The following is a 61,707-nucleotide window of genomic DNA, read 5'->3' as shown; positions in this document are numbered from 1 at the left end:
TGTGGTGTGTGGGTGTTTGTGTGGATTGGGAGGATGGGGTTTGGAGTGTGTTTGTATCAGTGTGTGTGTGTTTGTGTGTGTGGAAGTGGAGGATAGGGTTTGGAGTGTGTGTTTGTATCAGTGTGTGTGTGTGTGTGAGAGAGAGAGAGATCTGTCTTGTTGCTTGCTACAGTAAAGTTGACTGGGACAACTTTTAACTATTTTACATTTTGTTTATACAATTACCGGTGTCTTCTGTGCTAGGCTGAGTATTATTTTTGCCCCCAAAAAAAGGAAAAAAAGAGGGGGAAGATAAAAAGTAAAGTTGAAATAAATCATGCTGCCTTGTGCATAATGATGACTGTAGTTCTTTGTATATCAGAGCATGTAATTTAGTTACCGGCCAGTGAATTTAAAGTGGTCCCAGTTTGGATATTAAGGGGAAATAAATCATGCTGCCTTATGCACAAGAGGTTTGTACAAGTTATGGTTCTTAGAAATCAGCTGTCTGTTGAAATGGTTTTCCTAGTTTTGACATTGTGATTCGATGATTTTTATTGTTGCTGTTCTTGTTGTGATAAATAGGTGGGTAATTAGGTGGGTGGATTGTGGATATATACATTTTTATCAGTAGCAGATCTTGATGGTTGTTATTCTTGTAAAAGGAATTGTTCTTATTTATCGTCTTAAGATTCAAAAAGTCATTTTGCTACATTTTTACCAGATAGATTTTTATTTTGCTTTTATGTTATCTGTTGTTTTATTATTCTTATCTCTTTATCTTTCTTTAATTATTTTCATATTTTGAATTATCTTGATTTACTTTAAGTGTATAGATTATTATATTATATTTGATGTCTCCATGTGAAATACAGGATGTCTAAACAAAACTCTACTGTACTGTCCTAGAGTTTCTTATCACTATTTGATGTCTCCATGTGAAATATGGGATGTCTTAACATCAGAACATTGTCTAAACAGGTGCTGGACACAGTGTTTGTTGAGGATGTGGTGCCTTCAAGGAACAAAAATAAGCTTTGTTGTTTAATGTTTAAACTCATGCTGGAACTCCTGGATAGAGAGTTCAAGAGGTTGTGTGCATTCAAGTCACAAAAGAAACCAGTTCAGTGTTTATTGTCTGACCAGGTCCTGGACACAGTGTTCTTTGAGATTTCAAGCCTACGTAACAAAAATTAACCATTCTTGTTTATTGTGTAAACATGTGCTGGAACTCCTGGTTAGAGTGTTCAAGAGGCTGTGTGTATTCAAGTAACAAAAGAAACTAGTTCAGTATTTATTGTCTGACCAGGTCCTGGCACAGAGTTCTCTGAGGTTTGACGCCTTCAAGTGACATAAAGTTACCATTCTTGTTTATCATCCGAACACTGCTGGAACTTCTGGATATGGTTGTGTTCAAGAGGCTGTGTGCATTCAAGTCACAAAAGAAACCAGTCTTGTTTATTGTCTGACCACGTCCTGGATACAGCGTTCTCTGAGGTTTCAGGCTTTCAAGCAACAGTGATATGATATGATATAATGTAATATTATATAATATAATAATATAATGTCATATAATATAATAAGACTTGAACCGAATCTTTCCCAAGGAATGTTGGCAATAACATAAAAAAAAGTAACCATTCTTGTTTGTCATCCAACCAGGTGCTAGAACTTCTGGACACTGTGTTCATGGTCCTGCGACATAAGTCACGGCAGATCTCCTTCCTGCATGTCTACCACCACTCCAGCATGCTGCTGCTCAGCGACCTCTCCCGCCGCTTCTACCCCTGGCCAGCCATCGCTGTCTTCCTGGGCATGAACTCCTTTGTGCACGTCGTGCTCTACCTGTACTACGGGCTCTCCGCCTTGTTCCCTGACAACCCCCCCACCTGGAAGAAGCAGATGACGCAGGTCCAGATTGCGCAGTTCCTGGTGGGGTTTGTGCTGGCTGTGTTCGGCTACCTATACCACAGCTTCTGCGTCTACAGCATTTTCTATGGCCTGACAATGACCTACCTGTTCTCCAACTTTTACTACCACGCCTACGTCAAGAAAAGTCGGTCGAAGGAAGCGAAGGAGGTCCTGAACAAGAAAGGAGATTGATGACACACATTTTTCTGTGATTTTTTTTAGTTGGTAGGGTTTGTTAGTGTCGGAAGGATAGTTCATCTCCAATGATTCCCTTTTTTTTTTTTTTTCTTTCTTTTTTTAATGAACCTTTTTTAATTTCATTTCAAACATCAAAAACAGAATACTGACACACGACCAGAAAAAAAAAAAACAACAACAAAATGGATAAACATCATCATTTCCTGAGTATATCATTCAATATCCATACAAATACATACAAACCCACACACATGCACACATACGTACATATGTACACATATAAACACATACACACACTGCCACAAGCACACAAATCTACAGACATGCACACAGACATATCGGCACCTGTATACACGCACCTTCATCCACCGATGTCTGCATGCAATGTATACATTAAATGTCATAGAACACAGCACCCATACCTCATCGCATGTTCAAATAATCAATGCTGTCCTTTTGTTTTGTTTTGGTTATCCTGTATTCCACTCCTGCCCCTAGAAATTCTATGCCACGATATGTATGTATTAAACGAGTGATAAGTGTATATAATCAGATTTTTTCCTTCTTTCCTCAGTCCCCACTCGCCCCAGCCAATATTGCCAATATTCACTAGAAAGAAAACAAAATGAAAGAAAGAAAAAGAATGCCTATATAAGAAGAAAGTGCAGTGATTTTAACATCATCTTCATCTGATTGCCTTCTTCGTGTGATATTTTATATGCTCTGTTGCTTAATGTATTTTTTATTAAAAAATGTAGCTGTTGTTCCTCCGCTTTTGTCGCTGTACTGGTCAGTGTGTTTGTGAACAACAATTGTCTGAAGCTCATGGCAACTTCACAAAAATGGTTAATGTTTTTGTGATAAATGCTCTCAGAGTAGCAGGGTAGGTACTATATAAATGGATGTTATTGTTATTATTGTTGTAATTGTCTATCTATTGATAGACATTAATTTTACATAAAGACGCACAATTTTCCGCAAAATGGCAAACAATATTATTGTTTCTACCAGGTGACAGTTACCAGTTTTGCATAAAGGAACACAGTTTGGTCTTGTCACAGTACTTGCGTTTTATTTTACCTGTGATGGAAATGCTTTTGTTTTGTAATGATGTTTTTGTATAGTATAGGTACATTGTGTCAACTGTAATGGGAAACACAAATATGGGAAATTGAATGTTGTGAACAGTTCTATGATAGTATTTTGCTAGAACGGAGGAATATTGTATGGCCGCCATTAGTATATCATGAAGTCTTGCCTACTGTACACATTATTGTCTCATATATACCAGGCTCCATGGCAGCTGTAAAATGTGGAATCATATTTTGAAATCATACCTCCATGTACTTATCCGGATCAGGATTGGTAGTTTGCGCTGCTTAGCAAAATAATCTTGCCAAGAACTGGTTGTATGGATGGAAAAACTCAGCATGAATAGAAAAATGAAACAGCTGTATGAAAGAACTCATTCTTCCAGACTTGTAATCAAATCCCCCTGTTTGTTTCCAGCTTGTTATTGCTGACGTAGATTGAGAACATTCCTGTCTCTCCGTGTGCTTCCCCTTTTCTGTAAAGTGGAAGTTTGTTGGTCAGTTTTGGCAACTCTCCTGTGTGTTAATGATCACAGTGATATATACTCCTTTTCGTTCTTCTTCTTTCTTGTTACTTTCTTTCTTTTCAAATCAGACCTGTTCATGGTTGCTTTGATTTTGTTTTGAGTCCTGTCAAGACACTATTGTTGAGACCTGTGATAGTGTTTTGTTCCAGTTTGACTGAAATTCAGAAGAGCACAGAATTGTTTGTAACATCTTGTATTTAGTTGTATTTAGGTCTGCTGATCACATTGATGGTCAGTCTAGACCAGCCTGCCACAAAGAATTGGTTCATAGTAACTGCAGAAATTACAAGTCACTTGTTATGAAGCTTTGGGTTCTTTCATTTATGTGAATCTTTTGAATCTGTTCATTCTTTGTGTTTTTTTGTTTTTTGTTTGTTTGTTTTGATATTCACAGCGTAGTGTTTGTGCAATATATTCCCTTTGTAAAGCACAAAATGATCAGATGACATATTTAACCTCTTTGGACCGCAAGTATTTGTGTGTGTCAGGAACAAACAGATGTGCTGACTTGAATCACTAAAATGTTTTAAACTCTTCTTTGTTCTGTGATGTCTTCATACATGTTACAGAATGAATGTTTATATATCAAACTTATTTTGCAGATACATGACAAGTATCATTTTATGATAATGATGGAAGTACTGTAAATAGTGCAATAAATGAAAATGCAATAAAATACAAAGGAAAAGAAGGACGAGACATAGAAAGATTGCAAAAAATAAAAAATATAAAAACACATTAAAAATTCACAGAATACAATGCAAAAATGTTGCATCAGCAATTTTCTCCATCTTGGTAGTTGATATTGATGTGCAATTCACACAAGTAACCCACAAAGCATTAGCATGCTTTACAGGTTGTAAATTTTAGTTCTTCACACAAGGAATTCTGAACCTGTTGCAGAAACATTGTGAAGGGCAATAACTACTACTATATTGAACATTTTGTAAGACTGGGTATTAGGTTATTTCCCTTGAAATATGTTGAGCTTGAGAGCCGGACAAACTGGTACAGCACAAAACATACAGCTTTGGACCAGGCCAATGCCTGTGATTGCTGTATGTCATACAGTGAAAATTTTGGTGTCATTAGTATGTTCAGATATTCAGAGATGTACAAAGATATACTCACACAGAAGGACCTAGTTAAAGAGATTAAGACCAGGTGCTTTTTTCTGTTTTGTTTTTGTTGTTGTTGTTTTTTTGGTGGTTGGTTTGTTTGGTTTTTTTGTTTTGTTTTTGTTTTGTTCCAACCGGTTAAAATGATGACCGAATAATTGTTACAGCAATATAATTTTGTATGTATATATATTTTTATGGTTATAATTTGTTTTGCATTACTCTGTTGTCACAATAGATTTCTCTGTGTGAGAGTCAGGACTGCTCTCCCTAGGCAGAAAGCATTGCTACAGTGCAGTGCAGCACTTTGATTCCTCAGTGTCTTATATACCACCCATGAACGGACTATTAGTGGTAGTAGTAGTATAGGGACTAGTAAGTCATCTGCCTAGACCTCTTGGCCTTTTTATGTCCCCATCAAATCTTCATCTTCACTTCTTCCATTATATTTTATTTATTTATTTATTTTCTTCTTCTTTTGTTTGTTGTTGCTGGGTGGGGTATGCAAGTATACTTCTGTAAGAAACTTTGTTTTATTCATCATAATAAAAAAAATTTTTCTTTTAAGATGGTGTTGGTGTCAAGGAGATTTTTGAACATGTTAGTATTTTATGCAAGTTTAACTTCAGTTGGTAGTGCATTCCATGTTTGTGCAATTTGATTAGCCAGTGAATTTTTTCTAATGTTGGTGTTGCAGTGTTCTAAACAAATTTTCTTTACTGAGTTCCTTGTACTGTTATAAACATCATTTTGAAACATCATTTTGTGGTTTTATGCAAATTCAAGCACCATGTGTGCCTCTTGTGTGTGTCAGTGTTAATATTATTATTAATATTATTATTATTAATTTCCTCAGTGTGTCTTGATACATATTCCAGCAAAATTATAAACAAGGCACCCAGTGTGTGCTTGTGGTGATTATTATCATTGTTATTCACTTTTCTTTCATGTGAATTTGATATTTCAATCAAAAGTGGTCTAGCATCACATATCATGATTTCATATTTTTATGTGACTAGGTGATGACCATGAACATTGTATGATTCCAGTAATTACTTATTAACGTATGTATATAATTTTCATCTTTTTTAAGTTACATTATATATTTCAGTTTTTGTAAACTTCCTTTTTTGTTGAGTATTATTTCAGCAGTGGTTTAAGACTGTAAATTTTCTCTTGATATTCATTTTAGTATTTTATTCTTGGAGCTGTTAGCACTGAACATAACTCCAAATCTGCTTTGTCTATGTTGATGGATATTGTCTATTTTTGTATGATTTCCTTTTGTTTATTCATTTATCCATGCAGTATAAAATGAAGAAGATAGATAACCAGCCAGTTCTGAATAATTCCTGCCTTGTACTTTATTGGTGACGTCAGATAAAACAGATTTTTTTAAAAGTATTTAATCACTTGAATACTCATTGACCGGACACATATTTTTGGTAGGATTTGTGTTTCTTTCAGTTACACTTTTCAAAACCCTTGTTTTGTTACATGCTATCTGCTTCTTCTTCCTGCTACATATGTTGACATCTCCTCCATTCCCCCACAGTGATGAAAGAGATCAGCATTGTTGTTCATTATATTGAGGCTTCAGGAAAAACAGTGTGACAGCAGTGCCACTGAGAGAACATAGAAGATGAGGAAGGAAGGTGGCAGAATGGTGAAGATGCTCATCTGCCAATACAGGGTCCGTGAGGGTCTGGGTTCGATTCCTGGTTTCGCCTTTCCTCCAAAGTTTGACTGGAAATTCAAACTGAGCGTCTAGTCATTCGGATGAGACAATAAACCAAGGCCCTTATGCAGCATGCACTTAGCGCACACAGTTTCAGTTTCAGTAGCTCAAGGAGGTGTCACTGCGTTCGGACAAATCCATATACGCTACACCACATCTGCCAAGCAGATGCCTGACCAGCAGCGTAACCCAACGCGCTTAGTCAGGCCTTGAGAGCGCACACACACAAAAAAAGTACCAACAGCAACAAGAGGGTTGTCCTCTGGCAAAAGACTGTCGAAGAAATCCACTCTGATAGGCACACAAACATAATGTGAATATGCTCAGGGCCTGACTAAGTGCGTTGGGTTATGCTGCTGGTCAGACATCTGCTTGGCAGATGTGTTGTAGTGTATATGGATCAGTCTGAATGCAGTGACGCCTCCTTGAGAAACTGAAATTGAAAAAGAAGATGAGGCAACTAAACAAAACGACAGAAAAAAGGAGATGAAATACAATGACAGAGAAATATAAATTGCAGATTTAAAAAAAAAAATTATTATAGAGGAATATCTATTTTATTAGTTGACTCTGGAGCATGTTTATTCAGGGAATCAAAGCTTACAGCAGGGAACTTTGTTATCTGATCTGGACAAACAAGGTCAAACATATGCTGAGGGGTTTACAAGTGGCTTTTGTTAAAAGCCAATGGGCTGTGACGAAGCAACGTATCTCCTGAGCACAGTTGTTGAATCAGATTTCTAGGCCTCTCGATCTTAGACATGTCACCAATGACCTCTCTTGCAAAGTCAGAGAATGACATGATTAATATTCTGCCATGGTGTTGGTTGGGCAAAATAGTCCCATTGTGATTGAATGCACTAATGTTTGTGAGAAAGAGAAACACACACACAAACACACACACACACACACACACGCACGCACACACACACACATATGCACACACGCACGCACGCACGCACGCACACACACACACACACACACACACACGCACACACACACACACACACAGATTTTTCAACAGAATTTTGTGAGGGACAGCCCTTGTTTTACAATGGATTATGTTATGTGCACTAAGTGCATGCTGCACACAAGACCTTGGTTTATTATCTCATCCAAATGAGTATATATAAAAAAAAAAAAACCCACTGTACGTTATGAATGCACATATGCACATGTATAACACCCATGTTTATGTGTGTTTGGAGGGAGTGGGGGGGTGTATGTGTGTGTGTGCGTGCACATATGTGTGTTTTTGTGTTCAGAAACATGAGATAGGCAATAATATATATGTACAATACATTGCCATGGAAACTAAGCATGATGTTTCTTGAATTATTTGGCATTCCAGAAATTCATTGTGATTTTTTTTATTCATTTTACAAGTGCAACATTTCATTTTTAAGATGATGTGCTCTGGCCTTATTTATTTAGCTGTTATTTTGTTTATCATTTGATCCAGTCACATACATTATAATGCCATACACTGAAATTATCAATAACATATCAGTTTTCCTTTGTATGTACGACTTATTGTTTCAAAGAATTGAATAGATTTTTTTTTTCATTTTTTGCTTGAAAACCAGCTATGTAGAAAATTTAGTTTATCTTTCATAATTATTGGTGCCATCAGACTTAATGAAAATGAAACTGTTTTTACCCTTATTAAAAGTTTCTATTCTCTTACATGGTTTTGTTCTGTTAATTGGTTGGTTAATTTGATGCTTCAGCTGTTCTTTTGGTCATAGTTGGACACAACTGTCACACATTTATACCTTTATATGGCACTGCATTGCTGGTTGGGCAATAATCCAAACTGGATTGAATTGAAATGAACTCTTCCTATAGTATTTGAGGGAGGGAGGCTCACTGTTTTTCAGCTTATTGCTGTGGGGAATGATTAATGTGTATGAAACAACTTTCGAAAATTCAGAGGATGAAAATGGTTTCAACAAGATTCAGATAACACTGTTTTTTGGTGTGTTTTTAACTGGGGGGCGGGGCTAAGAAAAGTACAGAAACAAAAACAAATGCAGGGTGTCCACAAAGCTTTTGAATCAAGACTGTATCTTTCAGAATGTAATAGTCTTGAATGGATGTATCCAGCCATCCTGGTGCTGCCCTTGTTTGGCTTTTGCCTCTTTCTCTGTCTCACATTCCCAGTTGCTTTTTCTCTCTGTCTGTCTGTCTTCAAGACTTGGTGAGTGTGTATGCAAGTGTATGCATATGCATATGTGTGTGTGTGAAAGCTGTATGATCAGTGGTTTCTCTATTGCAGTGGGAAGTCATTTACAGCCTAGTCTTTTGTGAAGGACTATGACTTTCAAACTAGGAGGCAAGATTGTGCTGGCTCTTAGTGCTGCAACCTTGGGGGCTAGTTGGTCTTTGGGAACCATCCCAATGCTAACTGTCCTAAAACCCTCTTTGCCGAGGGAGTGGGAATGTAACGTGGGCAAGACACTCTCCACTATAATCAGATACTAGCCCAGAAAGTTGGGACAGCAGTTGTCTCCTCTGCTGTTCAGAAGGTCATAGTCGGACATGGCTGACTATCATACATGTGTGTGTGTGATATCTTGATGAAATACATAAGGAACAGGGTCATGAAGTAGGTGGTTTTCATGCAGTAGCACTTCATCATGATCATCGTCATTGTCGTCATAGTCATCATTTTCGTCGTTGTCATTGTCATCATCATCTTCTTTTCATTCTTTGTCATTTTCGCCACCAACTGCTGTATCTGCTATTAATACTCCAGGCCACCCTGCCATGTCGTTTCCAAATTATCTGTCTCTCCATTTTCAAGATCACCACCAACTGTATCCATGTTGTTCATTTGTTACTCAGTACATACATGAATAAAGAGGGTGGGGGAGGAAGGAGGCTGCAAAAGGGCGCCAGCTCCTGGCTAAAGGACACAGGCTGCAGGCTGCTGTTAATGGACAAAAGGCGGTCCCTGCCACTCCGCCCCACTCACACTCCAAGCTTCCCTCCTCTGTCTTTCTCCCTTGATCCCCCATCCCCTGCCTCCTTACCCTTGCTTCCCCCTCCCCATTCGTCCCAACCCCCATTCCCTCAACTTTTTATTAAACTCAATATATGAATAGATAAAGTGATTTACCACTTGCTCGGTCATTTGTTAAACAATGTCTGTCTCGGAACACCTGTGTAGACGTCTCCTAATGGACAAAAGTCGTCACCCGCCCCCTTCCACTCTACTGCCTCCGTTGTTCGTCCCCCTAACCCTCCTCCTCTTCCGTCTCTACTTTCCTTCACCTTTCTTCTTCTCTCTCTTTCTTTCTTTCTTTTTTTTCATTTTATACTCAGTCAATGAATAAATAAAGTGATTCACTTGCTCGGTCAATAATTCCTCTGTCACAGCAGTCGGCTGGCAGACAGCTTCCTGATATCCACCAAGCACGAAGATCAGACACCCTTCTCCCCCCCATCCCCCCCACACCCCTCCCTTTTTCTTTCCGCTCTCACACTCCACCCCCACCCTGCCTCCCCCTCCTCTCGATCCACCTCATCTTCCATCCCTCACCGCCCCCCACCCCCACCCCTACCACCCTTCTCTCTCCACTGACGTACCCTTTCCCTGATCGACCCCACCCCATCTGACCTAACTGCATGCCATTGCTGTTTTGTCGTCTTCTTCTGTGAGTGTGTGTGTGTGTGTGTGTCCAGCACGGGCTTAAAACTTTTAAGTCCTCGGTGTCTAGTCACCAAGGATGCTGGGCTACGAACTGACGGCCCAGCGGCCATGAGGGCACACTCAATCGTAATTCTTGGGGGTGGCGCCATTCGATCCTCGGTTAGAACCCCTGTGAGAACTGGTGGTCACATGGGCCCAGGAAATAATAACACGCTCTGTCTGCCAATTTGTTCTCCCACACACTATTGGCTAAATGACACCCTTTCGTTACCACTCAAATTCGCTATTTATCTGTCTCCCTATTTCTCTGTGGGTGTGGGTGTGCGCGCACGTGCGTACGTATTTCTCTCTCCCACTCTCTTTTCCTCACTCTTCGTTTCTCTCTCTCCCCTCCTCTCTATCTTCCGCTCTCTTTCTCCCTCCACCCCCTTCTCTCTCTCCCTCCCTCTCCGGCTCTCTCTCTCCCTCTCTCCCTCAGCACTTAACAACTAACCCTCCCTCTCCCTCCTTCTCTTCATCCCTCATCCTTTCTGTCTGTCTGTTCGCGTGAGCGTGCACGTGCGTGCTTGCGAGTGTGTAAGTGTGTAGTCGCCCACTCTGTTATAAGCTATGACAGTTCTAGGGCCCCCACCACAACAGGAGTGTAGCCTGTACCAGTATTGATCTGTAGCTGGTGGGAGGGATCGTCAGCAGGCGAGGAGAGGTGGGTGGTAGGACAGTAGAGCGGGCACCAGAAGTTTGGCAAAGAGTCATAGAATAGAACAGCCTGGAAGAGAGCTGAAATGCAGTCTTGGTGTATTGGCATGAACCCTGACAAGGTTACTAGCCCGGTTAGTCAATTGAATGGTTATTGACTATATAGACATAGTATGAGTTAAACGACCTACTGACCGACGCCCTACAGGGTCAACTTGTTGAGGGCACCAGGTCTTGGTTCTATGAAGGCTGCGTCGTTCAATGTTTGTTTTTTTAAAGAATGAAAGAAGAAAAAAAAACAGAAGAAAGACTATTACATATTTACCTATATATGTCAGTGATATGGCCGGCGGGAGACTGTGATAACTATCAGAACAACCTTTTCTTCTCTTTTTTTTCCCCCAGTTTTTGTTTCTGCCGGGGCATGGGACAAAAGCGCTGGATGCACTAGCCCCCTTTTACCCTTTATATGTAATGTAGTATTATCTTCATTTGAAAAAAGGAAAAAAGAAAAATAAATAATGTGATTGCTTATTACCTTTACATGTGAACTAAATAAAAACAACTTTTGAAAAAGCGCTGGATGCTGCTGCATCTGCTATTACTGCAGAGGTCATTCCGCCCCTTAAACCCCACCCCAACGTCTTCCTCTGTTACACACACGCGCGCGCGCGCGCGCGCATACACACACATACACGCACACACACTTACATACGCACACATACATACATATGTAAGCATACACACATGCACACACACACGATTCTCTTTCTCTCTCTCTTCCTCACACACACACGCATACACACACACACACACACACACACACACACACACACCTCCCCCTCCACACGCTCACACATTTCTCATCACTATGTCTCTTCCCTCCCTTACAAAAAAAAAAAAAAGAAGAAGAAGAAGAAAAATTACAACTTTCTAAGCAATCTATTCACAGAACTGATACCGCTGGACAGAACCACCCATTTGATGGAACTAGGAAGGAGATATTGCGAGTGTGGGAAACCCTTTTCTCTCTCTCTCTCCACACACACACACACTCAAACCGATCTCTCTGATGGAGTGGTTGTGGACACCACAGACTGAACAATGGAACAATTCGATTACCGGATGGTAGGCGTTTTATTGACTTGCCAAGAGGGTTACGGGCGTACAAGCGCTCGCGCGCGGTGTGAGAGTGTGTGTTCGTCTGCGTGTATGTGTCAGGCGTGTGTTAGGGATAGATAGAGACAGAGGGAGAGTTTGTGTGTACGTATCGTTTTTTTGTTGTTGTTGTTTTTGTTTTTGTTTTGTTGTTGTTGTTGTTTTTTTGTTTGTTGTTGTTTTTTGTTTTTTTGCTCAAAAGTAAATGCATGAACCGCTGTGCATGTGTGGATGGATCGGTTGTGTGTATAAAGACCACGACTTAAAGAACGTACACACATTATAAATAACAAAAATAATCGTTATAGTACTCACAGTACTCCACGTCTTTATAAAAATAGCAAAGTCGACAACCTTCATGCAGTTAAACGTTACAAACTCTTGATGATAAATAAATTTAAAATAATTTTTGTTTTAATCAGCTTGGTTTTTGGCCATGGAAGATGGACGGTTCGACAGTCAGCCCACAGTGTATGGCCACCGTTCACAGCGGTCACACTGAGCTCTAATCAGCTGGTGACTTGTCACTGCATGCGCGAGGCTTTCTGTCAGTGCAAGTATGGTATAGTATGAAACTGTATTTTGCATCTTTCCCCATTCCCTCATCCATTTATTCTTTCCTTACCCATCTCTCTCTCTCTCAAAAAAAAAAAAATAAAATAATAATAATAATAATATTTAGGTAACCAAAAGGTCTGCCTGTCGTCTACAAACAGCCCCCAAACTTTTATTGCTGGACAGTTAAACTCGAAACTCAAACATCCAAAACCGTTTGATTCCGGACGCGCGCGCACACACACACACACACACACACACACAGAAAGAGAGAGAGGCCTACACTTAAAATACAACTGAATTAGAAAAAACTAGCCAGAGTACAGCAGAGTGATGTATCAATCCAGAGACAGACGTACAGACGGGTGAGTGTCATACAGAGTGAGAGACAAAGAGCTAGATTCAGAGAACGAGAATGAATACAAAAAGGAAATCAATTGATCACTACCATGCTGGGGAAGACGATGGTTAACTTGAGTTTAATTCTCAACTTTCAAGATGGAATATGCTCGTGCATATTATATTACATCATCCGTAAAGTGCAGAGTTCTACGTGACATCGAACAAGGACAAGTGATGCAACAAATAATGTATAATCGTGTCGACATTTCTCCATTTGCCGCGTCAAGTCATTGGCTAGCCGCCTGGTTACTGAGGGTATGTTCACACCAAACACAGACGCGGGACGGACACGTGTGGACAGATCGACACACACTTCTACGTCCGACCGTTGCCTGCGAACTTCTTCTGCGTTCCCCAGCCTGCGAACGAAACGGCAACGGGCCGACAGGAACTTTAGCACGAACTTGAATCCGCCACTCTCAGATCTAATGTGCTTGGAAAGCGGCGCGCCCGTTTATCACCGTGTCTCGACCGGATTTGATCGTCTCGATTTCATCATATAAGCACATATTTAGCTCCTAGATGTAAACAGCATATTGCAAACACATAAACAACTCTAAAAGAAAACAAAAATATAGTGAAATAAACGATGTAACAAAATAACACAGAGAGTTTAGGAATGCTGGATAGAGCTGAGGCCGGAAAGGAGAGGCGGGAGGGAGGGGGGGGGGCGGTAATCCGGCAGTTGTTATCTTGCTCAGTACATCTAAACCTGGAGAGGTCATCATATTTTGCCGGTTTCAGGAAATTACCCAACATTTCCATGATGCCGGAATCAGGTCTCGATTAGAATAGATTTTCCCAGTTTTGTCAAAAATACACAGACGAATATGCTTGTCAAGGAAACGTAATGCAGAATAAAACTGTATCGAAACCCATGAAAAGTTCAGTCCCTGGAACAAACAGGGGTGGGGATGTGGAGGGAGGAGGAGGGGGATTCATACACGTTCGTTAAAATAAAATTTAAAGAAATAAAATAATGAAATTAAACAAAAATAAACCACCGTTGAAGGTTGTCCTCTCGCGTGTCACCAGTGAGAACAAATAGCGATTTGCTGTGCATGGTTTGTTTTTGTTTTTTCCGTTTGGTTCACACGCATGTCGGTCGTCAGTGGTCGTCCTTGTTTGACATGAACCACTCCCTTCTTGGTGTCGTACGATTGACACGTGATTCGTTGCACGCAGTCAATTTCAGTGTGTTTTTAATCTGATCGTTCGATCGCTTTTTTTGTTTGTTTGCTGTTGTTTTGTTGTTGTTTTTTCTCGTCACTTCATCCAGACCTTTCATGGAATGTCAGGTCAGGGCCTAATGAGAGATGATCAGTTGAAGTAACTCTGTGTGTGTGTGTGTGTGTGTGTACGTGCGTGCGCGTGTGTCGACTAATATGATGTGTCAGTTTGTCAGTGAGTGAAGTGTGTGTGTGTGTGTGTGCACGTGCGCATTTGTGTATGATCATCCCTGCCGTTGCCGCATAAACACCAGTATTTTGCCAATGAATCATTCGTAGTCGTACTGCAAACTTAGCCTGTCCCTGCCCCCCCCCCCCCCCGGAAGCAGGATGTAGCTGTAGAAAAATAGTAATAACGGCAAACACCAACCCCACAACCCCGCGCTATGTCACTCGTGGATAACAAATAAACGTGGGTCTTACAGTCGCAGACGAACACAGGTGAATAAGAATTGTCAACTGCATGGGGGGCTATTGTTTGAGGGACGTGTTGGCGGTCTCCACTCTGGGATGGACGCTCACTCAGTCTAGATCCGCGACTAAGCCGTTATTGTCGTTAGTAGGGGGCTTAGTAAGTGGTGTCCTAAGTACGTTAAATCAGAACAGGCACCACTGAACACCACCGAAGTGACGAAGCAGCAGTGCAAGGTCTCCACTGGTGTGTGGCCTCCTGGCGACCTAACATCGATGGTTCCGTGCGGACTGCCGACGCTGGAACTGTGACGGACGAACCCGGGTGTGGCCGTGTATGGGGGAATCTAAGCGAGCGGCGTGGGAGTAATGCCGCTGAAACGGTGCAGATGATGGGGCAGCAAAAAAAAAAAAAAAAGAAAAAAAGTATTGTCAACTAAACTGATGATTATTTATGCGCATGAGTGTACGAGCATTATATTTGCTACGAGTGTGAAGAATTTTTTACGTAGAGCCTATCTGTTGTGGAGATTTAGGATAATTATGTCAGAAGGACCTCAGTTTCCGTGCTATAGGCCTACATAGAGGACACAGGCAACATGTTAATTATGTTAGTACTCGACGTCCGATAATGTGACCTCAAAAAGCAAGGTGTCGACAGCATGTACTATCAACAGAGGCCAGTTCTTCAGATTTGCGAAGGTCGAGATATTTTTGGCCATGCACTGCTGGTTGTTTTGTCGGAGAGTTCGCGTGCACTTCACAATGAACGCAGTACTTAAAAGAATGAAGAAGCAGAAGAAAAAGAACAAAAACAGCGAAAGCCGAAGTCGAGAGTGTAAATTTTATCACCGTTCTAATTCTTCTTCTTCTTGGTCTTCGCATATAGTGGTATCGTAACGGCAACGCACTTGCAGCTGGTGCAGTAGGGATTTTGACATCTTTTGTTGTTGTTGTTGTTATCATCGTCGTCGTTGTTGTTTCTGTTGTTGTTGTTTGCAGAAATGTCAGGAAATCAGCATCACATATTGGTCGGATGACCAGGACATGAGATTTTCAAGTGAATCATCCGATTCAAGATTATCTCACTGAAAAAGTTGTGACCTGCACTTGTTTTCCTCCATTGTCACGTTTTGTTAGATTAAATGCATTCAACCCTTCACAAGGACAAGGACATACTGATATATGATCATATACATTTTTTTAAAAATGTGATCACACACACACACACACACACACACACACACACACACACACACACACACACACACACACACACACACACACACTTAACTGTTTTATTCAATTATCTGAAAATGATAGAGTAATATTTGAAAGAAAAAAGAGAACGCACAAATACAATAAGATATCCAAAATGTCAGTCAATGAACCTTTGAATATGTGAAAATGACGTATAAAGGAAATGGAGCAAACAAACAATGGTGGGGGTTTTTTTCGGGTTCCTACCAGCCCTCGAAAGGACAGGGGGTGGAGTGGGGGAATGAACACATGAATAATATATATATATATAAATATATATATATATATATATATATATATATATATGAAAAGAACAGCAAGAAAGCAGAAGAAAGGAAAACAATACAAAGCAGCATAATTATAGTTTACACATCGTAAATCAATGATACATAAATAACATTTACTACAGCACATTCATTGGGACAAAGACAGAGAGACAGACAAACAGTCAGACAAACAGAAAGACAACGACAGAATGAGAGACAGACAAGAAACCCCTTACCTTCTCCCACCACCGATCTGGGTGTATTGTATTACTTTCTTCTTTATCACAACAGATTTCTCTGTGTGACATTCGGGCTGCTCTCCCATAGGAGAACGTTTCGCTACAGTGCAGCGCCTCCCACACCTTTTCTTTACTTTTTTTTTCTGTCCGCAAGTTTGTTTGCATTACTTTAAAATCTTTTTTTTTTCTACAGAATTTGACCAGGGACACCCTTTTTTTGTTGTCATGGGTTCTTTTACATGCTGCGGTAAGTGCATGTTGCACAAGAAACCTGCGTTTGTCGTCTCATCCGAAAGACTGGCGCCAAGACCACCACTCAAGGTCTAGTGGAGTTAGGGGGCGGGGGTGGGGGTGGAGGTGGAAGTAAAAAAAATCACGGTCTGCATAATAATTATAATTCGAACCCGTTGTGGGTGGCTCCCGAGTAGGGTGCAGGCCATTGCTACGTGTTAATGACAACATGGCTGTACGTAGGTGCTGTTAGTGAAGTGACTTGATGACCACCACAAGCGTGGACAATTAGTGGACGGCTTGACCTCACGAGGGATCACCAAAAGGTCGTCATTATCTGCTATCTTTATACAGCACTAAATGTCACTTATCGTCCATACTGTATCGGGTAAGTTCAATAACTATCGGTTCTTGCGTAGCATGCGTGTTAGTGTGTGTGTGTGTGTGTGTGTGTGTGTTGTGTGTGTGTGTGTGTGTGTGTGGATGCATGCATGCATGCATGCATGCATGGATAGGAGGTGTAGGCAGAGAGTGATATATGTGTGTGTGTTTGCGCTTGCTTTCTTGTAAGATGCACGACTCAGCGAGCGTGCGTGAGTGCTTGCGTGCGCTCATGTGTATGTCAATGAGTATGTGTGTGCGTGCTAGAGCGAGCGAGCGTGCATGCGTGTGTGTGTACGCTATGTGTGTGTATGTGTAAGCACACACATGTGTGTATATGTGTCAGTGTACACGCACTTGTGCGTGTAGACCTGTATGTACGCGTGCGTGCCTGTGTGTGCATGAATGAATAGTCCATCAGTATCGGTTGCGTGCGACTGTTAAAGAACAATATCAAAACGCGGCTATCCCCATACTCTCTCACCCATAAATGTTAAGCTCCTTGGAACACTCCTTCATCACTGTTTCCTTTCAGACAATCCTTCCAGACGTCTGGAACACTATCTCTGTGACTGATAGCAATAACCTTGAGCACAGTCTCAGAGAGAGAGAGAGAGAGAGAGAGAACGAACGAACGAATGAACGGGCGAACGAACGAACGAACGAACGAAGTTGTGTTGTTGTTTTTTATTGAGAGAGAGAGAGAGAGAAGGAGAACGAGAGACAGAGAGTCAGAGAAACGGAGAGAGAGATGGGGAGAGACAGACAGACAGAGAAACGGAGAGAAAGACGGAGACAGACAGACAGACAGAGACAGAGAGTCAGAGAAACGGAGAGAGAAATGGGGAGAGACAGACAGACATAGACTGAGAAACGGGGAGAGAGAGGAAGGGAGAGATAGAGACAGAGATAAACACAGAGAGAGAGAGAGAGAGAGAGAGAGAGAGAGAGAGAGAGAGAGAGAGAGAGATCGATGCATGGGTGGATTCTGAGCAGAACCCACCTGGTCTTATTCCCCCTTCCATCGGGACCAAACTTTGGTGTGCACGTGCAAATTGATCAGAAGAGAAACCACGCACCATGAACGACTGACTACGATCAATGACCGTCAATCGATCAACTGCAGGAGAGACTGTAACAGTGTTCCAGTCACTGGGGAGGGAAAGTTTCTGTCTCGTCTGGAACTGAGCCTTTGAAGGTGGGGCTATACAGACTTGCAGCACTAGCAGTACATTCTGCTCTCTCTCTCTCTCTCTCTCTCTCTCTCTCTCTCTCTCTCTCTCTCTCTCAACAACAACAACAACAAAATATATATATATATACATATATATGCATATGTGTGCGTGCACGCGCGCGCGCGTGTGTGTGTGGGTGCGTGTGTGTTGTGTTTGTTGTTCTTTAAAAAAATAAAAAAAACATGTACAAATGTGCGTTCACGAACCGACTCAGAGCAACTGAGAACATAAGCGAATTGGGAACAGGCGAATCAGGATGACACCGATGAAAATGGGACCTTTAACCTTTTTTTTTTTTTTTTAAAACACAAAACACACACACACACACATTCCAAGCAGGTGTGTTTTCCACCTCCCCCGTGTCAGTGACGCCTTTTATGCTTCTCCCTTCCACCCCTCTCCCCTCCACACCCCTCCTCCCCTCCACCTCCCGACAAACACCGACACCCGTCGAACGATATTTGAGTTTCAAAAGTGTGGCGTGGATGAAGAATACCTATAATTATAACCTGTTGCGCAGCGCAATATATAATCATGCTTCTGTGTGTGTGTGTGTGTGTGTGTGTGTGTGTGTGTGTGTATGTGTGTGTGTGTGTGTGTGTGTGTGTGTGTGTGTGTGTGTGTGTGTGTGTGTGTGTGTGTGTTGGAGTTTGGGAAAACTGGAAGTAGGCCTAGACCTTGTTCTCGTGTTATATTTGTTCTGCTCTTAACTGACAACAACAATGACAAACAGATCATGAAATTTGGAAAGAAAATCTTTTCACAACCACTTCCGTCCACTTGAATACGCCGCGTGTTTGCATTGTCTGTGTGAGTGTGTTGGTATATGTGTGACTGAGTGCGAGCGCGCGTGAAAGACAGAGAGGAGGAGGGGGGAGGGTAGAGGGAGGGGGGCAGTAACAAAATACTGGCGAGTTTACTTGATCACTGAATCTCTCTCTCTCTCTCACGTCACACTCACACACACACACACACACACACACACACACACACACACACACACATACACATATGCATACATGTGTATATACTGTACAGAAACACACGGATATATATGTGTATATAATATATATATATATATATATGTATGTATATATATATATATATATATATATATATATATATATATATATAAAGAGAGAGAGAGAGATGCACATACACACACACACACACACACACACACACACACACTCACTCACTCACACACACACTACCACCACCACAACCAACAACAACTCCTTCAATCATACACGCATTATTCTTGCCTATTAGAGCACGTCGTCCTCTCAAACAACCACAGTCAAAGCAGGTTCAGGTGTACTTCCTCTTCTTTTGTGTCAGCGGGCCTTGCTTCGCACATCTTACTCATGTCCATAGAATTAGAGTTGGCTTTCATTTTTACGTGTGTGTGTTCTTCTTCAGTTCAACGTCTATTCACTATAAGTGTTCTTAAACGGAAAGGAGTAAAGTAGTGTATAAAGGAAAGGGAATGCATGTGAATATTAGTGTAAAAAAAAAAAAATAAAAAAAGTTCATGTCATGTATCAGAGGAAAAGTATTTTATAAGAAAAAGTCTAAAGAGGTTGTGGTGTGTATTGAATGAGTTGTCATGGGAAGGAGAATATGTATATGCATATCAACAAGTATTAACCTACAACAATGTAAATATAAATAACAGTATTAAATATAATACATCAAAGGAGGATACCAACTGGACTGGAGTTTAAAATTTCTGAAAACATTCTAAGCAATGAATAATCATTCAAAAATTTTTCAGTGGCGTGTGTGTGTGTGTGTGTGTGTGTGTGTGTGTGTGTGTGTGTGTGTGTGTGTACTGGTGTTGTTAAGCACACCAAAGGTCTCGCCTACGCCGCAGTTTCTGCTGAGTAGGAGCTGTACACTTTATCTCTCGCACATTGTGTGGGTCTATCGGTCAGTTCAGTGACGTCAGTCACCAAAACTGACCAGGTCCTGGATGATATATTATCATAGCCTATATCTACGTACACTGATATACAACTTCTTGACATCGCTTTCTTTCACCAACGTGTCCACTTCTTGACTCATGTAGTGTCCACTTCAGTTTCAGGACTCGGACTTCTCATGTCAAGTCTGTCTCCATTTGTCTGTTGGCCTAAGTCTGTTTGTTGCTGTCTGTCTATCGGTCTCTACTTCTGTCTCTTTCCTCACGTCTGGTCTGTTTCCGAGGCTATTGTCTATTTGTGCGTGTGTGTGTGTGTGTGTGTGTGTGTGTGTGTGTGTGTGTGTGTGTGTGTGTGTGTGTGTGTGTGTGACCGTGTTCACTCCGCCGTATTTTCTATGTTGTTTTTATCTGTCTGCAAGTGTATTTCTGTAACATAAAAATTATAATATTGCAGGGTCACACTTTTTTAGGTCTCAGTTTCTGCATGTGCATTTAACAAATACTATTACGGTGGATTTTTTTACTTAAGAATTTTTGCCTTAGTTTTTTTGCTATTGTGCAGATATAGCGTATTGAAGGATGGGAGGTCACATAGAGCAGGGAAGTGTGTGCGTGCGCGCGCGCGCGCGTGTGTGCGTGTAGGTGTGTGTGTGTAAGAGAGAGAGACACAGAGAGACACAGAAAGATACAGAAACAGAGACAGAGAGAGGGAGGCAGAGACAGTGAGAGGGGGGATAATAAAATGCGAGGTTACTTGTTAACTAGAACACTCACGAGCACACACATACAGCGCACGATACAAACGAAATCTAGGTTTTGCCTCATCCGAAAGACTGGTATCCAGACCACCTCTACAGGTCTTGTGGAAAGGTGGAAGGTAGGTTCGCAGGGAAGTGGGAGTGGGTGGGGTCATTAGAAATAAAATAAAATAAAATAAAATAAACCGGTCCGTGCAGGAATCGTACCTGGAATCCTCGCTCACAAGACAGTCGTGGACCCTATACCACTTGACCACCACTAGCCAGCCATACACTGTTGTGTGCATGATGTTCGTGTTTCTTTAACGTGCCTGTTTGATCTCTAGCAAGTGTATACACAGGAACGGGTTTAACGCATTAATATCAGGTCTTCACACAAAACTTTGACCCGGGAGATCGGGTAAAATCTCCACCTTTAGCCCTCCAGACGCAGATATCGGGATTGAACCGTGGACCTTCAGGTTGTAAGTCCAAGGCTCCATCAGGCACAGGCTACGGTACCCGTTTAGAACTGTGCCATTGTCAAAGGCTTTTTTTAATTTTACATAATATGGTTATGGTTTGGTGGCCAGATGATGTTTCTAATTATGTTTTAAATATTAGACCACATAAAACATATAAAACAGAAGATGTTAAGAAATCGTGATTAATGATGCTTACCAAGGACACTTACTCAGTTACTGTTGTCATTGTTTCAAAAGTTGTGTCGTAAAGGATGCGCGTGTGCATGTCAGTGCGTGCGAGTGCGTGCGTGTATAATGAGAAATGGACAACAGTAACAGCAGCAGTTCTTTCCATTGAACGCATACATACGTATGTGTGCCGGAGTGCGTGCGTGGGAGTGCGTGTGTGTGCGTGTGTACGTGCGCGCTTGCCCTTGTGTGCGTACGCACAGCCTGTGCGTGCGTGCGTACACACACACACACACACACACACACACACATGCGCGCGCTCTAAAGTGGGAGGAAGAATCGCGAACGAAGAGCACTGATTAAAATGCAGTCATTGACTGGTGGCCTTGAGTTTTGTCTTTTCACCTTGTCCCCCACCCCCCTTCCCCCACTACACCCCTTCCCTGTCACCTATTCTTCACCCCTCCTCCTCACTTACCTTGCTCCCCTCCCTCTTCAGGGTTGGTTTTTTTTCTTCTTTTTTTTTTCCACTGTGACACTTTTTATTCCCCAAAATGTGATATGAGCGATAGGCTCCACTTCACAATCTACTCAGCCAAAGGAATTATTTCAAAGCATTCCCGTCTATCATGTCATCCGTGACTTTACGAGTTGGACAGACGAAGAACTTTGAGAGAGAGAGAGAGAGAGAGAGAGAGAGAGAGAATGAATGAATGAATGAATGGTTTATTCATATAGGCCATTGCCCCTCATGAAAGGGTGTCAGACAAAAACATGAGAGAGAGAGAGAGAGAGAGGAGAGAGATTTTTTTTTCAATTTAAGTCCGAAAAAGCCGTGGCCACTCATGGAGGATATGCAGTGAACACACATTCATCCCAAAATACCAGTTGTGTTTTTGGTTGTTGTTTTGTTGTTGTTGTTTTTCATGACAAAATGAGAAAGAGTGAAAGAGAGAGGGGTGGGGGAGGTGACAATGACGACGATAACGACCATAACAATTTCATTCTTTTTTTTTTCTGTGTCTCTGTGTGTCTCTGAAATATAAGCACTTGCGCGAGGCTGTTTTATATCCAGTCTTCGCTCTTTCCAGTGTCTACACGTATACTGAACCTGACATTCGCCATGTCAGCGAGAGAGAGGGGAGAGAGAGAGAGAGAGAGAGAGAGAGAGAGAGAGAGAAAGGGGGAGACAGACAGACATAGAGACAAATATAGACACAGGCCAACAGACAAACCGGAGACAGACCAGTCGTGAGGAGAGAGAGAGACAGAGACAGAGAGACAGTCAGAGACAGACAGACAGACAGACAGTGACAAACAGACTGAGGCCAACAGACAAATGGAGACAGACTAGACATGAGAAGTCCGAGTCCTGAAACTGAAGTGGACACTACACGAGTCAAAAAGTGGACACGCTGGTCAAAGAAAGCAATGTCAAGGAGTTGTATATCAGTGCACGTAGATATAGGCTATGATGATATATTATCCATGACCTGGTCAGTTTTGGTGACTGACGTCACTGAACTGACCGATAGACCCACACAATGTGCGAGAGGTAAGTGTACAGCTCCTACTCAGCAGAAACTGTGGCGTAGGCGAGACCTTTGGTGTGCTCAACAACACCAATACACACACACACACACACACACACACACATCCATAACAATAGCCGAGTGGTTTAAGCGTTGGACTTTCAATCTGAGGGTCCTGGGTTCGAATCGCGGTTAACGGCCTGGTGGGTAAAGGATGGAGATTTTTCCGATCTCCCAGGTAAATATATGTGCAGACCTGCTAGTGCCTGAACCCCCTTCGTGTGTATTCGCACGCAGAAGATCAGATACGCACGTTAAAGATCCTGTAACCCATGTCAGTGTTCGGTGGGTAATGGAGACACGAAAATACCCAGCATGCATGAACCACGATAGAGTCATCGGCAAGTCGATGTTGGTCGTGTAACGGAAAAAAGAAGAAGAACACCTTAACCATGGGGCAGGCAAAACATAACCAACCATTGACCTACTACATTACCGGTGTCAGCGGTTTTTTTGTTTTTGTTTTTTGTTGTTGTTTGTTTGTTTGTTTTCTTGTTGTTGTTGTTGTTGTTGTTGTTTTTCTTTTTTTGTTTGTTTGTTTGTATTTTAAATCTCGTCTCAAAACTCACCTTTTCCCTCAGCAGTAAATTCAATTGTGGCAGGTCCACTTCCTTTGCGTTAGCTGTGCTTGACTATGTTAACTACATGCATGTATATGAATGTGTATTGTGTGCGCGTGTGTAGTCATATTTTGGTGTGTGTATGTAACATAGATGTAGGGCCTAATGTTTTATGTTAACAAAGCGTTTTTGTAAAGCACCTAGAGCAGATTTCTGGATAGTGTGCTATATAAGTATCCATTATTATTATTATTATTATGTTTGTTGTTGTTTTTTGAGAAGATTACCCCCAACCACCCCGACGGTGTACATGTGTCTCAGTGTGTTTTCTGCTACATTATGTTTCATCTTCTGTATTCTGTATTGTGGCACCATATCATAGCACACACACACACACACACACACACACACACACACACACACACACACACACACACACACACGGCACACACACACACACACACACACACACACACACACACACACACTGACGGGGGGAAGGGGGGCGGGAGATATAAGTCAAGTCCAGATTTTATTTCATGATGGTAAATTGAATAAGCAACAATTGCTTTTTTACATCAAGCCATCAATGAAAACAATAATAATAAATAAATAAGAATTAAAAAGAAGGAAAAAAAGAGAGAAAAAAATAGAGAGAGAGAGAGAGAGAAAAGATACATATCAGTGTGTGCGTGCGTGCTTGTGTGTGTGTGTGTGTGTGTGTGCGCGCGCGCATCTTTGTGTGTGTGTGTGGGGGGGGGGGGGTAGAATCTGCAGGTCAGATTCATGCACACACCTGTCACTTGTTATCACACATGGGGTGTCAGAGCAGGAAATTGGGAGGGTGATTTAAGTGATATGGGGCGTGAGGGGTAGGGGGTGATGAAGTAATCGGAGACGGGGAAGCGAGAGACGAAATACAACAATAATTTTGTTCTCAGTTGTTTACATCAACATATTCTCGGATTTATCTCCTCTCACGCTGTCTGTCATTCGGGTGTTGTTTTTTGTTTTTGTTTTTTGTTTGTTTGGTTGGTTGGTTGTTTTTTTCTTGTGTGTGTGTGGGTTTGTGTGTGTGTGTGTGTGTGTGTGTGTGTGTGTGTGCATGTGCCATGTGCGTGCACCGACATATATACGTATGAGCTCGGCGTGTCCACTGGGATCTTTCGTATCCAAAACAGGCCGTGAAGATGGAGGATTGCTGAAACATGTCTAGACTTCATCACTGATATAATCCCACTTATCTACTATCTGTCGTATTATCGGTTCTCCAGTCTCTTCTGTCTGGGCCCTCTGGGTTTTTTATTTTTATTTTTTATTATTTTTTTTGTCTTTTTTCCAGGAAAACTTTCCCAGTCCGCTGGGGTAGAGTGGAGTGGGGTACAGGGGTGGTACAGAAATGGGTGGGGTGGGTTGGTGCATGACCAACTTTTCATGTGTGTGTGTGAGTGTGTGTGTGTACTCTGTGTGTGTATGTGTGTGTGTGTGCGCGCGCGCGCGCGCGTGCGTGCGTGTGTGTTTGTCTGTGTGTGTGTGTGTGTGTGTGTGTGTACCAGTACGCGTGGTGTTGTCAGTGTGGTGTGGGGGTGCATTCGTGCATGCGTGCACGCACCCGTGAGTGTGTGTGTGTGTGTGTGTGTGTGTGTGTGTGTGTGTGTGTGTGTGTGCGCACGTGCACGCGTTGTTAGTCAGTGTGGTGCAGAATGATGTGCATGTGCATACGTGTATGCGTGCGCGCGTCGCTTGAGTGCCGTGTGTGTCCATGTGCGCGATTGAGAGACTGTCTTGTGTTGTCTCAGTTATAATGCATGTGCGTGCTGAGTTCAGCTGAACTGCACACTTGGCACCTTGCCTGTAGCCTTTATTACAAGCCGTTGATAAATGCTGTAGTAAGAGGCCTAGCACACAGGACAGAAAGCGTTTCTATTGATCCTGTCTGGTCACGTTGACATTGCTGACTACGTAACTATACGCCACAGCCAGTCGAACAGTGCCAGTGCAAGAGCATTATCTCTTCTCACTTTTACCAAAAGTGGAAGTCGGGTTTGAAAAGATGGGAGAGTCGGGGTAGGGTGGATGTGTACTGTGAAAAAGAGAGAAGGTGGTGGTCAGGTCAGTGGCAGGATGAAGGACTGAGGGGGTAGGAGAAGGGGGGAAGGGGATGGATTTGAGGTGGGCTGGGTGGCCCGGCCGGCGGTGAGGTTTTCGGGGATGGGGGGTGGGGGTGCGATTTTATACGACCCGGCCATCATGTTTCGTAAATAGGATGGCAAAAAGAAGTCGATTGAAGTGAAAAACAAAACAAAAAGGGGGGTGGGGGAATTTGGTAGCGACACCCTGGCAATATATATATATATATATATATATATATATATATATATATATATATATATATACACACACAATATGTGGCGCTCACACATTACCTGGATCTTAGTTCTAATATGCATTTAATTGAGGGGGGAAAGGGCGTCACAACATGCTTGGGTCTCTTTCTTTCTCTCAGTACTGTAGCCATTTATTGTCAGGCTAACTACACTGACGGAAGAAAGGGGTAGCAGTCTGTGTGTATGTGTGTGTGTGTGTGTGTGTGTGTGTGTGTGGATTGTGGTGGAGGTTGGGATGAGAATGTCATGTGCAGTGATAATAAACTTGTGCAGGAAAAGCCACACGGCCTCACTAATGATATGGTATCATGCTGTCATTCTGCTCTCAAGAAATGAAAACAGAAGAACATTATTATTCGCCCCTTCCTTACTTGGGGCTTATACTTGGCAGGCTGACAATAAATAATCCACAGTTAAAAGTCCTCCTTCAGGTGTTCATAACTTATTTCACCGTTTATTCCATCCTTTGAAATGCACATAAAATAAGTGATCATCAACTTTGTATGTGGCCCCACTCTTCTGATGTGAGTTGGTGTAACAGTATCACACTTGTTCAACTCAGTGTTCCTTAGGGGAGAGCGCATTCAAACATAAACTTACTGACAAGGACTTGCTTTATATGGAAAGAATGAGGACGTGTGTGTGTGTGTGTGTGTGTGTGTGTGTGAGAGAGAGAGAGAGAGAGAGAGAGAGAGAGAGAGAGAGCAAAGGATAAAGTGAAAACAAAACATACACAGACACAAGCATGCACACACAGTCACACACACACACACACACACACACACACACACACACACACACAGAGACCAGAAGAATCAGATGAGCCAAAGACAAGTTCAGTAAACTTGAAAAAAACAACAACAACAAATAAACCCCCAACAACTTGCAATGTTTGTGTTTGAAATTGTTTAATGTCAACAAGATATAAAGAATGTGGAAAGAACAAATCGCATCACAAATAAAAACTGATTGGAATGCCATCAACAGTGAAATCGATGAACCTTGGAAACAAACAAACAATAATCAAAATGGCAAAGCAACATAACTTATTTTCAGTGCATGAAATATTGCTAAATCTGCATTAACAGTTCTCTGCAGAAAAGCCATATGATGCAAAGCTGTATAACAAGAAATGTTCTGTTCCATGTGATTTTCATAAATATCTATAAACAGTCCACTGACAAATTGGGGAATATGTAGAATGTGTGCTCCCGTAAAAAGATCATATCTGTAACAATCATATATCATTACAAGTCTTATCAACATTCGTTGTGGCTTTTTTTTTCTTTCTTTTCTTTTTTTTTTTTTTTTTTAACCATTATATTATATTATGCAAAGTCTTAGCAACATCCCTTGATGTGTTCTTGATAAGTAATTTTGTAACAAAAGGGTCAGGCTCTTTATATCAATCTGGTTTTTTCCCCAGTTCATATGAGATAAAAAAAAAAAATTTTAAATTAAAAAAAACTTTAACAACATTTGTTAAGGTGTTCTTGATAAATTTGTACAATATCCAAGATGCAAGATGGTCATGGCATAACATCTTTCCCCACTCACCAATTGATGTAACTGAAAAAAAACAAAACACCCCACCCTGTTCCAGTGACCCCAATCTTCCAAGAAAATTGATTACACAGGAATGTCGCAACTAACAAGTTTTGCCATGAGATGTTATATTTTTTATTTTTGTATTAGCATTTTCTTTTTCTACAAACACTCACACATGCAACACCACTTGGTTGTTGCTTTTCTACACAAACACTCAAACACTCACAAGTTGCTTTGAAATATACATTAAAAAAAAAAAAAAGAAAAGAAAAAAAAGAGGCTTGTGTTACCTTGAACCTAGGTCAAGGTTGAAAAAGATGATCAGTTCTGCCAGATGTCAAACTTCTTCTCCCATCAACAGATACTGTGACAGAATTAGTGTAACACACACACAAACACATTATCAGAAGAAGAAAAAAAAGTTTAGAAAGAAAAAAGAAAGAAACAAAACTAATCTGAGGTCTCTTCACCCATTGATGCAAACAAGTGACAGAGTTTGTGTAACACACATATACAAAATATACACCAAAAAAACACACACACCAATAAACAAATTTCAAATAAAAATCTAAAAGACAGGGAATCAGACAGAAAAAAAACTGCGACCTGCTCTGACCTTGGCCTTGAGTTGAGGTCACTGAAGCCAGTTAAATGGTTTTCCAAACATAGAAACACCAAAACTAATTGTTGGTTTTTGTTTGTTTGTTTGTTTGTTTTTGTTTTTAATCATGTAAAACTGAATCATAGTTAAAAATGTAATAAAAAAATGTTTGACCATTTTTATAGACGCAAAGGGATGTATTGATCATTTTGAACCAAATCAAAATTATCCAGCAGCTTGTGAAATAATTTGGTGTGTTCACACAGACAGACAAATGACAGACAGACACATGAAACTGAGTTCCACTGTTATAACTGTTACCAACTTTCTCCCACTTCATGAAAGAAAGACAACAAAAAGTTGCTGTAAGTTCACAAAAAATCTGGGCCACTACTGTTGACTCTGACATTGATCCAAGATGAAGACAATACAGTGTACATATTTTTTGAAAGGTCTGTGTAACATTTTCAATAAATCAGTATTCAAGAAATGTGCCTATAGTATAGCTCAATGTTCTGACTTTTTCTCAGTCATGTCAAACAAGTGCAAAAGCAATAGCAAGATGTCTTAACAAAATGCTGGGAAGCACATACAAGACACACATACACATTTTTTTTTGCTTGAAGTTTGTGTGTGTGTGCGCGCGTGTGTGCGAGAGAGAGAGAGAGAGAGAGAGAGAGAGAGAGAAATCATGCGCATGTGAGTCATGTGCAAGGGATACATGCACATGCATGTATACATTCACCATCATGCGTGTACATCATTACTTGTGCACATGTGTGTATCATTGACTGTACAGGTATGTGTGCAAGTGTACATGTGTATAAGTGCATCCATGTGCATACTTCAGCATATGTTCTCATACAGGGGCATGTTCTAGTGATGGAAGAGCATGGTTAATTCTCACTGACAAGAGAGACACAAAAATGGACGTAAAAAAGACAGAGACCAAAAAATGATGTTCAGTCTGATTATTGATACAGTCCCATACACAGTACAGCACATCTCCATCTCCATGATCCACTCAAGGCTTTCTTTTCATTTTCAATCCAGCAATTCAAGCACACACTAACAATTGCATATTTCCATTCGTTTGCACAAAATTATTACCAGGAATGCACAAAACTATTACCAGGAATGATCTGCCTGAACAAATAAAGAACAATTGAAACTATGGTTGTGAACAGTCTAACATGCAATCAAGAAATTTATACATAAAAATTGGCTGGGCCTTAACAATGATACATGAAAACAATAACAATGACCAAGCAGGCAAAATGGCCTTGCATAAGATTATTCTTTGGCCTATGTGATATGTTAAAAAAAAAAAAAAAAAAAAAAAGGGTGTAAGACTAAGAAATAAAACACAACTCATATATCATCAGACAAAACTGTAAACAAGAGCTGAATTTCACAATGAATCTGCATTAAATTTTGTGTACTGGTTTGTTTTTTTTTTGGGGGGGTGGGGGGGGGGGGGGGGTCAGGGAGGTGGTAAAGGTGAAATCAAACAACAAATGGACTGCTTCACTTGAAATTGACACAGTATACTGTGACATCACAAATATTTTATAAGAAAGTTGGAATGGGGAATAACATCTCTCATACATAAAATACCATTAACTTTTTATGTGGAAATGTGGATAGTGGATGTGTAAGGGTTGGGGAAGGGGGGTGGGGGTGGAGGGGCAGGATAGGGGGGAAGGAGAGATCTCACAAAAGAAACTCTACATGTACAAGTCACATAACCATATAACTTCAAAAATGACATCAGTGAACCTTCAGGTACATCAGTGAACCTTTAACTATGTCTAACAAGTGTACAGTTTAGCATACATCTATGCACAAGAGTACAAACAACCTTTACAACTCGGAATACTATGTGCACATGCAAATGCCTGCCAACTCACACATGTGCACCTGTGACCATAATCTTTTGATGGTGATAAGTCTTGGATTGGCTTACAAACCATTTTTCCAATCACAGTTCTTGTGGTCCAAATAACGAAACCTGAGGTTTTATTGCTTTCAGGATTCTATTAAAAACAACAACAAATAAACAATCACAAAAACATTTCGCTGTTTTCAAATCCACATTTGTAGATCTACAACAGATAAAAGACTTGCACACATACGATCCAATCAAATGAATCAACCAACCAACCCAGGTAATTACTGACTGATTGAATGACTGATTTTCACCACTTTATGAACTTACAACTGCATCTTCTCCATTAAAATACTGGGTTTACATGAGATAATTTTCTGACAAATCATGAATCTTGATATGATAATAATACATCAGTTCAATTACTCTGTCTCTTCGTAACTTCGTTGTTCTCTCTTTCTCAGTAACATACGTAAATGAAACCATCACACTCCAAATAGGAACTGAATTACAGTCACTTCTTCTCGGTTTTGTTTTTAGGGTGTTTTTTTTGTGTGTGTGTGTGTGTGTGTGTGTGTGTGTGTGTGTGTGTGTGAGAGAGAGAGAGAGAGAGAGAGAGAGAGAGAGAGAGTGTGTGTGTGTGTGTGTGTGTGTGTGTGTGTGTGTGTGTGTGTGTGTGTGTGTGTGTGTGGTCAAATCAATGCGAGAGGTGAAAACATTTTCAGCATGAGGAAAAAGAAACAATTAAGAATCAGGTGCAGACAACTATTTCTTTCTTTATGCTGAAAAAGAAACAATTGTATCAGGTGCAGACAACTATTTCTTTCTTATTGAAAAAACAAAAATGTCAGGTGCAGACAGCTATTTCTTTCTTATTGTTCTTCAAGTGACTCAGCAAAAAGTGAAAGACATATGGAGGGTGATACCACTGATGGTGAGGAGTCGATATGTGAAATCAATGGTACTGTTCAAAAGCATCACAGAAGCCTCTCTGAATCTAGAAGAAACATATATGCAAAGAAACATGCATACACATTATTATGTGTAACAATATCTCTCACACTGCTGGAAATGGCTGGGCCATGTCTGCAGAACGCCCTTCACCTCAGTAGCACTGACAGTACTCATGAGGATGCCACATGGGAAAAAAAACTGGCAGACTCAAGGGAACCTGATATAGGATATATATATTGATATATGGGGACTGATTTCCTGGACACATTATTTGTACATATCGGTGTGTAATAATTTAACCAGTTTCAATCTCTTTTTATGGTGTGCCAAATCATATTACTTACATGTTAACAACAAGCACAAGTGAATTTCCACTCCATGTGGATTATTGAAGCATTTTTGATTTTATTTGAGAGAGAAGTTAAATGTCAAGGTCTGACACAGCAGACAGCCCCTCAAACAGCAGCCACAAAGACAAATGGACTCAAGGGAACCTGGTACAGGATATATTGATATGTGCAGAGAGACAAATGGCGCTCCCTTGTCATTGCCTCAAGCACCAAATGGCACAGGAAGGACAGAATGAAGTCTCTCTTCTTTTCATTAATGTATACATAAGTGTTGAAAGATTTGTGGTAGACAGTACATCATAATACATTGCACGGACACAGGACTGACATTCCAAATCAGATTACCTCATATCAGTATATATAAACAGTTCAGCTATTGATTTTCTACATGTTTTCTCTATTAGCTGTTTGATATTTAAATGAAGTATTGTGACAGTATACAATAGATCTTCAAATGAAACCAGTAATGCCAGTACATTAGTAAACAAGCCCTTTAACAATTTAATGTTTGAATTTGCAAACAAACAGTAAACAAGCACTTTAACAATTAAAAGCCTGAATTTGCAAACAAACGCTTTAGCAATTCAATAGCTGACTTTCTAAACAAGCACTTAACTTTAGCAATGAAATATTTGATCTCTTGCTTCAAAGAATTGCGACAAAAACCCCAAAACAAACAGACGAATTCAGCAACTGATATGCAAACACACATACTTATTTTCCGTACATTTGTATTCATTCCCAACCTGGAACTCTATATAGATATGTTAGTAGTGTGAGAAGTGTTTTCAAAACTCAAACACCAAACAATTATGTTCTGGAAAAGTGGAATCAACTGCATGTGCACACTCAAATAGTCTTTTAAAAAGAAAGACAGAGTGATCAACTTTTAAAAGTCTAAGTATACTTGTCGAATAAAATGATGGAATTTATAATATTAAACAAGCATAAATAGAAAAGTATGATAACAGTAAGATAAAAGAGCATTTCGTTACAAGAAATGTGTTTTGCACATTTCCCCAACATTATGCAGAGAGTACTTATAGTTTCATCATAATTCAACATGTTTCATATGAATCGTATGATGATATATACCAGCAATGACAAAAGCACTTTGTATGATCAAGGTCAAAGATGAATTGATTACATTCCAGTTCCACAGAAACAAATACATAATGCACACAAAACTATATCATACAGGTCCAGTGATGTATTTGATGGGTAATATCACATACATAAATTCAAGAAATAAATGTTAAGCTTAAAGAAATGACAGGATTGAATGAATGAGAGGAAAAGGATAGATGTGCATATTTCATATATATGAGTAAGACAAAGACTAAACACTCAATTTTGATGAAACAACATGAACAAGCAAATGAGACACTGAGATCTAGAAAATGATATATATTGCATTTCACCATTTGCCTGATGTTGTAAGTGTAAGACTTTTAACCAAGTAAGAGAATTTTTGAAATGCTACTCAGTCAGAGATTAGCATAACAGCAAACGAATCAAACATGCAAATCATCAGAATATGACATGTGACTCTTCACTAAAATTAAAAAAAAGAAAGAAAAAGTTAGATCTATCTGCATGGACTGAGTACTTAAAAAAAATTTTACTGTTTGATTTTTTTTTCTCTTTATCATACATTTTCTCACATTCTGATCCAGACATGATCATACTTGTGGTTTTACAATCATATAGATCCATGTGAGCATAATTTGTTCTTTAGAAAGCACAAATAAAAAAGTATACCGACAGGACTTTTCAAAAATAAGATGTGTGTTAGTTAGCAAAAATGATCACCAGATTATCAGGATGGAAAAGGTGAGATGTTTTCACTGTCAAACAAAAATTAATGTACTCAAACATAAGTTTATATGAACTTTTTAATACATACAGTCACAGTAAACAGCACAACAACATGAACTAAAATGATGCCAAGCAACTTTATCAGTGATTCACACATGTTTATGCATGCTTTTTATCCCTTTCTTCTGATTTCTGAGGTACATTGTCAACTTTTGGTTTTTTCACGATGTATGTTGAATAGAAGAATTGCGCAAAAAGTACAAAGTAAGTGAAATACATGATGGAGGAGCAGTGTAGGTTCTCATAGGACTGCTGGCAGCTTCCCCCGTGCCCTTTAATCCAGTAGACAACCACATTGATGCTCACACCAATGATCATCTGAGCCAGCTGTAAACTGGTAATGACCATGTTGACCCATTTTGGGATGTTAAACTTCAGAGCACGCAGAGCATAGTAGGAGTACATCAGAGAATGAACAATATAGTTCATCACCATGAACCAGCGACCAGGTGCAGTGTGCTCAGTATAGCTGTACCAACAGTAGATAAGCACCGTTATATGATGGTACCAGTGCAGAAAGATGAGTTGCTGCTTCCGTAGGACAATAAAAACAGTGTCTCCGAGTTCGTACACTTTAGACACGATAAATAACGAGGACCAGTAGCCTGCTGGGACGTTCTTGAAGAAAGACGGTACACATATCGAATGAACCCAACTATAATTTTCAATGGTACTGACCAGTTCTGGTAGCGTTCTGATGGTGCCAATGATGCTGAAAACTGCCAGAAAGCCGCTCCACAGTGCCAGAGCGGGTCGCAGGTCGTATCTCTGCCGATTCCTCATGTACTTTTGGCCACCAAACACAACCATAACATAGAGGGCCGAATACATGAAACTGTCCGTCCATCTCTCTTTCATGTATTTCAAAAATGCGTCTTCGTCAAAGTTCTTCTCAAAAGAAAAAACTAAAGTGTTGTTAACACTTTCCTCTACGACTGGGTCAGCCATCGGAGCTTTTTCTAGAATTGACAGTGAGGATTTCGTGTGCGACCGTATCTTCTGCGGTTTCTGATGAGCTGCGAACCGCGTGTTGGAGTGCTTGAGATGCAGTGTGTCGGTATAGCGACAAGCAACATTATTATTGATTGGCTTTTATCAGTAGTCTACGATATTATCCAATCAGCGATGTCGACACATGCAGTGAAGGGTTCACAAGTGTCAACATGCAGCGGGAGGCCAGTCGATGTACTGGGGTCTTTGCCACACGACAGAGGGAAGCAGATCTCATAATATGATTGAAGTCAGGATAAAAACGTCTTCAAAACAAATTAGGCACTAGCCTACATTAGGGTTGGTGTATGCACCAACACTCATATTGAACAAACGTATAATTTGCATGATTTATGATGACGTCACTCTGAATTTATGTCGTCTGCTTCATTCTACTTTCGTTTCTCTCAATTTTTTTTCATGCGTGGACAGAAAAAACAACAACAAACAAACAAACAAAAAACAACAACAACAACAAACAAAAACAAACAAACAACTTCATTCACTCTGAACATATCATTCCTGAAAACCAGCGTCTTATTTGTCAACCCTGAAAGCATTATATGATACAACGTTTAGTTTTCTGCAATCCTTGAATGCTCATTAACAATTGTAGTAAATCGGTTTTGTTGTTGTAATTGTTGTACTCATTCTTCTTTAGAATCAGACACGAAAAACAATGCTGTTTTCTTTTTGACATACACATTACATTGACGAATCTTCATGAATTAATAAGCATGGACTGTTGCTGGACTTCTTTTTAAACATACAGAAAGCAACCCAAAACAACAACAAACAACAACAACCAAAAAACGGAGACAACACACACACACGCGCACACACACAACCAAAACTGCCAGACCCAATGAGATAAACACTGCATTTGGTTTTCCCGCCCTGAATTCATCAGTGTTTCCAGAGCACATTCACCCTAGCTTTGTCTCAGTGTCATTTCATGTAGTTTCATATGTGTGTGTGTGTGTGTGTGTGTGTGTGTCTCTCTCTATATATATATATATATATATATATATCCATACAGATTGTGCACACTAGCACAGTCGCATATGTGCTATTTGGACCTGTTTAAATTGTCATATTTCTTTTTTCAGCATTATATTTGTGTCGAAATATTTGGTATCAGCAGATTCATGGGGACTCATTTTTGGAGAGAAATGGTGTTTGATCTCCTTTCCATGGGAGACATTTACTCGGTGTGTTTCCACAACTTGGCAATTAGTCATCAGCAAGTGTCTTGCTCACTGCAGGGTCTCCTTCTGTGTCTGGCCTCATGGCAACCTGATCAACATTGATTCTTCTTCATTCATGGGCTGTGACTCCCACATTCACTCGTACACAGACATGACTGGGCTTTAATGTGCATGACTGTTTTTACCTCAGCATGTAGACAGTCATAGTTTTCAGAGGTATTAACATTGATAAATCCATACAGACAGCCAGTGCCAAAACTATTGATGGAATGAGCCCTGATGTGGCCGTGCATGTAAGATTTGGGACAATGGACTGAGTAAATGCCACTGAAACTGCATTAGTTTAAATGGCTGTGAATTTTTTTTACTATGTTTTTACAACAATGTATTCTCTTCCATTAAGCAATCAATAGTAGAAGTGTGTGTGGGGAAGGGAGAGAATCATAGAAGATGTAAAGAAATTTGTTTCATTATTTGTGTGCTTGGATGTTTTGTGTTCTATGTGTGCATGCTTGAAACCATGTAAAAGTTTTGATAACTTTTAGTACTTATCAGTTGACATGTGTTATAGTTGTGGTGACAGACTTACCAGAAACATAATACAACGTAACAGTGAATGTCCATTTTTTAACTGAAAAATGCAAAATGAGTTGAGATGAAGTTGGCTGGATCAATGTTACATGTATATACATGAGTGTATTTGCATGCATATGTGTATGTGCATGCACATGCATAATCCAAGTAATGCTTTGTGTTTGTGAACTGCACATAAACATTTGTCAGTGTGTGTGTGTGTGTGCATGTGCATGTGTTTGGGGCGGGGCATGGGTTCGCATGTCAGTCGATCAAGGGTTGACCTTTGGTGGCAGGAAACTAATTATGTGTGCATTGTGTGTGTGTATTTGCACACAGGAGTCAGTGTGCGCATGCATTTTTTGTTTTGTTTCACACAAACCTAGGGTAAATTCTCAAGGCCTGGTCAGGTTGCATGTGACTGCATTATTTGCCATACGCTTGTGCAGTGTGTATGTGTATGCATGCACATTTGTGTGTGTGTGTGTGTGTGTGTATGCATGCACATTTGTGAAGGGATTGGAGATGTTCAAGGCATACAACTGGATGTTTGTCATTTCAACATGTGCAGGCATATTTTGCTACTCTCAATAGGTACCCCTCTGGGATTTCAAAAAAAAAGAAAAAAGAAAAAAAAGAGATGATTTTATTGTATGTAGACCTGTACTGATTCCCATACAAAGTATTGAAGGTTAATTCACAATATAACTTGAAAGTTTGGAAACAATCAATTGCAGTTGCTTTGAACAATACAGTGGAATGTTTCTGCTAGTTTGAAAGAAGGCTGTAATAATATTCACTTTTATTTCAGAATCTGCAGCTTTTATTGCCCAGTCAACTTGTTTGAAAGAAGAGTTATGGTTGTCTGCAGTGCAAAAAAACAAAAACAAAAAAACAACACAAAAAAACAACAACCAGCAGCAACAACACCAACAACAAAAACAACAGCAGCAAACACACACACACACACACACACACAGAGACACAATGAAGTTTTACATGCATTTTTAATAGCAGCAAATTTCAAGTGATATTCCCAAAACACACTGAGAAGCTGATAATCCTCTAAAAGATAAACAAAAATTTCAAATGATATTCCCAAAAGATACCAAGAGGCTGATAATCCTCCAAAACATGAACAAAAATCCCACACTTTATTTGTTCTTGAACTGAAAAATACAGAAAGTACTGAGTATTTCATCATCAGGTCTACATCTGGTTACAGACATTGTTGAAGTATGTGCATGTGTCGCTCAAATTTTGTTTTTTCAGTTGGTTTATGCTGCCTTAATATATATATATATATATATATATATATATGTGTGTGTGTGTGTGTGTGTGTGTGTGTGTGTGTGTGTGCAAGTGGCAAGTAAAAGTCAATGACATTTGATTCAAGGGGATATATTATCTATTCTTTCAAAAAGTTTTGTTCTTTCAAAAAGTTCAGACTAATACACAAAGCAAAGGCTTGTACAGATTCAGAAGGCAATATTTTTGTGAATTACCAGGTCTTGCATAAACATTGTACAAAAAATGTATACATTTTAAAACTCCCCTCACAAAAAAATATTTTAAAATCCATTATACATTAATCTGTTAACATAGGTCAAAATTTCTTAAAACAGATATTGCTGTCATACTTCCAAAAGGAAGACACAAATCAGTAAATGAATGTTCTCAAAAATGCAAATAAGAAAATGTGAATTAAGTTACACAAGTTGTGCACAATTCAAAGGCTTGAAAGTATTCATCACTATTCTGTACAACACACAAATCGAAACAAATGTGACATAAACAACCAAAGCATTGTTGTTATCAGATCAGGCTTCACCTAAATGCTATGCAATGAATACATTTTGTAGAACACTCTACCCACAACAAAATCAATCGGTAGCAGCAGCTCCAGTTTTTCAGATGCCAAACACAATTTTCCGAGGCATAGTCAATATTTTTTAATCCATAATACAAGAGAAAGCATGAAGGCAACACATGTTTGTGTTTCATAAGTATTTTGTTTATTCACCTATATTGAATAGGAAATGGAAAAAAAAAGAAGAAAAACAGTGAAAACAAAGAAGGATCTAAGTAAGTTTCCAGACCTAACTACACAAAAATCATGACTTTAATTTTAATAAGATGCAGATTCTGTATTCTTACACTACAGCTGAAAAGGCACACACTGATTCAACAATGACATGATATAATAATTAACATAATTATTTAATTTCTTATCATCCAAAAAAAAAAAAAAAGCTAAAAGAAAATATTTTATAAAGGCCTACTGAATTTTTAACATGCCACCGGAAATTTGCTGCAGTGACAGCCAGTTCTGCATTTTGTTATGGATTATTCTGTCTGCATCTCCATGACTTTCATCAACTGAATATATATATCGGGTGTCCCCAAAAAAAGTGAACCACTTTTTGACAAGTATTTTCTCAGTGATAGAGAAACCAAATTCACTGAAAATTTTCACACAGTAACCTTAGGGTATCATCAACAAGTCTGCAAAATATCTAAAAGTTTTTATGCAAATTATGCAAGTGTTGTCAAATTCAAAACAGCATGTCAAAAAATCCATTATCAGAGCTGTGCAATGTGACCTTCATGTTCATGCCAGCTGCCAGGTGTTGGCATCTGTCAATCAGTGTCAGTCTAAAAATAGCCTGTATGGGTGTCAAGTCTATTGATTTTTTTTTTTTTATTGTCATCTGTATCCAAAATATCAGTTCTGTTCAAAGTTTCAGTTTGAAAGGATCAACCATGCCTTTGAGTGAAAGTGATAAGGTTACCATTGAAAACTGTTTCAAGGAGAAAGACTGGGGTAGAAGAAGGATCGTAAAGGAATTTCCAGGCAAGGAGTGGAGTCATGTCACTGTAAATAGACTTATCGCTAAAATACGCACTACAGGGTCAGTAGCACATAAAATTGGCAGTGGGAGACCCAAGACTGCATGTTTGGAAGGAGAACAAGGACCGTGTTGAGGAACTGATTCAGTCCCAGGAGCAGAACCCAGTGCAGCCGCATGGAAGTGAAGATATACGAGCCTCTGAGAGTACAGACAGGCAAAAATGCTCAAAGCAAATACAGATGAAACCGAGACAGAATGTGGATGAACAAAATCAAACAGGAAAATAAATTAACACACAATTTTGTTGTTGTGACATGTGAAGGAAAGTCAGCCAGGGTCCTTTTCCCCAAACCAATTCAGGGAAACTGAGACACAGACAGTCAGAAAGTGAAAATGTTTAAACATTTAGTAGTATTCAAGAGCATCTTATTCAACATAATATTCCGTCCCTGGCTTTTTCAGAACCTGATAACAGCACACTTTGCAAGATATGTATATCACCACAGAATTACAGAAACAGCCCCATGTAACAGATATTTATGCAAAATTATCCATACAAAATTGTCTATGAACACTGTTCAAAACATTCATCTCACTAATTCAATCCCACATCAAACGGATTCTCATCCCCTCCTTTCCACTGGACAACAAATTTGTCATGCATTTCATCAGTCTGTGCACACTCCTTTACAGCCGGGATCTCTTTCATCAAGGCCTGCCATTCCTTTAGGCGAGGAAACTTGCTCATGGAGGTGTCCACTAGTGGGTACTTCCCAAGGATGGAGAACCGCTCTTGCCAAGGCCAGATCATCAGATCCACAAAAGCTGGTCTGTCCCCTGTAATAAGTCAGTAGTCATAGCAATTGAAGAGTTATGTAAGAAAATAAAGTATTTAAAAAAAGAAGAAAAAAAAAAGGTTAAGACTGTTTAATCAAAGGAAGGTGAAAAAAAACAAACAGTTAAGGCTTTTTAATCAAATGCTGCAATGCTGGAAATTAATAATTAATTAAAAACAAGTCAAAGAACTTTAACTATCACACTATGGGTAATTAGAAGTTCATAAAAACAAGTCAAAGAACTTTAACTATCACACTATGGGTAATTAGAAGTTGACTTTCGAGCTGCATACAAGTCTGAGTTTTCACTTAGTGATGTTTGACTGCTGCTGGTTTGTCACTACAGCAAAAAGTTAATCTATCAGACCATTCCAACAACAACAACAACAATCAAAAGAACCTTTCTGGCCTGATCTGAAATGATCATTTGTATGAGAGGGAAAGAGAAGAAACGAAAAAAAAAAAAAAAAAATCAACTTACCCCCAAAGAACTTGGATCCTCTTTCAGTGAGAACATCCTCAAATTTTTGCAGTGCCTTCATCATAGTGTCAACAGCATCTTTGTCCTCTCCTTTGGTGTTAATAATTTTGTAATAGTTGGGAACAAACTGCAAGAAAATCAAAGAATTTTAAAGTACCATTTAAAGTACCATTTAAATGACTGTGAACAGTGCATATTTTGCATGCATTTCAGCTATATGAAGTACAAATAGTAAAGAGTGGTAACTCTCTCCATTCACAGGTACACAACTTCTAGTCAGTGCTGCTTACGCTACCGATTCAGCTAGCACACAGGTAAATAAAAGGTACATTGGAACAAACCCAGGCACTTCCTCAAAAAGGAAGCGCCGGGCCCTGTCCTTATACCGATCATTTGACATGTACACACTGCAGCAAAGACAGAAGAAATGTGCAAACACAATTTAGCTTTTATTCAAGACTGGCATAGCCTCTTTAACCTTCGCTGGCTGTCGCTTTTGACTACATACCAAAGGTCATGTGGGTCGTCCACGACCCATACTGCTGTCGCTTTTGACTACATACCAAAGGTCATGTGGGTCGTCCACGACCCATACCTTTTAGAGACAAAAACCTGTATATTCCTCCAAAGCTTGTGTGGGTCGTGCACGACAAAAACCTACATATTCCTCCAAAGCTTATAACAAAATATAGAAAAGGAAAACATATCGTAACAACTGATTACACACACATGCGCTCACACACGCACACACAGACTCACACAAACATATACACTCAGAAGAAACACATGCTCACGCATTCACACACACGCACATACAAACACACACACTCACACACACGCACACACAACTGATCACACACACAAATGCATAACACCACATGCACATACATACAAACCCTACATATGCATACAGAGATAGAGACTGAGACAGAGAGAGACAGACAGCGAGACAGAGAGAGAGAGAGAGATGACTCATAGCATCCTATACACGCACAATCAAAGACATTCAGGTACATGCTGTTAGAGAAAGGGATGGAAGGGGGTTATAGCTGAAGACAGGCGAAAGGGACGGGGTGGGGAGGGGAGAGTAGTGGGGTAGTGAGGCTATTGAAAGTAAAACTTCTTTATTTTCCTTCACTAATTGCAAATTAAACCTTCTGAAATCACTATTAAAAAGGTATGGGTCGTGCATGACCCACATGAACTTTCGAGGGGTGACCACATTTTTTCCTCTTTAAAAAGCATGGGTCATACACGACCCACAGAAGCGTCCGTGTGTAGTTAAAACGTCACTTTTAATTACTCATTAACTAATTCATGATTTTTTTTTCATTTTTTGGCAAAAGTTGGCTTTTTAGGTGTAGGAAGCATTTCTGAAATTTCGTAGAAAAATATTAAGAATTGGCTGAGATATTTGCAATTTTGCACCCTTCTGGGTCGTGTACAACCCACGATAGCCAGCGAAGGTTAATCCTGAACAAGCCACACAGAACACATGGACAATACAGAACAAACACATGGTTGCCTCGGTGGTTTTTCAACTGGAAATGAACAAACAATGAGGCCAGGAGATGAAATGATTAACAAATAGTAAAGAGTGGTCATCATCATCATCATCATCCGTAGAGTGTCCACAATCAAAAGGCTGATTATTCTGACACTTTTAAAGTGGGGGGTTATGCAAAAAAACAAAAACAAAAAAAAAGTATCGTTCCACTCAGAGATGGTTCGCGGGGGGAACGAGTGAATCCGGTAGTCCTCTAGACACTGAAGTCTAGCAAGCTGCCTTGAGTGTGTTCTTCTGTCCCTCTTCTTGGGTGCTCTCAATTTTGGTTCCTGGGATTTACTAAGTTTGCCAAAATCCACCTGGACAATGGTGTTAATAATTTTGTACATCATGGTGAGCCTTGCGATCTTACATCGGCTTTGTAGGGATGTCCATCCAAGGTGGTGTAACATGTCGGTGACGCTGGCAGTTCTTTTGTAACAATTAAAAATGAAACGTGCTGATCTTCGTTGCATGGCCTCACTTTTTGTGATCTGTCCTTCTTTGTATGGGTCCCACACAGTGCTTGCATATTCCAGAACAGGCCGCACCAGAGCCTTATAGGCTGTATTTTTGAGTCTGATGTTACTGACTCAAAGGTTTCGACGCAAAAACCCTAACGTTTTGTTAGCTTTGTTCGTGATGTTCTGAACATGTTGATCCCAATCTAGGTCTTGTGTGATCGTGACCCCCAAGTAGTTTGCCGAGGTGACATTGGCAAGAGTCTGGTTGTGCAGCTGGTACGATGGTGTCAGCAGCTTCTTCTTTCTCTTGGGACAGATAACCGGGAGGGTGATACACTTCCCAGGGTGGAATGACATGTCCCATCTTTCCTCCCATTTTTCACTGACTTGAAGTTGTGTACCTTGTGAATGGAAAGAGTTACCACTCTTTACTATTTGTTAATCATTTCATAAATGAGCCTTCTGTATAATGGTGGAGCCTTCATCCAAATCTACACATGGTGATTTTACCACACACACATCTGTCAAGTTTATACAAAATCAGTCTAATGGTACAGGAGGTTCAGTGATTTAACTGATCACTGTACTAGGTTTCTAAAGAATTCTACTTTATGGTAATTAAATGCCAGACTGACCTTGCTACCATTGTAGTTGATGATCATGTCATCCTGTGCCTTGCAGTAGGGGTCTTCAGGAACTAGAGGGTCCTTCTTGTACACGCTGTCCAAATACTCTGCCACCACCAGCGAATCATACACAATGCGTCCGTCTTTCTCCAACACGGGTACTTCTCCATTTGGGTTCTTCTCAAAGAACCACTCTGGTTTCTTCCCCAAATGAATATTGACGGTCTGATACCTGTTATTAAAAAAATGTTAGGTGTCTTGAAGCCATAATAATATAATTTCAAGAAATGTACATTAAATGCATACATACCTTTCAGCAAATTTTGTTTGTTTAGTTTACCTAAAAAAAAAAAAATTCCTATTCCATCAAAGAAGTGAAAACAATAAAGCATTTTTACAAGAAAAACAAGACAGCCATGGCCTTCAAGACTCTCACATGTGATACACAGTTAAAACTGTGGGCAAATATAGGTGTGACCAACAGGATTGGTTCATGGTACAATATAAAACAATACAATAGGACATACACCTGTGCTGAAATGTGGGTACACATGTCCAAGCCTATAAACAAAGGGCACTGAACCCTGATTGCACTACATGAAAAACTAGGTTAATTATAAGCTTCGAAGTCCATGACCCATGCCTTTTACTATAATGAATGTGAAGTGATCCATTTGAAAATTATCCAATGAACTAAAATGAAAAAAATCTTACTTGTTCTAAGAGTCCAGAAATAAGTGAATATGAGTACTCTCGTCATAATGTTTCAAAATTAAAATCATATATATATATAGTTTGAACTGTTCTTTGCTCTGGAACAAAGAAGCCTTCATTAAAAGGATGGCAACAAGAAAAACAAAAACAAAACTTCACCTTAATGCACACAATTCACTCAAAGATCTCAACCCCCTACCCACCCCACTATCTCTGATTTTCAAAATAGGACCAAGTGAGCTTTAAGATGTATACTGCTAACAATCATAGCTGCAAAAGCAGCCATCATCATGAACATGTGGCTGGGAAGTCAGAGGTCTGCAGTGGAATGCTAACATGCTGACAGTTCCTCTGTTCTCTCTTGAGACCTTTAGCAAAAAAAAAAAAAAAAAAATCTTTCGCCCCACTGTCTGGAAATCCCTATCTCTATCCCTAAAAGAAACTTGGCGTTTTTCAACTTAAAACAAAACGAAGACACACCTTTTTCAGCTTCATCTCTGATATGTATGAATCAGTGCTTGTTTTTGCCTTCTGTGTATGGTGATTTGTCTTAGGGAAGGGGTGTGCCTGCTTTTAAAGTTTGTGCTTTGAGATGTGCCTTTAAAAAAAATATTTTTTTTAAGTGTATTGTGACGCAGACGACTGGATTTAAGAGTTGGGAGTGGATTTTCAGTATAGGTGTTGTGATGTGTGATATGTATGGTGACTGTTAGATAATCTGTGATGATTTTGTGTGTGATTATATTAGTGCTTGTGTGGTTGGTTGGCTGTCTTTATAGTGTTTAAACGCATGTTTTAAACATCACTTCTTAATTGCACAGCGCAAATGAGCATGTTTTACATGGAAAGGCACTATATAAATTAAATAAATTATTATAATTATGATTCTGATTATCATCCTATATCTTATTAGAATTTTTTAGCCCTGTATGGCTCCTACCCAGACCTAAGTGAGCCATCAGTTCAAAAGTGAGGACAGGGATGACTATCCCTTTCAATGTGTGTCTTTGAGAGAATCGCTCTGACTTCCTGACCAACATTGCTGGTGTTTGCATCTCTCCTACCTGGCTGAAGTCATGATGAGATACCATGAAAAGGAGTGTGATGTTCAGCAGTGTTATCTAGTCTGAAACCTAAAGTAATTGGTTGCAGCATGAACATCATTTTTAATCATAGCAGAACAAAGGAAAAATTTTCTCTGGCGCTTCATACCTTGCTTCTATTATGACTTGCTTCAAAGTCTCCTTCATTTCCCTGTCTGTGGTGCTTTCCTGTCAGTTTCCTGTGTTGTGAGATTCATATTCTATAGACGTATAGTGAATGATACTGGGCAAGTGTTATCAACGAGGTACCAACTGGACCAACCAACACATCTTAATTGATCTGTATTGTCAAGAGAAAGCTTAATTAGCAGTGTCTTGCATGTACTGAATCAGGTCAGACCCTCCATAATATTTTTAAATAGGTTCATACAAATGAGGCCCCATTGAACACAAACAACTCACTCGACATTTTTGTGAGCCAGAACCAGACGAGCACGGTGTGCGAAGGGACAGAATCGCATGCTATACAGTCTTGTTACGCCCTTCTCTATTGGTGGCAAAGGTGAACCTGTAGAGAAACAATATTTTCCATCTGATTGTCATTCTTTTGTTTTGTAGACAAACTGAATGTGCTGCAAACACTCACACACACACACACACACACACACACACACACGCACACACACACAGAAACAATGAAATTCACTGGGAGAGTCTGTCTCTCACACACCTATCTGAACGTTCAGTGACACACACACACACACACAAATGAACTGTGACACATATTCTTGAAACACACACAACTTTCTGACCAGCTTCATTCTGTATTCTAATTTCTTATACATGCCATTTATGGATATTCTGCTCAAAACTGGCCCCTTGCAGTCAGCTGGGCTTTAGCCTAAGCTGCAGTGCCCAACTGACAGAGTGAAGATTCTTAGGAATGAAATATGAATATCCTTCCAGTATAACACTTTTTATTGCTACAGTGCTTAAAACGTAGATGGCAATTAAATATTTGCACACACACACACACACACACACACACACACACACACATATATATATATATATATATATTTCCTGCATAAAGTGCACTTGTCTTGCTAAGACATACTATTTTCTGTCAACATATACCTAACATGGCTTTGACTTAGGCTGGGTTGCACCTGAGAACATGTATTCAAATTCAAATACCTGTTCTCAAGTTGCACAAGCGAAATCGGAGATGAGTTTGCTTCTTTTTATTCAAGGTGAGCAGCCACACTCAACATGCTGATTACTTTGCAACTTTCACTTGAAAGGGTGCTGTATTTTCTCTTTGTGGCAAAAAATCAGTAAACAGACAAAGCCCAATGGACAAAATCCCAATAGACTAAACCCCAACCCATTACATGAAAAGTGGACAAATCCAAGTTAAATACGAAAAGTAAAGCACATGATTAAAACACATTTTGTTTTTTGAAAAGTAGACAAAATTCCAGTCACTTATATATGAAATATTTTATCAAAAGAAATGAAAACAACAAAAAATAAACCAGGCAACCCTGATGCACTGTGTTCTTGCTGATTTTCATGACTGAATGGGACCCGACCCACAATTTTTTTCACAAGTTTTATCCTACATGAGCTGAACTGTAATAACTGACTTTTCCGAGTTCAAAGCTGATGATGATCATTACTTTGACATGACCAAAGCATGGCGTGATTCTGTTTGATCAGTTGAATAAAAAACAGCAACAACAACAACAAAAAAAAAACAACCCAACCAATATTCAATCAGGAAATGTGAACATTATCTCACCTGCCAGCAAAGCATGTGTGTGTATGTGTGACTGTGTAGTGTGTGTGTGTGTGTTTGTGTGTGTTAGCACTCACTAGAGAGTGAGTGAAAGAGAAACAGAGCTTATGAATGTCTGCTTGTTTGTGCGTGTGAGTCTAAAGACTTGGCCAGACATGGAACTGAAGATGGTGCGATCATTATCTGCAGCAAATGATGACACCAACATAAGATACCCCATTCACACCACACATAAAAATACACACCTTGTTAAAGACATGTTTGACTATTAACAAAAGGATGCTAAGTACAGTTTGCTGATAGTGTTCTTATATTCACTTGTTTTTTTCTTTGTCCTTACATTCAGTGAAAAATCCACAATATCACACTCAAGACAGAATGAGTAGTGTTCACATGGCGTGGATGTGTTCGAGTGGTATGGAATGGATTTGTCTGAAGTTTACATGCCCAAGAAGGCGTCACTATATTTGGACAAATCCATACACGCTACATCACATCTGCTAAGCAGATGCTTGACCAGCAGCGCAACCCAACGCATTTAGGCTTTGAGGAAAAAGGACATATAATAATTATAAAGAAAGAAGTAAACAATTAAATACAAAGAAATGAATAAACAATTAATTAAACAAACTTTATTTTAAAACTTAAGCTGTTATACATGGGATTTCATGTATACAACCAGGTCAGCGGCCATTTTGTTTTCCGGCTGTCTGGTCAACACTTCCTCTTCTTCTTCTTTCCGTTACACGACCAACATCGACTTGACTATGACTCTGTCGTTGTTCATGCATGCTGGATATTTTCCTGTTTCCATAACCTACCGAACACTTACATGGGTAACAGGATCTTTCACGCGCGTGTTTGATCTGCTGCGTGCGAATACGTACACACGAAGGGGGTTCATATTTGATCTGTGTCTATTTTTTTATCAAGCAAAGATGGTATAAATCCAAGACTACACAGAATTTACAATATCTGACATATTTACTGGCAAATGATATTTGGCCGAGCAAAAGTTGTGTTCTACAGAACATTCAGTTTGACATTCACTCTCAACACACAACTGTTGTGTAGAAGATAGCATAATAAGGCATGATCATAAAGTGGGCCCAGGGCAGCCCTCGTTTCGGCTCGTTCGATCAGGTCTTTACAACAACAACAACAACAAAAAAACACACACACACACACGAAAACAAACAAACAAAAAACAACAACAAAAAACAGACCTACCCGTCGAAAGTACTTTGGCTGACAGTGCCATGGTCCCGTGCGCTTTTAGAAAAGGTTCTAGATGCTGGAAGATATTGCCGCTGTCTGTTGTTAGTTGCTCGGCTCCAGACTTGAGGACGACTTTCAGCCTCGACCGAAGCGCACTGTACCACTGGTGAAGCCGCGGGGTCATCAATGTAAACAAACTGTGCGCAATGTAGCGTGACTCAGCAACAAAGCTTCCCGTGCATATGAGAAGTTTGGCGAATTCTCTGGAAGTTTGTTTGACCTTCTGGTCGAGCATGCGTAAGTAGCTGCCGACCTCCGTTATTGTTGAGGCGCACTGAAGTGATACACATTAATCCTATAGTATATGAGTCGTGACCTTTCTGTTTTATTACAGGCCTGAAGTTCATGACTCCTGGTCACACATTTTCACACTGCCCACACGTAGTGTACACGCGCATCATATTGTTTACCCGTAACTGCATTCACATGATTATTTCTTGTCATGCACACTGGGATTAATTATTGTCAGTCTGATTATCATTAGATTAAGCTGAGAAAACATGCAGTTAATGGTTTCTTCAGGTGCTGAATGCATTTGTACAGCTGGTGGTAAAAATACATATGTAATAATGTGCGAGAATGAATATCGCGAGTTGAAAATGTGTGCCTGTGTATATATGGTTTGCGAGTGGTAATAAAGTGTTCAGTGGTGAGTGGTAATAAAGTGGCCATGTGTGGGATGTAAGTGTCGCACAATAATGTCTGAAATGGATGAGACCGGGTGGGTGGATGGGGAAGATCATTTCACCAATGACAGGTGCATGTGTCTGTCGCTGATCATGATGTCTATAATGCTAAATCAAGTCTGAAAGCACATACAAAACACTGAAAACAAAACAAACAAAAATGTTGCAATAACAGTGCATCACTCAACACCATCAAAGTGAAGCAGTGACAGTGTAGGGTCTCCTTTGATTGGGTGACCGATTATAAACAGTTCTCTGGGGACTGTTGGCACTGGCACTGTAATTGAAAACATCTGAGTGTCTGTGCTTGGTTGATTTGTGATGAAAAGTGTGCAGATAATGCCAAGACAGAAAATGAGTCAGAACCTCTCATCCCAATACCCATAAAATACTGGTGAATTTGTTCATAACTTTATGCATATAAAAATTGTGGCAGTGTTGTCAGTAACATTAGTGGATGGGATGTAAACAAGGTCTGGGACAAAGTGAAAGGAGTGGTATAACTTGCCTTCATGTCCATGCTACTGCAACTCCCCAGTAATTCAATCATTTCTGTGAGTGGGTTTTTGTGTGCATTACTGTTTTTGTCCCACAGTTTAGGCAGCCAAGCTCTGATTTCTTGGATGGGTGCATGTTTGGTAAGTAGGTTTCCACAACCCATACCATTTTCACTTGTATTAGACTTACATGATGTCTGATTTTCTGCATGCATAAATTCACTTGAAGAACTGGCCTTATGACAAATGTTTATCTTGTGCAAACGAAGGGGTTTATTCACAAGCTGGTCTTAACGTTGTTACCAGAAAATCACAAAGCATCATTAGTAAACTTGATTTTGTTGTTGTTTTTGGTCCACACACCATCTCAAACACTGAACTCAAGAATAGAATCTCCATGATGGACATCACCACCGAGATGAGGCGAAGAAGATGGCACTGGATAGGACTTGTCCTTAGAATGACATCAAATGCACAAGATGGAAAATGAGAGGAGAAAGACCATGGGAGACATGACACAGAACACTTAAAGTAGGACTGAAGAATGGCTATACCAGGGGGAAGCCAGCTATGAAACCATAAGAATGGCAGCAGTGATCTCTGGTGGTGCCACCGATCAAGCATGAAGATGATTCAGAAAGTAAATTTGACCTGCGAGACAGGAAACACATTCATTCAACCTTATGACCCACCAGATGTGGTCGATACTGAAACCACAGGCCTTCACAGATCCACAGGAAGTCTGATGTTTTAACCACTCAGTCATGGTTCAAACTGAGAAGGGTTGGAAGTGAAAAGAATGGGAATAAGAAGAGGTGAGAGTGATTTTGTGTCCACATGTGGGTGCTGCAATGGGTGTGGATGGCATGAGGGGATCATGTAAATACATTGTATATAGATCAGTGACTTCAGTGAAACTTGACACATAGATACACTGATAATGGTTTCATTTTTTTCTTTCTCAGAGCTCAAGTTTTTCCAAATGACAGTTGCAGTGAGCATATTTTGGTGTTCTCATGTCAACATGGAGTACTTCTATATTTTCTCTTTTTTTTTGGGGGGGGGGGGGGGGGGAGATAGGAGGCCAAGAGGGGTGGGGGAAAGGGGGGGGTATGTGGTGACATGATTTTGACATGGTTTGCACTGATGGAAGAATGACAGAATGGAAAATCAAAATCTATTAGGAACTGTTGAATGTTTTGACCTTTACCTAATTTCAAGGTCATAAAAGACATACATTTCAAACAAAACAGTAAAAGCACACCCAGTCCTTTTTAACAATTTTTTTTTTTTTTAATTTTTTTTTTTTTTTTTACTACAGCATGCTATACCCCAACATGGCCTTTCAGAGTCAAATAAACTGCACCAAGTCACTGGCTTGCTGTAGACTTCATGATCTGCATATGCTGGGGAAGTGGGAAGACTGAGACAAATGTACATCAGTGTGTTTCGGCCTCTGGCTTGCATACACATGGGTAAAGGGGGAGGGGTAGAGGGAGTGGATAATCCAGCTGTAAATTTACAAGATAAACAGTAACATCACTTTAAACACAGTATGTACAATTAGGGAATTCTTTTCATCATTTTGTTTTCAATGAAGTGGGAAGACAAGAGAGAGATGGAGATCCATTTTATAGATTTTTTTCCCAAGAGAAATAAGGTTGGATGAGGTAAAGCAAGAAAAGAGAGTGAGATGTCATAATAACCGCCACACTTTTCTCATGACATGCACCTGGAGACAGTCCTTGAGACACCAGACACATTCATCTCATATTTTTGTCAACAATGAACAACTCGTACAATATGTACACTTGATTATGTAAAGACCATTTATTGTTTCAAGCACAAACATCACAGTGAAGAAAAAATAGCTCTCTGCCCTTTTCTGAACAGACAGTATTGTATCATACTATAAACAAAATCTTAACACAGACGGATTTAACAAAACAGACACACATTCGAATTATCATATTTTCAAGCTTATTCATATCTGTACATATATACATCTTTCTTTCTCAGCCTGTCCCATATTCAGTCTCTTCTTCACCCCCCCCCCACCCCCCAACCCTGATGCTTCACAGGTTTTGTCTCATTTACAGCACAATTCAGTTCAAAATTCTTTATTATCTGCTTCAAGCAATTAAAACTATCAGCATATTCAAATGCTCATCAACAAATATCAAAGCAACAACAACAAAGAAACAACCCTCTTCTAACCCCACAAGCTTCCTGTCCTTCTCCAACATGTGCAAACAAGCACATCGACAATGAGCAGATCATGGTAAAAAATCTATTCATCACACACACACAGTTTCCCAACAGCACAAATCCTGTCACAGCAGTACTGAATGTGTCACAACACAAAAGCCAAGTCAAACAAACCACCCTCACTTTCCCATTCAATGGCAGGGAGATTTTTTTCAAGTCAAGGTTTCGTGCTGGTAGTTGAAGTCAGACTGTGTTCTGCATCTTGAAGAGCTAGCAGACAAGCTTCATCATCTTCATCCATACTGTTATCATCAAAATCTTCAAAGTCATCATTGAAGTAGTTTGCGGGCAGAATTTCACTTGGCAGTTTAAACTCTGAAAGAAGGAAAAATAAACAAACTGTGAACAACATATTTTTGGACCAGAATAAGGATGTATCATACATCTATTGTTATCATTAAACTAGCACAGTTTACACTATACACTAGTGTACGCATGCTACTTTTAGGAAAGTTTCAGTAGCTCAAGGAGGCGTCACTGCATTTCGACAAATCCATATACGCTACCACTACTAATAATATGCATAAGGCGCAAAAACTTGATGAAGTCAACTATAAGCGTACATAAATAAATAAATAAATAAACAAGTAAATAAATAATAATTATAATATTAAAAAAAAAAGAAAAAAAAGAAAAAAAAAAGAAAGGGAAAGACGTAACAAGACAGAAAAAGTCACATTTCATATATCTGAAAAGTTTACCGCTGATTTATAAATATAATTTGTATGTAAAAAGCCTCCTGCAGGTAAACAAAATGGATGGGAACAACATTTAAAAAAAAAAGTTACAAATCATAGATATCAAAAATGATAAATGTGGAAATAAATTATCTAAAAAAATCTTCCCATACAAAATTTCTGTTATTAGAAATGATAAAAATGTAAATGAACATTCTATCTATTTACCTATCTATGTATATCTGTAGATAGGTAGACAGATATTCCCCCATGGTAAGTTGTCAGCCACATGTAAATGGTCCTACCTTCAGATTTGAAGTTCACAGCCTGACAGTCCGGGTCATAGCATTTCTGATACCACACTCCTTTCTGCAGGTCTGCAACCAGTCTGTTAAGGGGAAACAATCATACAGTCTTTGGATATTTACAAGTTCATGCACGTACATAATCACATAAATAGTGGCTAACATGACAAGACATTTTAAATTTCACAACCACTCCCCTAACTAGCACCCCCCACCTCAGGTATAAATCAGATTTTGAATTGAAGGCATGAGGGCCTGGATTTATCATTCACACACACACACTCTCTCTCTCTATATATATATATACATATCTCTCTCAAAATAAAAAATCCTCTCCTCTTCCATAAAGGACTAGTCACCTGACTGTTATTGTGACAAACTGCACCTTATGACAAAAGTTATGTGCATCAGCAATTTTTAACTAAGTAAAAAAAAAAAAAAAAGGTTATAAATAAAAGGGCATATCTGGTGAACGCAACACACTCACTCACCTGATATTGTTGCTGCGATGCTGACGCTGTATATTGTGACAGAAGCGATAGCCGACAATGTCAAAGCTAAGAGTCTCTGCAGCTGGGAAATAGGACCAACGTCGTACAGTTCCCCCCTGACCCGACACCTGGCAGCTGATGAAGTCATCCACCTCAGGGTAAGGGGACTTGCCAAAGCCTTCTATGCCATCTGAAAGATATGGCCATTAAAGCCTGAGTGAGGATCTGTGAAGAGGAGGAGTATTTTGATCTGCAAAAGCACTGAATGGGGTTAAGTAACAGCACTGTTACTTATCGCTCAGCTGACTGCTCAGGGCCATATCAGGGCTGAAAATATAGTAATATATTGATCTTGTGGAACCTGAAATGAAAGAAACCTGAAAAAAAAACCAGAAGCAGGAATGAGCGCTGTCACAATCAGGAGATAATAATAATTAAAAAAAACCCAACAAAATATTATATAAAATCATATATAAAAACAGGATTACAAAACCAAGAAAAACCAAATGGGCAACTCACAGATGCTGAGTGCAAAAATGAACACAACAGTAAAAGTGCCTAGGTATCAAGATCAGAAAACAACAACAACAACAAAAAAAACAAACAAACAAAAAAAAACAAACAAAAAAACAACAACACCATAATTATGTAGATGAATGCATGAGAAAGAACTCTGTATTAAGAAGTAGTAAGCAGAAACAAAATTGCAGTGAGTGCCTACTTGCTCACTAATACAGAAGAAAGATTATCACTCATGAAAACGAGTTCCCTTTTGCTAATGAAAAATATTTCCCCCCCCCCCACCCCCCAAACTCTTTCGCATCACCTGTTGGTTCTTGTCAATGGGCGCAAGTATCATGCTGTTCTGGATACAGAGCTTTTGGGTGTGACTGGTAAATAGAAAGGAAAAAGAAAAGAAAACTAATCACCTCTCGAGCCGTGTGAAGGCTGGGTCCTGTTCTTTCCATGCTTGTTTGAGGGCTGTGCGCAGTCTGCCCTGTCTCCAAAGGTTAACAGTTTCTCACTGCCACTGCACGCATAATGCACAGCTTTCAGTCATGTTGACAGGGCAGTCTGTAAGGTGTACAGCTAGCTTCCTACCAACCCCCCACACACCATATATCAACAATACACAAACACTGCTTGTGGAATAAATCACTAATTCAAGTACAGTTCATGCATAATGAGGGGGAAGAAAAGGTGAAGGGTTATTTACCTGATCTCTGTGTATTCTGGTTTCAATGGGCATCAAGCTCTGCAAAGCATTCAGATGACGTGCGCTTTTGTGTTACTGATGCTGAATGTTTGCCTTAATTCATTCAAGTCACATCTAGTGATTAAATCAAATTATCTAAAATTCTGTTTTTGATAATCTTATGCCACTCTAGGGGTTGTGTCTGATGATTATTTGTGTGACATACTGTGAGTCTGTTGTTGCTATTGACTGAAGTCTTTATGTCTATTTCTATTTTGTGATTACTCTTTTTGTTCATCATGTGGAATGTAAATCAAAGACACAACCTAATTTCTGAAATGGAAAAATAAAGATATATTGACTGAGTTTAGAGGGCTTGTCTTATTACTTTTCAGAAAATAAATAAGTATCTACAAACACAAAACCAGCAGAGGTTCAAGCACATTAGTCAAAAAGCTAAAAATAAGATGGTGTGTATAATCATCCATAAACTTAAGCAAAAAAACCAACAAACAAACAAACAAAAAAGTTCAAAAACAGGCTGGATGCACACTGGAGGAGTGTACCCACTCTCTATGACCCAGAATGTTACCACTAGTCTGTGCCACGCATGCCACACACAGTCTAATGTGTAGTGATTTCTTTTTCTTTTTCCTGGAATGGTTAGACCTTCAACACCGCAAAAATCAAGTATCAAGTAAAAAATTAATGAATTTGGGCGGTGTGTGTGTGTGTGTGTGTGTGTGTGTGTACGTACACACCTGACATTGGTAATGAGAGAAGCCATGAAGATGTCTCTTTCCCTCTGGGTTTCGTTGGCAGTGTCTTTGTCAGTGAAAGTGTTGCCGCTCGCTATAGTGAAGGCAGTGGTTTTGCCCAGCTTACAGGATTTGTACAGACGAAAGTTGCGGTTCTTGGTGTACACACCTGCAAAGATCACCTGTTTTTAATACTGGACAGTTTTTCTGATATCTGCGGGCAATACTCCACATCGAGACTGACAATAAAGTGATTTTTCTTAAATCTGGCTTCTGACTTATCACATTCTTGACAAAGCATGTGTACGTCTGAGTATTTTTACTTTTATTTGATCACAGTTTCATCAACAACCTATTAAAGCTGAATAAGTCCTGAACTGCCACTGTGCAAGTTATGGTGAAGACTGGGGAGGGAGGGATTAGTAACGGATAGATGAGAAGGGAAAGGTGACTGCAGGAATGGAATGAGGACAGCAGAAAGCTATGAAGAAATTTGGGTTTGGGCTGTCTTCCTTCAAATCCATCCACATCACCAACACCAGTGAGGAAGGAATCCTTGATTCTAATATAATAATTACATTCAAAATTAAACATCAACTTGCTCATGCAGATGGAAGTAGTGTGTTATTTACTGTATAATTTTCCATCAACATGGGAACACTGAATGAAATACTCACCTAAATCAGCAAAGCAGGCATCCCTGCCCTCTTTGTCTTTGACATACAGCGACCTCAAATCGCTCATCTTGAACTGCTGGAACACTCTGTCACGTAAACCAGTCATCTTCTCTTTGCTGATCTGTGTGTCTTTTAACATATTCTGTTCTTCCTTCTCTCCATTTACATCCATCCCCATTGACACATCCATGGATTCCTGCAACTGAGCAGATTGTCTGCTGGGCAAAGCCTTTTCTCCTGAAATACTATTCGATTCACGAATGTTTTCTGTGTGATGTGATTGATTTTTGCTGATGCTGACGGCAGTTCCCTCATGTGACCTTTGATGAGCTTCCCTCTGCTGATCTATGTCTCTTGAAGGCTGTTCTCCATTTTTGTCATCTTTCCGGCATGGTAGTTTTTTTGATGAGGAAGGCATGCAGAAAACAGAACATTCTGTCGCCTCACCAGTACACACGCTATCTGTTCTGCCACAGCTGGGACAAGTTAAGCTTGTAGAAGTGGCTGCTTCTGTGTTTGTCTTCTTGCCATCAAGAACATGTGGTCGTGAACTTGCTTTTTTGTTCACCTCAGTATCTGCAGTGAATTCAGCATTATCCATGCAACCAACATCTCCACAAATACCACTATCAGCACCCTGAAAACCTTTGTTTGTTGTTTTCTCATCGGCATCGCTGTTTGGCTTGGAGGTCAGTGATGAAATAAGTGCAGCTTTTTCCTTATGGAGTTCAGCTTTTCCTTCTGTGTCTGTTTTGTCCAGTTCTCCAAAAACATAATCTTCCAGCAGATGAAACATGGCATGGATGAAATCACCTGCACAAAAATCAAATTCATACACTGATTTTTTTCTCCTGCCTTAGGGTAAGAAATAAAAGGCAGACTGAACATTGAATTTTAACCAAGAGTTTATATTAAAAAAAACAACCCCAAACAGATGGCAGTAATTTAGCAGTGTTTTCAAAGACCAATTTGTTCTATTATATGCAGAATTGTTCTTACTATGTTACTAAATCACTAAATCATAAAGAACAGCAGGGCTATGTCAAAGTTTATGACATCAAAATTTATAAAAGAGAATAGTGTTACACCGCCAAGCACAAATCAAACAGAATGTTACTTGTCATGACTCACTAAATGTGGGGATACTACTCATACTGGAAGATCTCTCATCATACCCACAGGAGGGGGATTCAAGTCTATACTTTAATGAAAAAAAAGTGAAATAACAACAAACAAATATACACGCAAAAATATTTAACTCATGGATAAACTTACTCACCTGCAGTCACATTATCTCTAAACACGTTTTCTTTCAGCTGGAAGATTAGGTGTCTGCTAAATTTTGTCTCTGTGCTGCACATACATAAATTTTTTACATTCTTTTGTTTCAAAACAATTTTATTCATACAAAAGACAAAACTTACTGCAAATGTCTCTAGTCTAAAACTCTGCACACACACACACACACACACACAGAGACAAAACATACTGCAAATGTCTCTGGTCTAAAACTCTGCACACACACACACACACACACACACACATACACTGACATATCTTTACTGCTTTCAGGCTTCGTATTGAAGTTTTATAATAAATATTTGCTAAATTGACAGTCTTTTTTTTCCCCCCCAAAAAATGTTTATGTTCCAACAGCTTGCTTTTGTTATGCTGAAAATTTATATGTGACAGCATAAGGACATTATCCCTTTGAAACAAAAACAATGTACAAAATAAAAGATTATTTTTCCTTTATTGAAAGCACATTAATTTCTATCACATTTTGTACTGTCTGAACTTAGAACAAAAAAACTGTCATTTAATAAACACTGACTGAAATCAATATTTGTTCAATTTTCAGTTTTCTCTAAATGAGCTCAAATGATTACTTTTCTGACTGCCAAATAATCAGATGTATGCAAATACTTAAATGATTTATTTAATGCTGTCAAATACCACACAAAATACAACCCACATACAGAAACACACTCACATAAATCGAGATGCCACATTATTTTCAAGAACAAAGACTACAAAGTCTCCTTCACTCTGACATGAAAACAAAACTTTCTTCCTTTTAAAGAGGGACAGATTAAATGAAATAAGAGGAGATCAAATGAAAATGTCATGAAAAAAGAAGAAGGAAAAAAAGAAGTAGAGTAAAATCTTACGTGGCAGACAGCTCAAGCACATCATTTCTGCAGCAGTGTACATTATACAGCTCCTGCATCCAGCAGCATACATACTGCACACACACAAACGCCACCTCATCTGCTCAAACTGTTTGGACATACAGTTACAAATAATCTATCAGCAGCATACACACTCTGCTCAGATGTACAACTCACATATTCGTGTGACAAATACACAGCTCACAGCTACATTATTTCTTGCATTCCAGACACAAACTGCAGATATGTCAACAAGTATCACATGCAAACCAAACAGTAATGATGCAAGATATTTGCATTTGCATCTGTCTGGATTATGTTTCTACCCCCCACCCATACACTCCCCGTCTCATGAAAAAAAAGACATAATTATTTTAGGTGCATTAATCCTGATCTCTATAAAAGTAGCTGTTTATGAATGGCAAGGTATGTTCAGTTCTGTTCGGGTACACAAGGAGGCGTGACTGCCTTTGGACAAATTCACATCCACTACACCACATCTGCTAAGCAGACGCCTGACCAACAGCATAACCCAATGCATTTAAAAGGTATGGTATGGCAGCCAATAAATATGTAGTATTCAAATGCAACCAAGGTAAATACCTTTATCAAAATGTTCACCATCATGTCACCATTGACATCTGGGTTGGTAGGCTTGTGGAACTCGAGGTCAAAATACAGTTTACAAGGATGGCCTATAAAAGAAAAACAAACAAACAAACAAAAACACCAAGTGACCAACAAACTCTCAAAAAATACCACTTTTTTTCTCACAATGTTAAAATCAGGCCTGTGTGTGACAGTTCACACACATGCACAAGTATGAGGGACAGATAGATATGGAAAGGGACAGACAGAACAACATGAAAAACAAGAGATATCGAGACTAAAAGTAAAAGAAAATTAGAATATTTCATTCTCCATTCAGAAATGAAGCTCTTCTTCACAGACAAACATGATCACATCCAAATAAACATGAAAGAGAGAGAGACAAACAGACACACATAAAGAAAGATGTGAAAGTTTCATATTTGGGAATAACACACACACAATATATATATATATATATATATATATATATATATATAGCAAACACCAAATCTGAGCAATACAGTAGCATATCATTTTATAAAAACTGACCAATCAAATCACAAAACAGCAAACACCAAAATACAAACAGTCCACAGCTGTTTCATCAGTTATCAAGCACTGAATGTTATCAGGGAAAAAGGATAAGTTTGCAAATGTTATTTAAATACCTTCAGGAATGACTTCATAATGATGCCTCTGGCTTTTATCCAACTGCCTGGAGAAAAAGAAAGGCAAAATTATTTCTAAAATATCATTACTGCAATGATATTGGCCATGTAACAGAAATTAGAAATAGAAATCTGAGCTGAAATATCAATCTGACATCCACTAAATAATGATACAGTATTCAGATAATGTACATGTATTTAATGTATGTACTATAAGCCAGATACATCACTGGAAAGTGATTTTATAATAACCATAAAGGTGGCAATGATCTTTGACGAAAATTACTACTTCAAATATATTTAGACCAATGTAATAATAAAAAATAACATAATGAAAAAAAACTTCACAAAGAAAATCACCAAATAAACAAAGAAAAAAACAACAACAACAAAAACAACAAAAAACATTGTTTGTGGCTAGTCTTATCTTTCTGTTTAATAAAAACATTGTCAGGAGACAGGTAACTTGTCTGACTTGTCTACAGAAGACAAGTAATTAGATGTGAAGCTTTAAAAATGATAAACAAAATGTCCACTCTCCAGTGTACAAGTGGATAATAAAGCCCACAAATGACAATGAACTACAGGTGAATAGTCTCCTTACATGTAGTAATGCCAGAACATGGCATAGGTAGCAGTCAGGAACTGTCTCTGACCAGACTGTTTGTCTGGCTGCTGACACTCAAAGGCAAACACATGCAGGTCCTGGTTAAAACAAAGAAAAATAAACAAAGGGGTTAAGTGATCATGTAGGTGAACAAAGATGAAGACAGAACATGAACAATTAGTTTTGATGAATGATTGCTGAAGACTTTGATAATGTTGTTTTTTTTGTGTGTGTGTGTGTTTATTGTTGTTGTTTTTTGCACTGTTAACACTTCATTTTTTTTTTAAAAACTGTTTATTAATACCATCGTCAAATGTATTCAGACTTACTTCTGTTGTATCGCTGGCAAAATCCAGTGCTTCCTGCTGGCGGTAGAATATTTGCCAGCGAGTTGATGGTCCCAGTATTCTGGAATAATGCAAAATAGTCATTTTTATAAATTCAGTTAGAAATAGAAGTGTGTAAGTGAGTGAGTGAGTGAGTGAGTGTGTGTGTGTGTGTGTGTGTGTGTGTGTGTGTGTGTGTGTGTGTGTGTGTGTGTGTGTGTGTGTATGTATGTGTGTGCTTAAATGTTTTTTAAAAGTATGAATGCTCACACACTTCAATTATAGAAACCAGGTTTCTCACACACAAGAAAAACAATAAACAAATAAGAATCTCACCTTGAACGGAATAGACTTGGAAATTTGTCATCCTTCAGGCGTTTTGAGGTGGTTTCAAGCGCTCGCTTTATGTTCAGGTTGCGCCTGAAGAAACACATAGGAGATGATGAGTGACAGACTGAAACATGTGCATATCAAAGACTTTGAGACAGAGCACAAAGAAGAAAGCTATGACTCATTTTAAATGTTATTGACTCACTTGTGTAAACAAAGTGAGTCTATGTTTTAACCCAGTGTTCGGTTGTCTCTCTGTGTGTGTGTGTGTGTGTGTGTCCGTGGTAAACTTAAACACTGACATTTTCTCTGCAAATACTTTGTCAACTGACACCAAATTAGGCATAAAAATAGGAAAAATTCAGTTCTTTCCAGTCATCTTGTTTAAAACAATATTGCACCTCTGGGATGGGCACAAAAAAATAAACAAGAGAGGGAAGGCCTTCAAGACCACTTGTGATACACTTAAAAAAAAAAAAAAAAAAAAAAAAATGTAATCGTTAAAATGTTCTGTATTTGTTACAGGTACATATACAAGTTAATACAATGGGCATTTCACATTACTTATGTCTTTTTAAAAATTTTTTTTTATATATATCATAATTATTATTTATTTATTTATGTATGTACGCTTATCTCTCTCTCTCTCTCTATATATATATATATATATTTTTTTTTTTTCTCAAGGCCTTACTAAGCGCGTTGGGTTACGCTGCTGGTCAGGCATCTGCTTGGCAGATGTGGTGTAGCGTATATGGATTTGTCCGAACGCAGTGACGCCTCCTTGAGCTACTGAAACTGAAACTGAAACTATGTCATTACAATGATTACATGCATCACTGCAGACTCATTATCGATAGTGATTTGTTCCATACCAGCTTTTCAGATTTAAGAAGGAAACAGAGAAGTATGACAGAAAAATAGGAAAAAGAAAAAAAGATAACCAACAAGAAACTTAGAAGGAGAATGAATGATGCAGAAATAGCAACAGCCTGGTGTTGAAGTAACATTGACAAAATTCCTGGCATAACCTCTAAGAGTTTCACCACATGAAATTTTACCTACTTTTTTGACTGAAGACCATAGAAAGGAACAAAAGACAAAGGTACTGGAGGTGATGAATCCATGTGACACTCAGTTTATTTCTGCAATTCCTGACATTGTAAAAACCTGCAAAAACAAAACAAAAAGTCTTACAAATATGTACAAAAATCATATTTTATCTTTGGGCAGAAGTTCTGTTTAAATAAGAGGGGTTTTATGAATTGATCATTTTTACCCTGCCGATCTGGCAGCCATACTCCATTTGAAAAGTATGTATGCTGGGTACATTCATGTTTCTACAACTGTGTGTGTGGTTTGTCCGTCGGGATCGACGAGGATCATCTAGTCATCCTGGGGGTGGGTGGGTTGGGCTCTGTGGGTGCGCAGATGACTGGTCAGGCCAATCCACACCCAGAAGGTTCCGACGCAGTGTGGACAGGGGATGGTGGCAGCTGTCGGGGACTTGCTGGCACTGCTGTTCCTGGCCTGTCTGCATTGCTCTGCTGCAGTGATTCTGTTGGCCTCACAGGATTTGGCGCCTTTGTGGACAGCTGAACGCCACTTTGGTCTGTCCATTGCATTCAACTCCCATGTGTTGTGGCTGATGTTGAAGGCCTTCAGAGAAGCTTTCAGAGTGTCTTTGAAGCGCTTC

General features: G+C 39.4%; 4 protein-coding genes across 4 annotated transcripts in view; 1 reads left to right on the top strand and 3 right to left on the bottom strand.

The window, feature by feature from the left end:
• LOC143292737 (very long chain fatty acid elongase 2-like) overlaps positions 1 to 8,481 on the top strand; it is an 11,721-nt gene extending 3,240 nt beyond the window's left edge. The window contains exon 4 of the mRNA XM_076603275.1: positions 1,642 to 8,481. Within this exon, the coding sequence (XP_076459390.1) occupies positions 1,642 to 2,082 (441 nt within the window). The 3' untranslated portion in view covers positions 2,083 to 8,481. The remainder of the gene's footprint in view (positions 1 to 1,641) is intronic.
• A 21,277-nt stretch (positions 8,482 to 29,758) lies between these two features.
• LOC143292736 (very long chain fatty acid elongase 6-like) lies at positions 29,759 to 34,400 on the bottom strand. Its single transcript, XM_076603274.1, has one exon. The coding sequence runs from the start codon at positions 34,298 to 34,300 to the stop codon at positions 33,452 to 33,454; it is 849 nt and encodes a 282-aa protein (XP_076459389.1). The 5' UTR covers positions 34,301 to 34,400; the 3' UTR covers positions 29,759 to 33,451.
• A 2,711-nt stretch (positions 34,401 to 37,111) lies between these two features.
• LOC143292734 (glutathione S-transferase omega-1-like) lies at positions 37,112 to 48,037 on the bottom strand. The gene is made up of 5 exons (XM_076603271.1): positions 47,717 to 48,037; positions 45,148 to 45,253; positions 42,938 to 43,160; positions 40,293 to 40,419; positions 37,112 to 39,812 (listed from the first exon to the last, which is right to left on the bottom strand). The coding sequence occupies exons 1-5, from the start codon at positions 47,997 to 47,999 to the stop codon at positions 39,571 to 39,573; spliced, it is 981 nt and encodes a 326-aa protein (XP_076459386.1). The 5' UTR covers positions 48,000 to 48,037; the 3' UTR covers positions 37,112 to 39,570.
• A 2,908-nt stretch (positions 48,038 to 50,945) lies between these two features.
• LOC143291967 (DNA-directed primase/polymerase protein-like) lies at positions 50,946 to 61,195 on the bottom strand. Its single transcript, XM_076602118.1, has 14 exons — positions 61,077 to 61,195; positions 60,018 to 60,101; positions 59,685 to 59,763; positions 59,353 to 59,453; positions 58,749 to 58,795; positions 58,093 to 58,184; positions 57,490 to 57,563; positions 56,598 to 56,671; positions 55,319 to 56,131; positions 54,645 to 54,810; positions 53,618 to 53,718; positions 52,689 to 52,878; positions 52,198 to 52,280; positions 50,946 to 51,530 (listed from the first exon to the last, which is right to left on the bottom strand). The coding sequence occupies exons 1-14, from the start codon at positions 61,136 to 61,138 to the stop codon at positions 51,373 to 51,375; spliced, it is 2,124 nt and encodes a 707-aa protein (XP_076458233.1). The 5' UTR covers positions 61,139 to 61,195; the 3' UTR covers positions 50,946 to 51,372.
• Between the last annotated feature and the right edge of the window lie 512 nt (positions 61,196 to 61,707).

Source organism: Babylonia areolata, chromosome 18 (genome assembly GCF_041734735.1).
Source record: "Babylonia areolata isolate BAREFJ2019XMU chromosome 18, ASM4173473v1, whole genome shotgun sequence".
NCBI classification, from domain to species: Eukaryota; Metazoa; Mollusca; class Gastropoda; order Neogastropoda; family Buccinidae; genus Babylonia; species Babylonia areolata.
Note: the sequence above shows the minus strand (reverse complement) of the source record. Positions and strands in the feature narration are given on the sequence as shown.

Excerpts from the sequence above, each read along its gene's own strand:
- LOC143292736 (XM_076603274.1), bottom strand. The coding sequence starts at position 34,300 with ATGGCTGACCCAGTCGTAGAGGAAAGTGTTAACAACACTTTAGTTTTT.
- LOC143292734 (XM_076603271.1), bottom strand. The coding sequence starts at position 47,999 with ATGCTCGACCAGAAGGTCAAACAAACTTCCAGAGAATTCGCCAAACTT. Across the intron at positions 45,254-47,716 it reads AGCCAAAGTACTTTCGACGG|GTTCACCTTTGCCACCAATA; the intron begins GTAGGTCTGTTT and ends GTTTCTCTACAG. Across the intron at positions 40,420-42,937 it reads TCAACTACAATGGTAGCAAG|TTTGTTCCCAACTATTACAA; the intron begins GTCAGTCTGGCA and ends ATTTTCTTGCAG.
- LOC143291967 (XM_076602118.1), bottom strand. The coding sequence starts at position 61,138 with ATGGATTCATCACCTCCAGTACCTTTGTCTTTTGTTCCTTTCTATGGT. Across the intron at positions 60,102-61,076 it reads TATGGTCTTCAGTCAAAAAA|GCGCAACCTGAACATAAAGC; the intron begins GTAGGTAAAATT and ends GTGTTTCTTCAG. Across the intron at positions 52,879-53,617 it reads GCCTTCACACGGCTCGAGAG|ATGGCATAGAAGGCTTTGGC; the intron begins GTGATTAGTTTT and ends CATATCTTTCAG.